Consider the following 72,089-nt stretch of genomic DNA (forward strand, 5'->3'; position numbering starts at 1 on the left):
TTAGAGTACTCCTTTTGGGAACATTTGGGATTATACCTGTAAATGCCTTCGTCAGTTTCTAGAGCTTATACATTAATCACTTTACATGTTGCCATATAAAAGAGATTTCATTGATATCATTGAAAATGAATAATAACATTGAGAGTAAAAACAACTTATTTAAATTACATGGCCGAAGCATTTATGTAAGACCAAGTTTTTATTAAAATATAATATTATGGTAAATAATTAGGATAATAATTTTTATTTTAAGTTTAACCCTTCGATAGTAGAATTTTAATTGAAGTACTTTTTAAAATGATTTGAAAATTTTGTAATAGAAATTGTAGTAAAAGTTTAAATTAATTTAAAATAATTAATGAAATATACTTGTAGGGGCGGTTTTTGGGGCCTAGGCCCAGCAAGTAAGTGGTTCTGGTCCAAAAGTCTCCAGACAATGAATTTGTAGAGAGCGGGTTACAGAACTAGGGTTAGACGAAGTGAATGTCAGTTAGATGTATGCCATGCAACATATTGAATGTGAGAATATTCCATTTACGTTCAATATGATATCGGTCCGAGGAGACGTATAAGTGCACCTCTTGCTCTGTTTACAGACTACAGAATTCTTTCACCTCTCTTTTCCTCAATTTTTCGATCCCCTCTTCATGGGGATTTCCTTCTCTTATATAGCACCCTTAAATTGATAAGGGCCTTACACTTGTTAACCATCTGGACTTTTACTTGAGTACCTGTCCCATCGGACATCCACCTTATCTTTCTGTGAGTTGCACTGGCCAAGATAACACTATTCACTTGTCTTCTCTACATTAATACGGCTGAAAAAGTAGCTTCCTTGCTTTTAATGCGGCAGCTGTGGTTGCCTCCTAGACGTCTAACATTTTCCTCTTGCTTGGGATGGTTCCTTACTGTGTGCAGGGTGTACGTTGGACTCCCATTTGGTGTGTCCGAGGAGGCACTCCTTCTCGGATGCCCCTTAAATAAGTCCGGCCCAACAGGATTAGGCTGGAAATCTTCTGGCCCCGTTTTCCCTTTTTGTCATGGCTAGACTTCGCACGAGGCCCAAAGCCCACTGTTGGCTTGTAAATTTTACCCCTACAATAGTCCCTCAAAATTCTGGCTCCTTCTTTCTTGTCCGAGGAGGAAAGGCAGGATTTTGACATTCATAGGACTATTTACTGTGGATTCCTGCTTCACCTGTGCGGCGGTATGCTTCTCACGTGACTCATTAATGACGGAGGTTTTTAATGACCCATGAGGCGCTAATTATTGCTTTTAGCGGTTTTATATATTTTTAATCCAACGGCTTGGACGTTAGATCAACGGTCGGGATCATTTCCGTTTCCCTAGGCGGGAGTATGTCTGTCCAGCTTCTCCCAGATACATAAGATTTTCAAAGGCATTTCCTTCTCATTTTTGGACAAGCATCCAAGCACTCAGAGCACTCCCGCACTTTCCCTTTCAAAGCGTTCAAGCCTTCGCAGTCGTCCCCTTGAAGATTTCCTGCAAGTTCCTCACCCGTAAGTGCGCATTCCTTTTCCATTGCCTTTTTCCAGCGTTATTCCTTAAGTAAATCGTCTTCGCGTCACCTAGGATTAGGGGGATGGGTAAGCTTGACAAATTGGTAGATTCCCTGACCGGTATGGAAGGTTTCAGGGCCAAATACCGTATTCCGCCGGAGGTAGGTCTAGAGTATTGTTCTCTGGAGGAGGTCTTAATCAAGAGAAGAACGGGGTAGGTTGCCATTCCAGGGATAGCCTTTATGGAAGGAGGAACGACCATCCCTATAGGGAGGATAACTAGGGATTATTTGCGTGGTCATAGGTTGGCCCCTCACCAATGCGTTGCGAATATGTTCCGGATCCTGGGGTGCGTAGAGGTCCTAAACAATCAGATGAACCTCGGCCTTACATGGCATGACATGGTTCATCTATATGAACTGCACAGCCTTGGCGACTCATATTACTTGAAGTCCAGGTCCGATGAGGTGAGGTTGATATCCTGCCTTCCCAAGTCCAACAAAGGCTTGAAGGACGACCTTTTGATCGTCTCCGGACAGTGGCACGACGGTATTCACTGCCCAGTCAAGGCAGGAAAACCAGGTGGGGCACCATAGAGTTAGATCCCTTGGAAAGGATCTTAGTTTTGATCTTTCCCCCTTTTTTTTTATTGTTTCGATTCTGACTTTGCTTGTTTGCCTCCTCGGATTAACATAACCCTCTCTTTGGACTTTGCAGACAAGGCGCATACGACTCCTCGGCTAAGTTTGGTCAACGTCCAGGCACTCAATTTCCGTCTAAGGTCTGAGATTTACGTGAGTGCAGACGGGCAATTGCAGGCCGCACCTCTGATTTTGGACTACGTGCCCTTTACTCGTGCTCTAGTGGAGCCCGGCCAAGCAATCAGGGCTGGTAGTCCGCGATTGGCACGGATCGACATCTCCGTATCAAATTTTCTTGTTTCAAGAGATTTACCTCCTGTCCAGTTGCCTGCTCAACGTGCCTTTCCCGCAGTAGTTGCCCCAGTGGAAGAAGCCGGCTCCTCGCACTCGTCTTTGGAAGAGCAGATAGACCAATTCCATTTCGCCGAGGAGGGAGAGGTGTCGGCCAGGCCAGTAGAGCTCTCGGACTCTGACTCTGATTTAGACCGCGCCTCGGCAGCTCCTGATCTTGGCGTAGTAATCGCGCAAATTGATATCAGCCAAGAGCTTGAAGAAGAAGGAATGGACCTGAAACAAAAGTCTTGTCTCAGGAGCCTCCTCTCCAATAGGAACAAAGGGCAGTCCTCCAAGGATGTCCCAAAGGAGCAGCCGACCTCCAAGGCTCCTCCTCCTTCTCCTCCCACATCGAATGCGGCATTGCAGCCTATGCCCAATTTAAGGTGAAAGAGGCCTGTGGGGGAGTTGGAGAAGGGTGATGTTGGCCAAGAAAAAGCCAAGCCTCAGAAGAAAGGCAAAGAGACCAAGGAGCCCAAAGAGAAGAGGACCAGGTCCACTGATAGCCGAAACGAGGCGGCTATTCGGAGGGAACAACGAATATGGTCGCCGCGGCTCGAACTGGATGGCGCTCCAATTTCCTGGGATGCAACCCTGTGGGAATCCCAACGACGGGAGGCGTCATTCTTAGCTGAGGCCCTGCAGCAGCCTCTTCTTTTGCCTTGCGACATGAAGGGGTTCCGGGATACTCGGCAACCAGAACTCTTCATGTCACTGAAGAGGGACATGGCAATGGTAAGTGAAAACTTTTACTATCTCGTTCTCTTGTTACGCATCCACTTATTCATTATTCTCTTTAATTAAGCCTTTACTTTTCTGGTGCAGGTCACTCAGCAAATCTTCGTTGCTGAGGAATGGGCCAAAAAGGCACGTGAGGACCTTCATAATGAGGCTCAGTCCTGTTGCGCTGCCGAGAGGACTGCTGGCGACCTTAAGAAGGAAAACGATAGCCTGAGCCATGAAGTAAAGGAGGCAAAGAAGGGCCGTGCGAACGCGGAAGCCGGCCTTAAAAATGCTACTAAGCAGGCTGAGGATCTGCGCCTACAGCTCCGCCAGTCCGAGGAAAATCTCGTGACAGAGAAGCAGGCGGTCTCAGATCTCAAGGCCGAGCTTACGAAGGTCAAGGGGGAGGCCCGTCTGGCCAGGGAGGTGGCCGAGAAAGCAGTGGCAACCTCTTATGATCGCGGGGTCAAGGACACTGAGGTCAGGCTGGTCGAGGAGGTGGCTGCTGTATGCAGGGAATACATTACCCTGTCTTGGGGTGTAGCCTTGGACCAGGCGGCAGTCCCAGCGAATTCCAATCTTAGGAAAGCTGAGAGTATCTTTTTTCCTGAGGACGTTCGTGAGATCCCTGACGTGGTCGCGCCTGATGAGCCTTTCCCAACGAAGGCTTTAGCCTCGGACTCCGCTATGCCTGAAGCTGAGGATGCGCAGCCGACCGTGAAGGACAAGTTGCCCGAGGACAGTCTTTCAATCAAGGAGGTTGTTGCACAGGTTAAAGAGACTGTTCCGGGGCCCCAGCCAGCAGACAACCAACCCGGGCCTGCTCAGGGATCAGATTTAGGAAAGTAGTGTAGGATTTTACTTGTTAGACCCTTTATATTTTGTTCTGTTTAATGGTTGTAAAAGGATCACTTTTGGGGATTTTAATGAAAAGTGTCGTTTCCTTTTATTCTTATTGTTTTACTTTCTCTTCTGTTTTCATCATAAATGGATGTCTATTCTGCCATTAACTGTTGAAAACCAAGCATGAGTGAATGAAAGTGTAAAAAATGATAGTCGATAATTAGACAAAATGGCAGCGAGGCTAATTTCCCCCAAATTTATGGTCCGAAGAGCCAGGCAGGACTTGGATTCTGTTTAACACCTTGTGAAAATGACTTCAAGGTTAATTTCCCCCAAGTCTGTGGTCCTAGGAGCCAGGCAGGACTTGGGTTTCGTTTAACACCTTGTGAAAATGGCTTCAAGGTTAATTTCCCCCAAGTCTGTGGTCCGAGGAGCCAGGCTGGACTTGGGTTCCGTTTAACACTTTGTGAAAATCGTTGCGAGGTTAATTTCCCCCAAGTCTGTGGTCCGAGGAGCCAGGCAGGACTTGGGTTCTGTTTAACATTTTGTGAAAATGGCTTCAAGGTTAATTTCCCCCAAGTCTGTGGTCCGAGGAGCCAGGCAGGACTTGGGTTCTGTTTAACACTTTGTGAAAATCGTTGCGAGGTTAATTTCCCCCAAGTCTGTGGTCTGAAGAGCCAGGTAGGACTTAAGTTCTGTTTAACGCTTTGTGAAAATCGTTGCGAGGTTAATTTCCCCCAAGTCTGTGGTCCGTGGAGCCAGGCAGGACTTGGGTTCTGTTTAACGTTTTGTGAAAATCGTTGCGAGGTTAATTTCCCCCAAGTCTGTGGTCCGAGGAGCCAGGTAGGACTTGGGTTCTGTTTAACACTTTATGAAAATCGTTGCGAGGTTAATTTCCCCCAAGTTTGTGGTCCGAGGAGCCAGGCAGGACTTGGGTTCTGTTTAACACTTTGTGAAAATGGCTTCAAGGTTAATTTCCCCCAAGTCTGTGGTCCGAGGAGCCAGGCAGGACTTGAGTTCTGTTTAACACTTTGTGAAAATCGTTGCGAGGTTAATTTCTCCCAAGTCTGTGGTCCGGTGAGCCAGGCAGGACTTGGGTTCTGTTTAACACTTTGTGAAAATGGCTTCAAGGTTAATTTCCCCCAAGTCTGTGGTCCGAGGAGTCAGGCAGGACTTGAGTTCTGTTTAACACTTAGTCCAAGTAGTTGTACAGTAATACGGCGTCAAGAATGATGTCTTTCATTAATAACAGTACCTTTTCAGGTTATTTACATTCTATGGGCGTGGCACTACATGTTCATCAAAATCTTCCAAAAAGTATGCCCCTATGCCGGCTACGGAAGTGATACTGTATGGGCCTTCCCAGTTTGGTCCAAGCTTTCCCCATGCAGGGTTCCTCGCGGTGCCCAGGACCTTCCTCAGCACTAGATCCCCGGGCGCCAATGGCCTTGACTTCACCTTGGCGTCGTAGCCCTGTTTGAGCTTTTGCTGATAGTATGCTAGGTGGACCATTGCACTTTCCCTTTTTTCTTCGAGGAGATCCAAGCTTTTTTCCAGAAGGCTGTTATTTGCAATGGGGTTGAAGGCAGTAGTCCTCTGTGTTGGGAAGTTTATCTCCAGTGGGATGACAGCCTCGGCTTCGTAGGTCAATGAAAAGGGGGTTTCTCCTGTGGACCTGCGAGGCATGGTGCGGTATGTCCACAAGACGTGGGCTAACTCTTCAACCCACCTCCCTTTCGCATCATCCAACCTCTTTTTCAGTCCATTCACTATGGTTTTATTGATGGCTTCCGCCTGTCCATTCCCCTGTGGGTAGGTTGGTGTGGAGTATCGATTGATGATTCCCAGCTCATTACAGTATTCTCTGAAGGCTTTACTGTTAAACTGGAGGCCGTTGTCCGAGATCAGGGTGTGCGGGGTCCCGAATCTAGTGATAATATTTTTCCAAACAAACTTCTTGACATCGACGTCCCTAATGTTTGCCAACGCCTCAGTTTCGACCCACTTTGTGAAGTAATCGGTGCCGATGAGAAGAAATTTCTTGTTCCCAGCCGCTTTGGGGAATGGTCCTAGTATGTCTAGGCCCCATTATGCGAATTGCCAAGGGTTGGATAGCGGGTTAAGTTCCTCGCCGGGCTGGTGTATGTTCGGGGCGAACCTTTGACACTGGTCGCACTTCTTCACATATTCCAAAGCCTCTTTATGCATGCTCGGCCACCAGTAACCCAGCGTCATGGCCCTGTAGGACAGGGACCTACCCCCCGTATGGCTTCCACAAATCCCTTCATGTAACTCCTCCAAGATGAGTTCAGTAGCCTCTGGGTGCACACACAGCAGGTACGGCCCCGAGAATGAGCGTCAGTAAAGTTTGGAGTCCTCAGACAGCCAGAATCAAGAAGCTTTCCTCCTAATTTTGTCGGCCTCAACCTTATCGTCTGGCAAGGTGTCGTGCTTTAAGAACAGCACCAAAGGATCCATCCAACTAGGTCCTGCCCCGACGTTGTGTACCCGAATTCCGTTGGCCTTCTCTGTTGTTGGGCGGCAGAGATCTTCAACTAAAATAACCCGCGGAAGGGGCTGAGCCAAGGAGGTGGCCAGCGTTACGAGAGAATCCGCATGGGTGTTCCCAGTCCTAGGTACATGCGTTAAGTGGAAGTGGTAGAAATGAGTCTGCAGGTGCTTAGCCCGAGCCAGGTACTCTTGCATTCTTTCATCATTTGCCTCCAATTCCCCGTTTACTTGTCCCACGATGAGTCTCGAATCCGAGAACATATTTACGTATCTTCCGCCCAATTTTCGAATCATTGACATCCTCTCCAATAGCGCCTCATACTCGGCTTCGTTATTCGTGACTGAGAATCCGAGCCTCAACGACTTTTCTATGGTTATCCCTTCGGGAGAGACTAGAACAAGCCCCACGCCTGAGCCCCTTTGGTTCGCTGCACCGTTGATGTGTGCTTTCCACCAATTGTGTTCATGCTGAGAGACTGTGCTAATCAGTTTCTCACTAGCACTTGGTGACCCCGACACTTCCATTCCTTCCAGGGTGGGCTCCGCAAATTCAGCTACTAGATCGGCGAGGACCTGACCTTTTATGGCGGTGCGAGGCATGTATCTAATGTCGAAGACGCCCAGGATCATTCCCCACTTAGCAATTCTACCTGTGTAGTTGGCATTGCGGAGGACGGATTTCAACAGAAGTTGAGTTAGCACAACTACTGTATGTGCCTGAAAATAGTGGGGGAGTTTCCGCGTGGCTTGTACGACAGCCAAGATAGCTTTTTCGAAGGGGAGATACCGGGTTTCCGCCTCCTACAGCGATTTGCTCACGTAATACACAGGACGCTGCTTGCCGTTGTCTTCTCGGATTAGCACTAAGCTCACCGCATGAGAGGCTACTGCGATGTATGCGAACAACACCTCGTCGGCATCGGGACTGGACATAATCGGTGGTCGGGCGAGGTATTCCTTGATCTGTTGGAAAGCTAAAGCACACTCCTTAGTCCACTCGAAGCCCCTCCACTTGTGCAATAGGAGGAAGAAAGGCCTGCATCTGTCCGCTGAGCGGGAGATAAAACGGTTTAAGGCAGCTATCATGCCGGTAAGCTTCTAGACCTCTTTGGGATTCCGAGGAGGCTGCAGGTTATGGATGGCTCTTATTTGGTCAGGGTTAACTTCTATTCCTCTGTGGGTTACCATATAACCTAAGAATTTTCTTGATCCCACCCCAAATGAACACTTGGATGCGTTCAGTCGTAGCTTGTAATTTCTCAGAATTTGAAATACTTCGCCGAGGTCTCTGATGTGGTCGGCCACCAATTTGCTCTTTACCACCATGTCATCTATATACACTTCAATGTTCTTACCCATCTGCTGTTCGAACATCCTAGTCAACATCCTTTAATAGGTCGACCCAGCATTCTTCAAGCCAAAGGGCATCACCTTATAATAATAATTTCTAACTGGGGTGACAAAAACAGTTTTTTCTTGGTCTTCGACAGCCAGGGATATCTGATGGTAGCCCTGGAAGTCATCCAAAAAACTCATTTGGGGGTGCCCGACAGTCGCATCTACCAATCGGTCTATCCGTGGCATCGGGAAAGGATCCTTCGGGCAGGCCTTGTTTAAGTCCGTGAAGTCTACGCAAACCCACCATTTCCCGCTCTTCTTTTTTACTCAACTGTGTTGGCTAACCATTCGGGGTAGAATACTTCCTTGATAGCCCCAGTTTTCTTCAATTTTGCGACCTCTTCTCTCACAGCGTCCGTATGTTCTTTTGACGGCCGCCGAGGAGGCTGCTTCTTAGGAGTTATAGCCGGGTTAACATTAAGGTGATGGCATATGAGATCTGAGTCAACCCCGGAGGCCTCGTAGGGATCCCAGGCGAATACGTCCGCATTCCGTCGAAGAAAATCAATTAGTGTTGACTTCTCCTGTGGTGGTAATTCCGAGCCGATCTGAAAAAACCTCTCAAGGTCCGATCCGACGAGTACTTTCTCTAGCTCCTCACAGCTCACCTCTGTGGCTGGTCCTCCACCACCCGCCGTTGGGGCCAGGGTCATTGATTGCTATAAGCCGTTCTCGGCTGAAGTGGAAGGTTCACTATTTGGTTGTTGTGAGATTGCCGACACCATGCATTGCCTAGCCATTCCTTGGTTCCCTATTATTTCTTTGATTTGACCTCCTGACGGATACTTCACTTTCTGGTGCAAGATTGATGGCACAGCCCCTAGTGCATGAAGCCACGGCCGGGCCACGATAGCGGTGTAGGGAGAGTATGCATCCACAACAATGAAGTTCACTTCTACCACGTCTGAGTCTGTTTGCACAGGCAGCCTTATCATGCCTTTCAAGGTGACGATTTTTCCTTCAAAGCTAACCAGGGGGGAATCGTATGGCGACAGGTCTTTTGGCTTCAAGTTCAGCCCCTTGTACAAATTAGGGTACATTACCTCCATGGCGCTGCCTTGATCAACTAACACCCTTTTCACGTCATAACCTCCAATTCTGAGCGTGACGACTAGGGCATCGTCGTGGGGTTAAAGGGTTCCTTGCTTGTCCTCCTCCGAGAACCCAATTAATGGCGTGGCACTCACTCTGGCTCTCTTGGATTCTCTTTCGTTTGATTCAGTCGGGAACCTGCCCACTGACATTACTCTGAAAGGGCTGGAACCGGTCCTTCCAGGTGCGGCAAGAATGACATTTATTGTGCCAATGGGTGGCCTCAATGTGCCTTGTCTGGTTTTGGTATTGGACTGTTCCTACCATCCTTCAGGGCGGTGCAACAGATGCCTCAACTTCCCTTCTCGGACAAGCCGATCCAAATGGTTTTTCAGATTCCTGTAATCATCGGTGGTGTGACTTGGCTCCTGGTGGTACGCGCAGTACAGATTCTGATTGCGTTTTGAGGGGTCACCTGCCATCCTGTTCGGCCACTAAAAGAAGGGTTCGCACTTCACCTTCTCTAGGATCTTGTGCAATGGTTCTCAGAACACAGCATGGACTGCCTGAGCCCCAGTAGGTCCGGACTGTTCCGCGTAGTCTCTTCTCGGCCTGTTGCTGCTGTTAAAGCGGTCCGACCTGAAGTCCCTCCTCCCCTGAGGGACAACCTTCGCTTTACCCTTCCCCATCTACTGGTTCTCCTTGACCCTTTTGTACTTGTCAATTCTATCCATGAGTTGGCGCACGCTGGTGACTGGCTTCCCAATGAGGGACTTTCTTAAGCCATGCTCTGTCAGCAGGCCCCTTTTGAACGTACTAATGGCGACGTCATCGTAATTTCCTTCTATCTCGTTATACATTTCCCAGTATCTGTCCGAGTAGGCCTTCAACGTCTCTCCTTCCCGCATGGACAAGGATAGGAGGGAATCGAGGGGCCGAGGGACTCTAGTGCTGGTGATGAAGCGGGAACCAGAAGCCTGCGTCAGCTGTTTAAAGGAATCTATGGAATTCGGTTGGAGGGCATCAAACCATCTCATTGCCATGGGTCCCAAGCTGGACGGAAACACCTTACACATTAATGCCTCATCCCTGGAGTGGACGGCCATCCTCTGATTGAATTGGCTTACATGCTCTACTGGGTCAGTCCGACCATTGTATATGGCAATCGCTGGTTGATGGAGCCGCCGAGGAAGCACTGCCCTCTCTATTCTACGCGTGAATGGCGACTGGGAGATGCGATCCAGGGCCTTGCTCATGGCATCGTTGGCCAGGCCTTGGTAAGACGGGCTTTTGTGGCTGCGTTTACGAGGCTGCTCTTCCTCATAGGAAAAAGACTCGCTCGGAGGGGTTCTTGACCTTCGCCTGTATTCGTCATCCTCATCACTGCTAGTGTCCGTGCTGGGTGAAGGACGTTTTCGCTGCGCTCGACGCAGCTTCTTCTTCAAATCATCTATCTCTTGCTGTAGAGCCTTTCGCTCGTTCTGCTTATGAGATGCATGATCTTTCCCCTTTGAGCGGCTTCTACTCGTGTGAGAGGTGTTCACACTGCCCTCTCGTTGATTGTCTTGGTCTTTCCCTCGTTCGAGATTCAAAAAATTGTCTTGCCGTTGGGAATTTGCACGTCCGGTTTGGCGCGGACCTGATCCTTCCATTTCTTACAGATTCACTTGTCGAGACACAAGTTCTTCCCACAGACGGCGCCAATTGTAGGGGCGATTTTTGGGGCCCAGGCCCAGCAAGTAAGTGATTTTGGTCTAAAAGTCCCCAGACAATGAATTTGTAGAGAGCGAATTACAGAACTAGGGTTAGACGAAGTGAATGTCAGTTAGATGTATGCCATGCAACATATTGAACGTGAGAATATTCCATTTACGTTCAATATGATATCGGTCCGAGGAGACGTATAAGTGCACCTCTTGCTCTGTTTACAGACTACAGAATTCTTTCACCTCTCTTTTCCTCAATTTTTCGATCCCCTCTTCATGGGGATTTCCTTCTCTTATATAGCACCCTTAAATTGATAAGGGCCTTACACTTGTTAACCATCTAGACTTTCATTTGAGTGTCTATCCCATCGGACATCCACCTTATCTTTCTGTGAGTTGCACTGGTCAAGATAACACTATTCACCTGTCTTCTCTACATTAATGCGGCTGGAAAAGTAGCTTCCTTGCATTTAATGCGGCAGCTGTGGTTGCCTCCTAGACGTCTAACATTTTCCTCTTGCTTGGGATGGTTCCTTACTGTGTGCAGGGTGTACGTTGGACTCCCATTTGGTGTGTCTGAGGATGCACTCCTCCTCGAACGCCCCTTAAATAAGTCCGGCCCAACAGGATTGGGCTGGAAATCTCCTGGCCCCGTTTTCCCTTCTTGTCATGGCTAGACTCCGCACGTGGCCCAAAGCCCATTGTTGGCTTGTAAATTTTACCCCTACAGTACTTATTCTTTAAAATTTTAATTGAAATATCTTAAAAAAATTGGAACATCTTAAAGAGAATTTCAAAATTTTGAAAATTTTGTAATAGATATAATAGTAAATGAATAAATTAATTTAAATTAAATGATGAAACTTTTTTTTTTGGAAATTCGTAAATAATAAAATTTTAATTGAATTGTTTTAATTTTTAATTTTTTTTATTAATGTCACTTAGAGTAATCTATCTTAGTAATTCGTGAGAACATGTTCTTTTATAGGTATGTGGAACAAAGAGAAAATGATTGTATATATGACAAAAAGCATCTGCTTAGAGTAATAATCACATGCTGTTCATTGGAGACAAAATATATTATTTAGACTAGTATATGGCATCATGTAATGATACCCCAAAAAGTATTCTTTCTTCAATACGAAGGGAGATCTAGCTACTTAGTACCTAGCTAGCATTGAGACAAATTAAGGACTGCGCTTGAGAAAACTTTTTCACTAAAGCCAAAGTTTTGGGAATTTTTCTAGTTCAATAGCCAATCATGAAATCATGATTTAGATCATATTATGATATTACCACTCCCATGCAATCACAACCGATCAAACACAGAGCTCAAAATCTCATTATTGCCCATACTCAATAAGTCCAATCTAGATGGTAAAGCGTCCACAATCACATATTTTCATCCCAAAAAATGTGTTTGCTTGATCAAGAATCCTAGATGTGTCCAAAGTGGGACATATAAAAGGACCCACCACCATGCAGGTGTGACACGAGCACAAGCTAGTCCAAACACTGAGCAAACAAAGAAGGATCCGATCCTTTATAAGCAATACAGCTCTTAATGGATGATAGTGCAGGTTTTAGCCCTTTGCTACAAACCCTAACTGGGCCACCATAGTACAGCTCTTACATTAAATTCATAGCCTCAGTGTTCTCAGTACTCACACTTCCAAATCGCTCATTTCGTTGTTCTCTTCTATTTTCACGCGGTTACTACTCTTTCACTTCTTTTCTTTTTTTCTTTTTTTTGGTTTTTGGGGGTTTTTTTTGGGTGTAAAACAAGTGTAACCTCTCCTACCTAGGGCTAGACCTAGTGCGTCCTTTCTTTACATTTCTTTTCTCTCTCTCTCTCTCTTTTTCTCTGATTTTTTGCGTCTTTTTAAACTTATTCCTCAGTACTTATTTATGATCTATCATTGGCTGCACTAACACTGCTTTTAGAGAGAAAGATGGGACATCACTCGTGCTGTAACAAGCAGAAGGTGAAGAGAGGACTATGGTCACCAGAGGAAGATGAGAAACTCATCAACTACATTTCAAACTATGGCCATGGTTGCTGGAGCTCTGTCCCAAAACTTGCTGGTAACATTATCACTTCTCTCTCTCACTCTCTCATTTCATTTGCACTAGCTTTCATGCGTTCCTATATACTATTGTTTCTCAATTGTTCTTTTTTATATCTTTTTGTTGTATGGTTTCTATGAAGCAGGCCTGCAGAGATGTGGAAAGAGCTGCAGACTAAGATGGATAAATTATCTCAGACCTGACCTAAAACGTGGGAGCTTCTCTCCCCAAGAAGCAGCCCTCATCATTGAACTTCATGGCATTCTAGGAAACAAGTAAGATCTTTTTTTTTTTTTTTTTTTTTTTTTTTTCTTCAAGATAGAATTTCTACCCTAGCATGATCTAAATGTATATGTGTAAAACTCTCTTTTGAAAACTTGAACCCGATTCTTACTCCCCACAAGCACTTATACTTGTGGAATGACCACTACATTAAAAGTGCATGGTGATTAAATGCTAAAGTTATTACTAATTATACTATGAAAACTTTACAAATCGACCTGACAATTGATTAGTACCATCTATAACGTAATAAATAATTTTTCTTTTACTTTTTTTTTATTACTATATTTAACAGTTGACAACTTAATTTATAAATTTCTTGTACTAAAGTTTATAATATCCTTAACATTACCTCTCTTTTTTTTTTTTTTTTCTTCTTCTTCTTCTTCTTCTTCTTATCATTATTAGTCTTATCATCACCCCCCATTATGTATGTCATTTTTTCATGCAAAAGGGAACTTTTTATTTTTGGACAGGTGGGCTCAAATAGCCAAGCACCTACCAGGGAGAACCGATAATGAGGTTAAGAACTTTTGGAATTCAAGTATAAAGAAGAAGCTGATTTCTCATGATGTTCCTACCATTGCCACCTATCCTGATATGCACTACAATGGTAACAGCGAGGAAGGTTTTTTCTCTCTAAATGCAAACCCTAATTGGATCCTAAGCTCTCAACAAGACCAGCTATACCTTCCCACTCCAACCCCAATGTTGCAAGGCTTTGATCATGGTGATCTTAAATTAGAGCAAACCAATTATGGTGCCAATTTGGTTCAATTTCCACCCCCAATGGCACCATCATCAAATTCTTCTTCTTATGACCCACTATGGTCATTAGGCTATCAACCTCATGGAAAATTTGATCCTAATCAAGAACATCAAAATTTCAGCACTAGTGGAGCAACACAACATTATATTGGTGATAAACTTATTGGTCCAAGTATCTCGGCACCACATTATGATGAGGATCCATTAACATCCATGATTCCAAAACCTTGTGATGAGATTATCAGTGGTAATTGTTGTGGCATGTTTTGCTCATGTGCTTCACAAGACCATGACCCACTTGCTAGACTCCCATATTTTCCAGCTGGTTGTAATTATCCACATGATACACAAGTGCCCAACAATCATATGGAGTACATGGATGCCATCATGTCATCATCATCATCATATTCATCAGCTTCATCATTGTCACCATTATCAAGCGGCCAATTTGTCACAAACTCTAATCTTCGTTCAAGCTGGGAGACATAGACATGCTACTCTGTTGGAGTTTGGTTCTGTCTGTTAATTGTTGGATCTATAATCTGATACGATGCATTTATTTCTAGTTATGTGCACAAGACATAAGTGAAACTTCTTTGAAAAACATAATGTTTCTATAGCTAAAGTGAGTAACGTTGGCTGAAGTTCAAAAAATATGTGTAGGTTATTCAAGTTTGTCAACTTAATTAATATATTGTATGAGTTCCGACTTCCTACTGCCTAGGAAATTACTACTCGATATTTGTAGTTGTTCCCTTTGTTCATCCCAAAATAAATGAGAGTTCGTAATTCAGCGAGATAAATAAATTAATTAATTAAATAAATAAATAAATAAAAAGCAAGAGTTGTAAATGATACATACTTTAATAAAATAAGATAATGTGAAAATTTTCTTCAAGATGGATTCATGTTTCAACAAATGGCCGGGTTTTTTAAATGAATAGATTTTTTTTTTTTAATATAAAGAAAATCCCATATATTTTGTAATTGTGTCCAAAAAAAATATTCCACTATTTTTGGGACCGGAATCGGTCCCTTAACGTACCTTAGTAAGTACCTGGTTTCATCATAATTTTCCAATTCCAAGACTGAGGGCTCTCTCTCTCTCTCTTTTTCCCGAGATTGGTGGGTGAATACAACATGCAAAGACAATTCCACACACTCCATAGTCAACGTCCAGGCAAGAAAGCTCTTGATAAACTGATAGTCAATTAAGGGGTACTGCCGGATAAGATCGTACCATTCATTATTGAAAGCATACAGAAAAATAATTCATCTGATTATGGAGGAAAGTTAGAGACATAATAATTTCTTTAATCCTCAATCCTCAGAGGTTTGTCAATCGTATGGTTTCCTATATATGGAACTTCTGCTAATCAATTTTGAGGGATTAACACGTGTTCAAGTGTTCATGGTGCAGTTTTGGTTAATTTTTGTCACCTCATCATATCTTAGTTTTGCGGTCATATGTATGATTTAGCTAGATTTAGACTGGAACACTTTTCAAGATTTTGGACTATATTACTCAATCTAAAGGTAGTTTTTCCTTTGTTTTGGGCTAATTCTTAAAATATTGGACTAGTTTTTTTTTTTTTTTTTTTTGGGCTGATTAAGAGTTACTCAACAAGTTTTTAAGTGTGAAAGACCTAATCTTTTATATTTTAAAAATCAAGTGATCAACACCTAGTTCATATAATAAATATTTAACATAAAATGCAAACTGCACCACACCGCAAGGTGCTTTATAATTATTTGATTTTGCTAGTAGTTTTGGATGTCGGTTTACATGTGGTCCTAGTGGTTTTGTGAACGCCTTCATGTTTATTTATTTGTATTAATGAGAACCATAATAATAAAATAATAAACATGATAAGAAGAAAAAGGAGAAGACGAAAATTATAATAATAATTAAATGATAATTGTAAATGTTATTATTCTTATATATATTTTTAAGTTTGAATTTAGACTCTATTCTATGTTTAACATTCTATTAGAATCTTGTTATATTATAGTTCATTAAATTGTAAATGTTATTATTCTAATATATATTTTTAGTTGAATTTAGACTCTATTCTATGTTTAACATTCTATTAGAATCTTGTTATATTATAGTTCATTAAATTGTAAATGTTATTATTCTAATATATATTTTTAGTTGAATTTAGACTCTATTCTATATTTAACATTCTATTAGAATCTTGTTATATCATAGTTCATTAAATGGTAGAATAGATAGACAAAACATTAAAAAAAAAAAATCATAATATGTTATATTTTTTGGTGCTCCGCACAAGTTATTGACTAGTAATAATAATAATAACAACAAAAAGAGTGAAGGTTAGCTTAGATAAGGGTGTACATGAGTTGGGTTTGAGGTATTTTCAACTTAATCCACTCAAGCTAATTAATCTCCTCGAGTTGAGAAACTAACAACCCAATGGGGGTTTGATTTGATGGTATAATGATACCAACACCCATTCTAATAACCCAACTTTGTAAAAATGAAATCTTAAAATAAAAATAAAAAATATTAACAAATCTAAAGTAAGTCTCAAAATTCAAAATAAATCGAACTAACAAATTTAAATAACATATATTTTAAAAACTATTAATAGCATTGGTTGGATCGCGTTACTTTGATTGAAAATCTCACCAACACAAACTAGCCCAACTCAATCTCCAAAACAAAAAGTTAATAGAATACAACCCAATCCATCAACCCATAAAAAGCCAATCTAAGCCATCGGGTTGGGTGGGTTGGATTGAATTGCGTTGAGTTCGAGGGTTGAATGCACATCCATAATTTTTAAAAATTGTTTTATATGGACTACATATGAGACTATTGCGAGCCTTGTTTGGTTAACGCTCCATTTGTTAATTTGTTTGTAAGATATTTTCTAGAAAACATTTTTTGCATTTTCAAGTGTTTGTTTCATTGTAAAATTTAGTCAAACAAAAAAACCATTTTCGTTAATTGGAAAACTCTTTGTAAAAATTTGAAAAATGTTTTACATCAAATTTTTATGTAAAATGTTTTCCAAAACTCACTACAACCCACCCACACCCTCCACCCTCCCTTCTCTCCTGTAGAGACCGATGGGGCTCTAACTAATGAGCGAGCAACATTAACAAAGGTGATCGATGAAGTCTCTAGCATCGATCTCAGGCTTAAACATGGAGGCATTTCACAGTTTTGGAGTTTATTGGTGATTGGCCTAGGGCATTTCACAACGTTGAAGTTCACTGGCAATGGGTGGATCTCATGGTGGTTGTCAACATTGGGATTTTTAGGGGTGATTTTAATATCTATTTCAATGTGTGTGATGTTATTTTGATCTTGGTTGTTATTTGATTTTTTTGGAGCATTTTCAAGAACACAACCTAACACTAAAAAAGAAAATATTTTCACTAAAAGTATTTTACATCAAAAAATATTTTACAACGAAACAATTGGAGTGCAAATTTCTTGTCCTTTCCCTATATCTATATTGAATATATTAATTTTAATAACGGTAGCTTTTGTAATTGTAACTATTGGAAAAATGGATGGATGAGAAAATGAATGAAAAATTAAAAAAAAAAACTAATTAAATTAAGATATGTGTTATTAATGAAATGAATAGAGCCTAATTAAATTAAGATGCATTTTATAAAGGGGTCTGTTTAGGATCTGCTTATATTACTGAAACTAAATTTTTTTTGCTAAAAGTACTATAAATAACGCTCTGTTTGTTTCAGCATTAACGTTTTCTGAAAAATGGATCATTTTTCAAAGAGCATTTTCTAGAAAATTGTTTTATTTTCCAATGTTTGGTAACGACCTTGAAAATGCGCTTGAGAATGTTTTCTGGTGTTTGGTATGCAATTTTTTTTAAATATTTCTTGTATAATTTAAAACATGTATATTATGTAAACTAACTAATATAATTATTATAAATAAAAAACCAAGAATGAATTTGGTTTTCATACTAATTAATCTAAAATTTTGACAATAGATACAATCAAAATTAATTAGTTGTCAAATTTTCATGATCTTTACCACTCATCTTGCTCATATATATAGACAGTAATGTACGTACACACACACACACATATCGACCATTTGTCTACTATGGTCAACTACAAGTCTTCAATATTACTCTAAATTATGTATTTACATAATGTACTGCATAATATATCATCACTACATAATATCTGCTAACAAAAAATGTATTTGCCAACAAATGCAATTCTCCTAAACAATTATCATTCATTATATAACAATATTATTAGTCCACGGTAAAAATTGTCCCATGTAAAAGCAATTTAGAGAAATATGGTTACTATGTTTAAAATTTTCATCTTTTACTTCTTTCATTCTTTCTTCTTCTTTTATTAATTTTTTGCACTTTATGTACGAAAAAGAAGTAACTTCTGCTTGGAATCCATCAAACCGAAAATTTCTTAGAGAAAAAAGAAAATCGAGCTTGAAATTCAAAACAAAGAATTGGGATTTTGGTAAAGATGAATGAAATAATTACCGTTGTAAATTTGTTCTCTTTTGCAAGTTGGAGCTATTGATCAATCAGTGAAGTAAAGAAAAATCTAATCGGAGAATTGTGTTACAGAAGGGAAGAGAAACATGGAAAAAAGAGAGAAGAGAGACAGTTAAAGAGAGAGATCTATGGGAAAAGGAGAGACCAGAGTTAGTGACAGTGAGGGTGTGAGGAGAGAAAAAATAAAGAGAAGAGAGAAAAAGTGAGAAAACTTACCATGAGAGAGAGAAAGCGCCAAAAAATTATGTTTCCCACGGCTATAGACGAAAATAATATTTATAGGAGATGCAACGCATGAGAGAGAGATTGTTTTCCAAAAATTTTTTTTGGAAAACAGCTTATAAAAAATAAGCCTTATTTTTATTAGAGTTTTCCATTGACCAAAGATAGTTTTCCATTGACCAGTTTTTTTTTGTGCTACCAAACATTGAAAAATGTAGAAAACTATCTTTACAGAAGATTTTCAAGTGAAACAAACAGAGTGTAAAGGTAAAAATTAGTTGAAATAGTACAATGAGACCTATGAATAATACCAAAAGTGCAATGATCCCATAAATAATAGTAAAAATAAGCTGGCAAAATTAATCATGCCAAACAAACACTAAATGGGAAAATATCAACATTTTCAAAATTCATAAAATTTAAAATTATATATCAAAGAAAAAATATTAGTTTAGAATATTACACAAATTATAAATCAATAAATAAATAAATAAAATCTCTTGTTGTATAAAAGAGTTCCTCCTTGCTAAGCAACAACAACATAAAAAGAAAATGTATTAAATAATAGTGTTCTTTCACCCTTAAACATATATTAGGACAAAGTTTTTTTGACTGGTTGCCTGATGGGAATCCATCAGGCAACCAATTCCCATCAGGCAACCAGTCAAAAAAACTATTAAGCTATTAAAAAATATTTTCATCCTTAAAACAAAGTGTGTATATATATATATGTATATATTAAATAATAGCCAATCAAATCTAGCAACAGTGCACAAACTTTACGAAACCATAAACAAAAGGCAAACACAATTGAGAGCAAAATGGATGGACACAGGGTTCAATGCTCCTATGCATTGGACCCAAGCCTTGCCTGAGATAAACACAGTTGAGAGCTAGGAATTGTCCAGAAACTTCAAGAATCAAAAGTTGTAATTGCTTTCAAATATATGGTGAAAAGTTAAAGTAAGCTACTAAGAAAGAGATTGCCGACACTGCCATCTTCATTAATCCCCCCCTCTTCTTAAATTATTTTGGGTTTGTGATTTTTTTTTTTTTTTTTTCCTGAAATTGAAGCTTGATAAATATAAATGGCTTTGTTAATATTTGAATTGAGAGCATCATGTGGAGAACGTGAGCTTCTATTTTGGTTGAATGAGATTTGATTTGCGCTTGTAGTAGAATTGTCTAGGATCGTGATCCTACGTGTTCCGAAAATCTAGCATCCAATACTACTCCAACTATATTATAGGAATTATAATGATTTACACTCCAATCAGGATCAATTTTGCAATCTAGAATAGTAGGATCTTATGATACTATGATATGGATCTCAGTTTTGATAAGCATGAATTACATTAAGCTATTTATTCATCTTATTTAGTTTATGCACAACATTTATAATTTTTTTTTTTTTTAGGTATAAATGTAAAATCATGCTTATCAAAATCATAAGATTGTAAGATCCTATAATGCTAGATTGTCAAATCAATCAAGATTAGATTATAATCATTATAACCATATAGTTAGAGAAAGATCGCATGTCAAATCATGGGATCGCATAAGATCATGATCCTAGGTCAATCCAAGACGATTCTACTACAAGCTCAAATAAAATCTCATTAAGGAAAAATAGAAACTTGTTCTCCACATGATGCTCTCAAATCAAATGTTACCAAATCCATTTACAGTTATCAAGCATCAATTTCAGAAAAATAAGTAAATAACATTATAAAAAAAAATCACTAACTCAAAAATAATAATAATAATAATAATAATAATAATAATAAAGAAGAAAGTCGGATTAACAACGATGACAGTGTCAACAATCTCTTTCTGCATGTCTACTCTTTGCTCTTTTCCCCAGTGCATTGCTTGCTTCACTTTTCACCAGATCTTTGAGAGTAATTACGACTTTCGATTCCTGAAACTTCTGGCCCAGCTATTGGCTATTCCTAGCTCTCAATTGTGTTTATCTTGGGCAAGGCTTGGGTCTAATGCATAGAAACACTGGACCCAAGCCATGTCCATTTATCTCAACCTTTTTGCCTTTTGTTTGTAGTTTAATAAAGTTTGTACGCTGTTACTAGAGCTTATAGGCTATTAGTTGTTTAATATTTTGCCTTTAATGATGAAAACTATTTTTCAATATATACTTTGCCTTTAATGATGACAACTATTGTTTAATTGATCGAAGAGGCTATTGTTTAAAGCTTCTTTTTAAGGGTGAAAACTACTGTATAATAGCTTTTTGACTACTTGCCTGATGGATCATCGAGGAACCTAACGTGGATGAAAGAAGAGAACACTATTATTTAATATATTTGTCTATTTGAGTTTTTGTTTTTTTTCGTTGGGTTTAGCAGGAGGAATTCTTTTATACACTAGAAGGAAAACATAAGAGTAACTCTCTCTTTTTTTTGGAATTAAAAAAATAAGAGGTTTTATATATATATATATATATATATATATATATATATATATTGTGTAATCTAAACTAAAATTTTCTTTTATTTTCTTATTTTATATATGATTTAAAATTTGTTTTTTGAAGTTTGATAAAGTTGATCCTTGCTCATTTACTAATTAATAATTTAGAATAATAATTATTGACTCCCTATTAATTATATATATATATATATATATATATTTCTTTAGTTAGTAGAGATATAGGGTATAAAAATCGTATTATGTTTAATTTATCTCTCTTTTTTAATAATTATTTACATCATTTTTATTTAAGTAAAAATTTAGGGAAAGTGAAATTTTACCATTCTCAATCTAATCCATGAGGCCCTTCCACTGATTTTATGTAAAATCTCAATTTTAACAACACCTAATATAAGAGCATTCACAACAAGGTTTCTAAAAATTTATTGTAACTTTTAGCAACTCAAAAAATTATTTTATTTATTTTAAAATTTTAACATCACACTTTTACAATACACCAACATCAAATACTCTTTTCTTTTTTTTACCATTTCATTTAAAATCATATAAACACCTCATTAAAATAATATTTAAAAAAAAAAAAGAAAAAAAAAGAAGAGCCACCACAAAAATTTATAGCATCTAGCCACAGCCACTTTCACCACCAGCCACAACCAGTACCATGGCAACCACAACCCACTACAAAAAGAAAAAATAAATAAAACAAAATCACAACCCATACCACTAGCCATTGCCACCATAACCACCACTACAGCAATCACAACCCACTGTAGAAGGAAAGAAAAAAAAAATCACCACTAGCCACAACAACCCATCGTCACAACCACAACCACAACTCATTGCCATAGCCAACGCCACCAGAAAAATCAACTGCCACCACCATCACCGCTACCAAACCGCCTTATGATGAACACACACAAAAACAAAAACCCAAAGAAATGGTGAGATAGAGTTATAGAGGAGAAAGGAGACAGAAGAAAAGGAAGAGATTGAGAAAGAGAGTCACGAGAGAGACAAAGAAAGAAAGAATTTAATAAAAAAAATTAGCAACTTGCTATAATAACCTCTACAATAACCTGGTACAACTTACTGTAGAGTGACAGGTTACTGTAACAAGTTGCTAAAATTTTTTGACTTGATTGCCACTTAATAAAGGGTGCTTGAGGTGTTAAAATAGCTTTTTAGCTATTTTAACACCTCTATTATGAATGCTCTAATTATACTTTTACTTAGCTAATTTTTTAAGTTCAATAGGCTAGTGAAAATAAGCTCTTCCAAACGACCACTCAATCTAATAAGAGATGTGAGATGAAAATGAATCATTATTTTGTGTTAGAAATATAACAGTGAATAAACAAGTTTGATTTAGTAAATAATATCTCAAATAATTAGCAAGAATGTAAATTGCATAAATAGAAAATAAAAAAAAGAGTTTAGGAACAATCTATCACAATATTATAGAATCATGCAAAGAGTAGTGTAAAAAGTTTATTCGTGTCACCCTCGGTGCAATTGGTTATATTAATTAGCTGAATAGCTCCCCAAGCTTAGACTATAGAATTGAGTTTCATGATGAATGCACTTTCACTCACAGAGGTTTAAGAACAACCCTATAATGCATTGCTATTCTTTAATTTAACAAATATAAATTGTAGAAAAATACATGGGAGAGAAATAGAACATAAATTTTGTATCTGGAAATATATAGCAAAAGAAATCTGATAGGAAAGTGTGTTATGATGAGCATTATATTGGTTATTGACGAAAATAATAGTCTATAGTTATTGGTTACTAATAACACAAATGCCCAATGGCTAGTTTATTTATAAATGCCCAATGGCTAGTTTATCCATAATTGCCCAATGGCTAATCACCCACGAATGCCCAACGGCTAATTACCCAAAAATGCCAAACAAACAGAGAAAAATAAAGGTGTTTCGAACGTATACCCACACCAGCATTTTGAAATATTTTTATATTTTCTGCATTTCCTTTTTTTTTTTTTTTTTAATTAATACAAAACAAAGCTTCTACTTTTAATGTGGGTTAATGTGTTCATAGTGGTTCACAATAATCTCCATGTTCCCGAAATGATTAAGTGTCATGTTTTCGTGGTCGGCTAGCTGTGCCATCATCCATCAATTTCATCCTCGTACATATATTCGTTATTCGTTATAAAGCATTAAAGCATTAAGCATGAACCTCAATCGTTATCCTTCCCAGCAGGAGAATGTATTTTATACATTGGAAACTGCATCATCCCTCACACAATAAAACAATGTGTGGATGAGAACCACAATGGGGGGACGCATATACATTTTAAATAATATTTCTTGGGTCACAGACTCACAATAAGAACAAAATATATTATTCTATATCTTTTAAGTATATTTGTTAGTCATTTCATTGGGATGAAATTATTTGAACTTTGAAGAGAAGATTTGAACTTCAGTTTTTAGTTTAAAATTTTGAATAATTTAAATTGCATTTTTGATCCTCAAAACTTGGAGAAATTTTAATTTTGCTTAATGTTTCAATTCAAATTTTGAATTTATACCTATAAAGTTTGGTATCATTTGAATTTAAACCTTTGTTAGTAACCTGTTTATTCTCAATGTTCTATAATTGGGATATTATATAATCTCGAGGATAGCCTAACCTCCTAGAGATTAGAGAGAGAGATTAAGAAGAATTTGAGAGAGAAAGAGGATATTTCTTATTTCTTGAAGGAATACAAAATGAGAGTGCAACTCGGGTACAAGTTCCCAATTAACAATCAGTTAGGCCAATAATTTACTATCTACCTTCCTAATATAGTCACATAGCTAATTAGTAAAGATTACATGGCTAATTAGCCAACATAATTAGGCTTAACAGTAACATGGTGGTAGTATCACTAACGCTTATCCTACAACTACTCAGCAATATAATGACAGTGCAGCAACTCAATTGTAGTAGCAGTAAGGGTTGCGGCAACAGGCTTGACTTGATCTCACACACATAGCAACATAGCAAACAGACTACACATAGCAGCATACAACAGCACACATCAGTAAGTGCTGCAGAGAGCTACAACACCAAACCAGCAGCAGTAGACTGGACTTGAGGGTCTAAACAGGCCTTCCATCGATGTGCTGTGATGAGGTGTTCGTTAGTAAGTAAAATCAAAATTACTCCAAATTTTAAGGGTTCAAATTACAATTTAGTTTTTTGAATAAAATATGGGAAAAAAAATTTTTGAACTATATTGAAAATTATAAATATATTTAAATTTGTATTATGTAGATTATAGATGAATTTAAATGTTTATTAGTATTTAGATTTAAAATTATAAAAACAAAGGAAAGACAGTATCTCAACCAAAAAACTTGTTTAATTTTATTTCAAATTCTTTTAAATTGTGTTTAAATGTTTATTAGTATGTAGATTTAAAATGATAGGATGTAAAATGTTATTTCGAATTTATTATTTTAGAACTGATTTTATTAGAGAAAAAGCTTTAAATCTCAAATCCATGTACATATATCAAGCACTTTATATTTAATATTATTCTTCAAAACCCCTCATTTTATGGCCTCAAATTCAAACACAATTTAAAAGAATTTGAAATGAAATTAAACAAGTTTTTTGGTTCAGATACTGTCTTTCCTTTGTTTTTATAATTTAATTGTTACAATAAAGGAATGATTGGGATTTAAATCTTGATTATCCTCATAAAGAAAACCAAAGAATGTCTCTAAATTGACGAGATAATGCAATCTTAAACCTTCAATACCTTACCTGATACCGCTTTCATTGCAAAAGATAATTATGCTGAACAGAAAGCAAGGATTTTTCTTAAGGCACATGTAATCATTGTAGACCTCGTTAATTATTATTTTACTTAGCTAAAATAATTACGTGGCTGCTCAAAGCAGGGACGTTCTTCTCTTCTTGCTCCTTCTAACCAATAATAATTCAATACTATTTCGGAACCTTTTAAAATTTTAATTTGAAATATTGTTTTTCTTCTCTTTAGTCAAAGCTAAGAATTATTGTTTATCCTAACCCAACCTTACCTTGCTCCCCAAAAACGCAGACCAAAACCAAACAATAAAAGACTTTCGAGCTCAATACATACACTGCTATACAACGACATTTTTGTCTTGATTCTAAATACCCTTAATCTTGAAAAGATTTCTGAAGACAAGCTTGGACAAAACCCTGTTAAGCTTCCATGGAATACAGCAGAAGCCGCCATATACAGACAAAACCTTACTTTCCAAATAATACGAGGTAGACAGAAAACAATTAAACAACTCAAACAATTCTCTCTCTCTCTCTCTCTCTCTCTCTTATCCATCTATTACTGTAGCTTAACAGCACTGCTCCTTCCAAGCACCCTCATCTCTTTCCTTTGTTTCTTGTTCTTACAATGGATATAGGTTAAACAAAATCACATATAACAAAACTGAACTTTACAGGCATTGAAACTACAAACTTTAGCATAATCAAGACTTGAGTAACAAACAAGAAGATTCTTGGAGTTATATATGGAGAATAACAGAATCTGAAGTTTTACATTTCAAGTTCCACAGAAGAAATGAGATCATACGATTTGTATTCAAAGGCCTTCTAGACCTTAAGGACACACTAACCCACCACAAAAGGCAAAGATTCGTTCCAATTCAGAGTCTAATCATGAAGTCCGGCAAGCCTCAGACTTGGCTTGATTCAAACCAAACCAAACCAAAGGCAAGGATTCTAAGCTGTAATTCTAAACCGGCCCTTCGCTATTCTTCGAGCAATGACCCTCCTCCCACCCTTGGTTGCCTTGCTGTTCACGTGAAAAAGTGCATTAGCCAACATGCAAATCCTACATAATTTTGCTCACAATTTTCCCAGCTAAGAAAGATTCATAAAGCCATTTAATACAGGCCAGAAGGCAGACACTTGACCATGAAGTGGGAGGAAAACTCCAAAAAATCTCTGCCCTAAGTTTTTTTTTTTTTTTGATTAGTAATAAGAATTATATTAAACTTGAACAAAAGATGAAGACAGCAAATACAAGGTGTTCATGATGGTGAACACAAAAATCAGCAAACAAAAACAACAGAAGCAACAGAATAAAGACGAGCAACTTAAGGGGCACTTCTAAGGGAGGTAAAAAACTCCAGAGTAGAAGAACAGTTTGAGGAACCCCAGCACCTAGCTCATTCAAAAAGAGTACTTTGGCTAAGAGCTTGTAACTGATCAAGCGAATTTTCTATAGCCTCAAAAGAGCGCTTGTTTCTTTCCATCCAAACATCCCACATCAAACAACCAGGAACCATATTCTATATGTCCGAGGAAAATTTCCCCAACCAATTACTCCAACAAAACACCAAACTCTCCACTAAACCTGGCATGACCCATTGAATCCCAAAAACTTGTAACATTTGCACCCACAAAGAATAAGCTACAGGACGGTGAATGAGAACATCCACAGATTCCGTAGAACTGCAGCACATATAGCACCTATTCGCCAAAGGGAGGCCTCAGAGCATCAAATTGTCCAAGGTAAGAATCCGACCATGGGCAATGGTCCACAAGAAGAAAGCCACCCTTTTAGGAACCTTGATTTTCCAAATCCCCTTCCAAGGGAAACTAGAGAGAGGTGTGCCCCTGAGCTTCTTATAAAAAGAACGAATATCGAACTTACCATTCCCTTTAAGACACCAATGGGAACTATCACACCCAATGCCTCTTGGAATCCGAGACTAGATGAAATTTAGGAAAGAGAAAGCAGCTTCTAATTCCCCCTCATGAAAATTCCTATAAAATCCCAAGTTCCAGAATCTATTACTCCCATCCTCCTGATGACCCAACAATTCAAAAATGCAAGCTTTCTTGTCATCTGAACACGCATATAACCGAGGATAGAGCATTTTAAGTGAGGTATCCCCAACTCACCTATCATGCCAAAAAAGAATGCGGGAACCATCACCCATCACAAGAGCCAAATGTTTGGAGAACCTTTCCCAACCGTCATTAATACCACGCCAAAGACCACACCCGTGGGCCCTTCTGCATTCTTTAGTATTCCACCCCACTTGGCCCTCTCCATATTTGGTGGCAATAACCCCCCCGCCAAAGATGAGTTCCTTCTTGGCCAAACCTCCATAAACACTTCCCTAAGAGGGCTTGGTTGAAGTGAACTAACTTCCTAACCCCCAAACCACCCATCTCAAGAGGTGAACACACCTTCTCCCAAGCCACCAAAGAATGTTTAAAACACTCCTCCAAAGACCCCCATAAAAAATTCCTTTGAATATACTCTAATCTGTCAGCCACAGCTACAGGGATGATAAATAGGGATAGGTAGTATGTAGGAAGGCTGGAGAGGGTGCTCTTCAAGAGTGTAAGTCTACCACCCTTACACAAATAAAGACGCTTCCAACTAGACAGCTTCTTCTCCATCTTCTCCAAAATAGCATTCCAAATAGATGCAATGTTGTACGGGGTGCTCAAAGGCATTCCCAAATATTTCATAGGTAGGCTACCCAACCTACAGCGAAGAATGCCCGCCAAAGCACCTATATTACCAACCTCCCCCACCGGGACAATCGCACTCTTCCCCACATTTACCTTCAAACCAGTAAAAGCTTGGAAGCAAGACAAAGCCAATCTAATGGACAACAATTGATCTCTAGATGCATCACAGAACATAATAGTATCGTCTGCAAACAGCAAGTGTGAAATGCGAACCCCACTAGAGTTAACTGGTCCCACATGAAAACCACGAAGCAGACCACTATCCTCAGTTTTCTTCAGAATCCGAGATAAAACTTCCATAATCAAAAGGAAAAGAAGAGGGGACAAAGGATCACCTTGTCTCAACCCATAGGAACTTCCAAAGAAGCCTGCCGAGGATCCATTCACCAGAACTGAGTAGCAAACAGTGGAAATGCAAGCCACAATCCACTCCCTCCACTTCAACCCAAAGCCCATCCTATTCAACAAATAAAGTAACGCATCCCAATTTACATAATCGTAGGCTTTTTCTATATCCAACTTACAAACTACACCCGAGGAATGACACTTCAATCTACTGTAAAGGCACTCATTTGTAATTAACACTGAGTCCAAAATTTGTCTTCCATCAACAAAGGAATTTTGAGTCTCTGAGATCAGACTGTCTAACACCACTCTCAGCCTATTCGCCAACACCTTAGACAACAACTTATAAACACTGCCCACCAAGCTAATAGGCCGGAAATCCTTAATATTGATAGCATTAGCTTTCTTAGGAATTAAAGAGAGAAAAGAAGCATTAAGAGACCTTTCAAAAACAGAATACCTGTGAAAATACTTGAATACAGCCATAACATCAGCCTCCACAACCCTCCAACATTTATGAAAAAATTCCATGGTGAACCCGTCCGGACCAGGGGCTTTATCCCCTCCATCTCTACCAAAACTTGGGTGACTTCTTCTATCAAGAAATCCCTCTCGATGGATAACCTATCATCCTCCCCAATACAAGCAAAATCCAACCCATCCACAGTTGGACGCCACGTGTCTGTCTTTGTATATAGTTCCTAATAAAATTGGACCACCTGAGAGCGTACAGCAGATTCATCCTCATATAATACACCATCAACCTCAACGTTGCTAATATGATTAGCCCTTCTATGAGAATTTGCTAATCTATGAAAGAAGTGTGTATTGTTATCTCCCTCCTTTACAAACAGAGCATGGGACTTTTGTCTCCAAAAAGTCTCTTCCAAGGAAGCTAAAACTTCAATCTCACCTTTAACCTGAGTTCAGCGAGCTTGTTCCTCATGCGAAAGGCCCAGAATATCTTCCTTGGCATCCAAACCCAATAATTCCGACAACAAACTCTTCTTCTTAAAAGCCAAATCACCAAATTCCTCCTTATTCCACTTCTTTAGGTCTTCTTTAAGAGCCTTTAATTTCTGAGCCAAAACAAAGCTTGGAGAACCCATAAAGCAATAACTGTTCCACCACTGTTGAACTTTCTCAACAAAACCCTCAACCTTTAACCACATGTTCTCAAACTTAAAAGCATAGCACCCCCTACCCACACCACCAATTTCCACCAAAAGCAGACAATGATCAAAAATAATACGAGGAAGCACCCTCTAGGACACCTTTCCAAAATGGTCCTCCCAATCTGCAAAGACCAAAGTTCTGTCAATATGGGACATAGAATTCAGTTCGGAGTCCCTAAACCAAGTGAAAGAAGCTCCATCTAATGATAAATCCACTAGAAAATTATTCTCTATGAAATCTGAAAAAGCAAACATGGCTGGGCTGAAAGAGTCATAACCAAGCCTCTTGCATGGAAATCTAATAACGTTGAAATCACCAAATAACAACCAAGCCTTGTTACATCGAGTACGCACCCTTGATAACTTGTCCCACAAAGCAGCCCTATGTAGGTCTGCGTTTGGACCATAAATTCCAGTGCAAACCCATTCAAAACCATCCAAAACTCCCCTAAGAAGTACACTAACCGAGAACTGACCAACCAACACATCAATTTTCTCAACTACCCACTTATCCCAAAGCAACAAAACCCCCCCAGATGTTTGAACCGCATCCAGGACAGCCCAATCCGTGAAAGGACTACCCAATAAGCTACGCAAGACAGCAGAATTTACCGAAGAAAGCTTAGTTTCCTAGAGACAAACTATATCACACCTCCATTCCTTAAGAAGATTCTTACAAACCTCCCTCTTTCGGGGATTATTCAAACCCCTAACATTCCAAGAAAGGAGTCTTAAAGTCATTTAAAACTACCAATAGCCCCAAAACAGTTCGACAAACCTCTATAACGAGAAGAGGACCCAACCTAATTTATTGTGGATACTAGAACCCGAAGTTCTCTAAGACCTTTCTGACCAGATTTAATAGGTCTTCGAACACACCCCTCGTTTACGACCTCAAGACATTCTTGTTCCAGTAAACGAAATAAAACCACACACTGAGCTTCATGTCGTACAATAGGAAAACCCACCATTTTGCAAAAACTCCTCATCATTGTGGACACCCATATAGACTGTTCACCCTCTTCATCAACCCTGGTCAACTCCTTATCCTTCACTTCCTTAGGATCCCACCGAGACAGCAGTGCACACTCCAGAGGACCACTCACTTGCTCCCCACTACCAGAAACACTAGCTACCGCTCCACTTTGCTCCCATGGAAGAAGCAGAAGCTCCAACCCCCCTTCTGCAACCCATCTACAAGCTCAACACTCGAAGACAACATACCTGATTGGGAAGCACCGCCATCATTCACCTCGGGACATGACTCCGTAACAACGTTCTCCACTTCCTCCTCAAACCAAGGGTCCCCCTCCCTATCCAAAATAGACAAGAGAGAAAAACGATTCGACCCAGGGTGTCATGACTCCACCAGTGTTCTCGGAGCAACGATATCGCCTTCCATATCGAGGTGCGAAGCCACCGGGTTGGATGCGAGCAGCTCCGAAGCTTGATCGGGACTAGGTAACGCTAATTTAACTCCCGTCGGAGCCTTAGGCATCACCGATACCACCGTTGACTCCATCGGTAGCCTTGAACTCTCGCCCACCAAACCCTCCCTCTGATCGCTATGCACACTCACGCCCACACCAACAGAATATGAAACCTCCACATGGGCCTTACCTCTCAGGTCAGCCAAATGGGCTTTGTCATGCACAGAAAAGTTTTTAAAAATAACAGGCCCACTTTTAATGGACTTGTGAGAGGTATGTGGGTTTATCCAAGAAACCACTCTTTTTCCCCCTTCTGATTTAGACACCCTCAGCGCCAAGTTGTCAGTAGTCAACTTAAACATGAAATCACGCATGGGTCTGCCATTTTTATTAGAAACTGTAACGACAGTTTCACCCCTCAACACATTATGTCCCAAAATAGCTCTAGAATTTTCAAATTTCCTTAACTCCCGCTGGTTGCTAGTTTTGAAAATTTTCTTCCCATTATGTCCACCACCATCTGTTGGACCACCACCAATAGCTACCTTGGAAGTCCTCCCTCCCACCCAAACAGTGGTAGAACCTGATAGGAAACTATCTAATTCTTTTGTAAACAAGCACCACCCAGACCGGTTTGAACTCGCAGGTACCACAACACAACCACGACGAGCTCCACCATAAAACATAGCTATATCCGCAAATATACCAGCCTTATTCGACCTTCCCCAGAATTCAAAAAGCTTATTGTTTTCTCTATATCGTTTATACAACAAATCCTTTCCTGGAACCCAATCACGAATATCAGCAAAACATGAGAGAATCCATTTCAATCCCTTACGACTCAGCCAAACGGAACTTTTCATATTCCAACGACTCTCGTGAATAGCATAAGAATCAGCTCACCCGCCATCAAAAGAGAAGGAAAAGATTTTGGAATCTATGCGAAAAGAACCTTTACTGCCCCCTCTAACCTAAGGAGAAGGTTTAAGAGCTGACTTAGGGGGAGGCAAAATGTTAGGAAGAGGTGTGGGTGATATGGGAGTGGTTGGTGTAGGCAATAAAGGTGGTTGTAACGGCAGGACAGAAGGAGGTGGGGTGGTCAGTGAAGAAGTAAGAGGTGGATATATAGAGTGGTATGGAAAAAAACCAAAAGGTGATGGGAACGGTAATGGAAAGAATCCAGGGAACTGAGGAGGTGACTTGTTGTGAGGCAGTGGTAGGGAGAGGAGCAGAGGAGGGAAAGATGTTGGCTGTGTGGTAGGGAGGGAGGGGGAGGGAGGGGTGTTTGTGGGAGAGAAGTGTAGGGGGGGCATTGTTATGTACCAAAATACACATGAAGGATTTTCTCACATTACTCTGCCCTAAGTTCTTATATGTAATATAGACACTCAATGATGTCCCAAGCAATTCAACTACGACCAACATGAAGCAAATGCAGTCCACAACCTATGCAGTTAAAAAGCTCATGCCTAATAAATTGTGTTGTCCAGTTCACAAATTGTCAGATTTGTCATATCAGCCTAATTATGATCAATATCTTTCTTTTTTTTTTGATAAGTAATTATGATCAATATCTGTTCTCCCACACTAGGTTTTTTTATTTTCTTTCTTTTGGGGAGAGAGAGAGAGAGAGAGAGAGAGAGAGAGAGAGAGAGAGAAGATGTACCGAGCAAAGAATCCATGGTTCCTCTTACGCCGGATAGTGCTAGGTTGGAAAGTCCGTTTAGGAAATAAAATCATTGGCTCGTTTGAAGAAGAAACATCTCCTGCAGAACAGAACAGTTAAAGTTATGCAGAAACCAAAAAGACTGAACAAAATGATATTGATGACTCAATTGTTGACCCAATCCCTGAACACTCTAGCCTAAGTGTTCTTGGTTTAAGTAACAAAAATTTATTGAACCAAAATGTAATCACCCATGTACATCCTTCTGCTCTAAGAGCATTCACAGCAGTGGAGCTAAATTTTTAGCAATTTAGCTCTACCAAAAGTCACTTTATCTATTTTACCTACACACATGCTGCAGCAGTGGATCTATTTTAGCTTTCAACACAATAAAATAATATATTCAACACAATAAAATAATATTTCTACTACAATAAAATAATAATATTTTTACTACAACAAAATAATATATCATCATCATCATCATCATCATCACCACCACCACCACCACCACACAGCACAAACATCCTCCACCACCACCACCACCGCCACACAGCACCACCACCAGCAGTACACAACAGAGAAAAAAAAAAAAAAAAACCCAAATCCTCAATTCAGACCAAACAAAATCACCAACCGGAGACAAACCCAGCACAAATCGAAGACACACAAGCCCACGCGTCGATGCTGCCCACACTACACTCCTCGCGACTTCGTCCTCTCAATCCAGCGCCCCAGATCCATCATCATCCTCATCAAGGCCGGCTCCCCGGTCGATCAAACCATCGCCGCCCTCTCCTCTTTCATGGAGCCAGGCGACTCCATCATCGACGGCGGCAATGAATGGTACCTAAACACCGAGCGTCGCATCGAACAGGCCTCGTCGCGGCTGGGACAGGACGGCGACGGCGTGGGACGGCGACGGGATGGCGATGGCGTGGAGAGCTTGATGAGTGAGAGAGATGAGAGAGCTCTGAGAGAACTGAGATGAGAGAGAGCTCTGAGAGAGGCACGAAGATTGAATAAAAGAATGAAGAAAAATAGAGTAAGTTTTATTATTTTAATAGGAGTTGGATTAAAAAAAAAATTTTATTTTTTAGATGTGTGCTACAGTGCACATCTATCTATAGATGTGCACTGTAGCAAATCAGCTAAAAATTTTAGTTTTGCCTCCACTGCTGCAAGCATTTTTTGGTAAATTGGTGGAGCTAAAATAGCATTATAGCTTTTTAGCTCCACTGCTGCAAATGCTCTAAGGGTGGAAGAAACTCCACCAACAAGAGCAGGAGATCTCATTCTAAGATAGATTATTACTAGACCAGTACATCAGTCACTATGAGTATCAGCTGAACAAGTGCATAACTTGGGTGACACTACCACCAAATTTCGAAGACTCCATCTAAGTCATCTCATCAAAAAGTAAACTTATTGGCTATCTGGATAACAACATCAGCATCCACATATCATTCACCACACAACAGATCTTATGGGGTTTATCATTTTAAATAGTTAAATTCAATAGAGGAGATAAGAGAAGCACATGTCTCAGTTACCTAAAACAAGGTAATAACTAATAAGTATTTCTATATCATAATCTATGAAGTTTGAAGCAAGAAATCCCCTCCGTATGGAATTTTTTTTTCATTTGGTCCACCCTACTTGAGTTTTGAAGTTCATAAAATATCAAATTTTTGCAGCTTATAATTAATTCCTGCCTACTAGCAGTTAATTAAGACCATAACAAAAGTTATCCTCATTTATGATTTACCTTGCATATAGAGATTCTCCACATATCCACCCCCACCCAACCAACTTTTTACTCCAAATCACAACCTAAATGGTATACTTGCTAGTTATGGTCTTAACAGAACATTTAGCAGAAATTGGGCAAGTACGCAGTCCTTATAGAAACTATAGTTATGAGGCCTTAACTGGACTACACATCTAGTTGCTAGACATATGAGCATGCTGAAGCGTCTATAACTTCAACATTCTTGAAGAAGGAAAAAAAAAGTTTAGAAAAAAGATATTCTTTTGCTTTGAGGCACCGAAGAAAAGATTGCTTTGTAGAAATTTAATTTTGTCTAACATAGTCATATGTCCATTACTTATTATCAATAATAATAATAACAATAAATTATTAAAAAAAATTATATGTCCATCAATCACATATATGCTCACAAGGGAACATAATAGCCCCATTTTTGAAGAGACACAGAGACCAACAGATCAGTTAGAATCCTTGCTGATTTGAACTGGTTTTACACAACAATTCCATTAAGATCATCTTCTTAATATCATCTTAATATATTATATCTTATGACATAAGATACTGAGATCACATTCAAGTTATCAATAAGGAACTAGATATTCAGTTTATCAAAGTTAACAAGAAACACCCTTTTGATGTTCACCACAACCTAAAGATACATAATTTAAATAATAAAAAATCTATAATTCATCATCATCATCATCATCATTATCTCTCTCTATCTCTCCCTCTCCACATTTTCCCAGCAAACAGACAAACCATTAACAAAAACATCTAGTCTATCCTTCCATTTCCTTAGAAACCAAACAGAGCATAGATTAAAAAGTGCATAATTTATAAACCCCAAATTCCTAATTTATTAGCATCTCTTACCATTTTTACCATAAACCAAACAGAACATTAACAAACAGATAGCCCATCCATCCATACATTTCCTCATATACCAAACAGAACTTTCATTCATACATACATAGAAAATCCATAATTCAAAAGTCCAAATATTTCTAATTTCTTATCTCCTTCACCTCCCTTTCCCAGCAACCCGAGTACAGTTACAATTTTACACACACAGACACACACTCTTACCAATTTCATAGAAAATGCATAATGTAAAAGTCAACCGCACACACACATGCAGTTATCAATTTCATAAAAATTGCAGAATTTAAATGTCCAAAGATTTCTAATCTTTCATCTCCTCACCTCATTTTCCCAGCAACCAAAGGCCCTTGACATATATACACACTCACACACACCATTTTCATAGAAAATATATAATTTAAAAGCCTAAAGACTTCTAATTTCTTATCTCACTTTCCCAGAAACCAAAAGGAGTACACACACACACACAATCACTCTTACCAATTTCATAGAAAATGCATAATTTAAAAGTCCACCTCAAACACACACTTAGTTACCAATTTCATAAGAAAATGCACAATTAAAAGAACAAAGATCTCTAATTTCTCATCTCATTTTCCCAGCAACCAGAGGACTTTTACAGACACCATTTTCATAGTAAATGTATAATTTAAAAGCCTAAAGATTTCTAATTTCTTACCTCCTCACCTAAATTTCCCAGCAACCAAACAGATGACCTCTACACACACTTACCTCCTTACCTCATTTTCCCAGCAACCAAACAGATGATTTTCACACACACACATATATATACAGAGAGAGAGAGAGAGAGAGAGAGAGAGAGAGAACCTTCTGGCAAGTAGAAGCTGAGAGAAGGGAGGCCAGAGGGGTATACGAAGCCTTCGGAGGCGACCTTTCGGATCGATTCGGCGTCGTTTTGGTACTGAGGCAAGTGGAGTGAGTTTTCGAACTTGGAGAGCGATGGGAATAGCTTCGGAGTGACATCGAGGCCCTGAGACACGATCCGCTGATTCGTATTCGGGCTCGGACTCTGCCGAAGAAACGGGTTCGACAAAAACCGGTTCACCAGAGACGCTCCGGTTCGGACTAGGGTTTTTGACGCCATTGTTGTGTTTCTATGTGACAGTGATTTTGTAGAAATGGTCAATTGGGTTGGTTCTGCTAAAACCCTACACACAGTGAGTGGGAGTGAGAGAGAGAGGGATGGGGGTATATTTGGAATTTCGTGATTTGGGTCGATGTTGGGCCGTATGGGGTGGGCTTTTTAATTATCAAACTTCGAATAGGTATCAATTAATCAATATAAACTATATAATAGTACTTGCCATTAAGCACGTTCTCACGCGTATTTAGTTATTTGGTGATTTGTTTGTGCTATCACGTATATTGCCTGTTAATTGACTTAATTAGTTCACTTGACTATTTAATTGATTAATTTACCTAAGAGGTTAATACATTCTTGACCTATAATAATAAATTAAAAATTCCTTTCAAAATTTTGACCCATGTGGAAGCAACACACACTAGTTATAAGCAATTGCTTGAACCAGAAGGAAAAGGAAAAAAAAAAAATAGTGTTACCATTGGCCAAATTGTAGCACATTTGCCATAGAATTCAACATGTGATACTTCGACTCCAATGAATTAAAGTTATCCCTCAAAATTTTACTTATGGGAGCAACATAGGTCTCTATACTAAAGCACAATAATTATAGAACTCTAGTCTAGTAGTGACAAAAAAATGTGATTGCAATTATCACACTTTAAGTTTGTTGATCTTTTTAAGTTTTAACTAGGGATGTAACTATGCTGGACCAATGGGGGCAATGGTCCCCCTGGCCCAAAGAGAAAAAGCAAAATATAAAATATATAAAGTGTGGTTTTGAATTTTCATGCTTCATTTTTATTCAATACTTCCTTGCTTTCACAAAAAATACAGTTTTTTTTAAATTCAAATTTTCATTAAATTTTGATTCTTTTTGTGAGTTTCTATTTGGGTTCTAAATGATTTATGGAATTTATCTTAAAGCATTAGCATAGGATAATTGCAACTTAAGTGTTTGATAAAGTTCCCCAAAGAAGCTTTGTTAAAAATACATGGTTGTCTTTGGGTTAATCTAGAACTACGATATGAAGGTTTAGGCTATAACAAATTTTTTAAGCATTTGGATTTGAATGTATCTCGCCCCCCTCACTCGAAATCCTAGCTCCGTCCCTGTTTTTAACAAAATTGGTATACATTCTGACAAGCAGAGACACCAAGTTATATTTTAGGGCTATGCTTGTTTTACACACATTGTGTATAATATGATTATCCCTATCTTTTATGGTAAGCAACAAAGAATAGCGACAGAAAATAGTAGTAGATAAGCATGCTTCACATGCACCAAGAGTAGTGATGGTTCTACAAAAAAATGTAGATAGCACTAAGATAAACTATCACAGAGGATGCCAATTTCCAGAGTATAAGTTTTGATAGCACTAAGATTTTCACTTAACTAGTATAGCCTCATCTTTCCCAAGAACCAATATTGGCCATCTTATCATATAAGGCTCTCAACATTGTTCAACATGATACTTCTTATCATCTTAATTAGTCATCTAATATGACCGAAGAACACTTTAATACATTAACGTACCAGAAGCATTTTGAAAATATTTTAATTTGGTGGGTTTTCAATTCTCTTTGTTTTTCTTTTTGATAAGTAGGTGTTTTCAATTCTCAATGAATGCGAGTCTAGATTATATCACCATAGAATTACTTATCAACATTATTAGTTTTTCTTTTAATATTAATTTTTTTTTTTTTCACAAAAAAATCTTCAAGTCACCGATTCAATTATATTGACAGTGATGGATCATGCCTCAGCAACAACACCCGAATAAAACTTGATCAACATTTCATATTTTAACCTCAAAAGAAAAAAAAAAAATTGATCAACTTTATAGTACATAAGAGGGCTGTTGAAGCTATATCCCAAATATTTTTCGAGGCATATGAATTTATTTTGTAATTTGTATAACTAGTTTGCTAATTCTACACTGTAGTACTTGGGTGGATTTTTGCAATATCCTTTAATTGTTTCCAAGTAGGCTATGTTCGATATAGTCATATTTTACGTCAGAAACCACCTTGATGATGTTGGCAAATATTTTGTTTCAGCATCTTGGAAGTTTGACAAAACCCTAGCACAAATCCATATAATAATTGTCTTATAAAGTGATCTTGATGATGTCAATTTAAATCAACTTCAACTATAGTTAGACAAGGCAAAGACAAAAGGCTTTCCCTTTAGCACCTCACATCGTTGAAAATGAGTAACTTTTAATAAGAAGTATATATTCACATATCAAGAGCAACCAAGCAAGAGGAGACAAGAACAGTTATTTGGGTTGTGTTGATTTCACACAGATGGTTACATGAAGTTTTACATAGCTTATTTTTTACACAACTTAGTTTTACACAAGTGTATTACCCATTTTGTTTTATTACCATAGCTAGCTTTTATTTATTTATTGAGAAACTATTACCATAGCTAGCTGAACATTCAAGAGAACGTGAAGGCACTTTTTTCAATGTTGCTTTTCAAATAATATGCACCTTCCCGCTACACATAAAGTTTGCTCTTTATAATATTTTCTCTCCCTCGTGACAATGACACCACTTTATCACCTTTAGTGAAGTGCTTTATCGTTAACGCTCTGTGAAACATGTTTACAATGTCCCTTGAGCATTTACATTAATTCTTGAAAAAAAATTGTGTCCATTTTAGTTTTTTTTTTTTTTTAATCACTTTTCAAAACACTCATATCAAATTATCTAATATCTATTCTAAATTTTATTTTAATAAAATATTAAATTTTCTTAATTTTTAAAAATTATTTACGTAGGGATATGGCACTTAAAACTCAAGTAAGCATTAGGCCTTAGACCAGAACAAGCCTAGAATGTGCCTTTCCGAGAAATGGAGCCCAACAATAGAAAAACATACCTTAGAACAAGGGTAAAAGATAAAATAAGTGATTATGAAAAGTACCCCTAAGATCCTAAACCCTGAGAATTGACCAAACAGGGTCCACAACGCTCAATCCAAACATGGATGGACCACTTGAACCATCCGAGGTAAATACCTATAGACGTAATACCAAAGACATCCCACTGAGGTATGCACATTATCCGAGGATGCCTGAACTATCAAATGCATCCCACCAAGGTATATATATTGTTTGAGGAAGCTCTCCAAATTACCCTAATAAATCCACTGTGGTACACATAGCATCTGAGGAAGCCCTTCAGATCTTCCTGATAAATCCACAATGATCCACCTAACATTGTATCATTTAATGCAACAGATAACTTCTCATAATAAAACAAGAAGCCCCAAAAGTCTTTGTTCATCATGACCTCAAGAAAAGAAGAGCTTGATGGGACAGGAGGCTGCCCAACCAAACCAAGATAGCACCTACTATGACACATGCTGTAGAAGAAAATAAGAAGAATCAAGCACAGGATGAGGATGAAGGAGGAGGAGAGAGTAAAAAAAAAAAAAAAAAAAAGAAGACAAATGAATGGAGGGAGTGAAACATGGAGTGAAACATAGATTGAGAATTGTAACAGAGAAAAATCATATGAACAATAACTTTTTTACATGCTTTTGTGAGAGTGGGATAGTTTCTGGATTCTTATACCCACACACACACACACACACACACACACACACACACACACACACACACACATATAGTTTTTTGATAGGAAAAATTTACCATTTTTGAATAATCTATTAGGACCTTCTATTCCGAAGAAGAATAAAATTGGGACTTTTTTTTTATAGGAACCATTTCCATGATCGTTCTTAGAAGTTCATTGGCTAATAACAAAAAATTTCACCCTTTTCCTCTAGCCACTGAGAAAAAAAAGAGTCCACAATTTTGGATGATAATTTTGTTGTTCTTTATTTAAAAAATTGGGTTGAATGAGCACTTTGGTTTTTTTTTTTTTCCTTGCACACTTTTTTGTTTGACTTAATTCTAGGGAAAAAAAAAATGCAAATTAAGCTTCTATCATCTCATATCAAAGTCTACCATATATTGCCATTATCATCAATATCACTTTCATCTTCAATATTTATCATTCTCCATATAATGATTACATGCCTAATGTACTTGTAATACTTCTAAGTCAACCCGTTCTAGAGTAGCAAAATAATAGACCTTAAATGTTTGGTAGAAGTGCTACGTTATTCCATTAATTCTATCATCGCACATTTATATGATCATTGATATGTAGTATATGTATATATGGAATCTTTCATTACAATCATCATTATCATCGATTCTTGGTTTTTGTTGTAATACAATTCTATCACCCTCAACAAGAGTGTAGCATTGGGGAAACTTAGAAAGCATATACATACATATATTATCATTTACATCAAGCAAGTTATCATGATTAAGAAAAGAGTTCATCATTAATTTCACCTTTGTTGTTCTTCATCGATGTAAATCTAAGTATGCGTATTAATTTAGCAAGAACACCAACCCTAATTTTCCTTCTATGGTACATTGTACTTTTAAATCTTTAGTTATGGAACTCAAATATATAACTATGGTGATTGATCATCATCTAATCATGGACATTCATCATCATCATCATATACAAGATAATGATCCTTTAAAATTTAGAAAGTAATGATCATCATATTTTAAAGAGTAATATCATTATATACAATATAATAATCCTTTAAAATTTTAAGAGTAATGATCATCATTTTCAAGATAATAACCCTCTAAAGTTTTAAAAGTAATATTTATATTATATAATTATTAAAACCATAATCATCTATTGTGAAATTGAAGGATTCAATTTTGTCACGTCAACAATATTTAAATAAACATTGACCAGCAATAATTTAAATACTTATTTAAATTATTAACCACGTCATAAAATAGTGAAAATGCTATATATGGTTATAACATTTTTCTAGTAATAAGTTGTTATTAGTATTTACTTATTATTAGTGACACTACAACAAAAGTGGACTATGGTGATGAAACCTTTTGTCACAATAAGTCCTTATTTCGTCACTAAATACATATGGTGATGAAATAGCATTCGTCACCTAAGCTCTGTCATAGAATGTATTGGTGATGAAAATGTTTCATCACCAATAAAATAATGATAGGTGACGAAAGTTTTTCGTCACCTAATATTTTCGTCACTGAACCTTATTTTCAGTGATGGAATATTTTGTCACCAAATATATTTTTTTTTCCAATTTCAATAGATTAGGTGAAGAAGTTTTGCATCACTGATTTATTTTATTTATTTTTAATTTCAATAGATCAGGTGACAAATTATTTCGTCACCAATTTCTGCATATAGTCAGATATGGCGACGAAAATTATCGTCACCAATTTTTTTTTTTATCAATATTCTTTACGTTTACTTGTCATTACATTAACCTGTTCATTTCTAACCAAATACGTAAAAAAATAAATAAATAAATAAAAATCCATTCATTTCTAACCAAATCCATAAAAAATACATCCATACAATCTAAAAATGTAATAAAGATGTTCACAAAGTTACAACCATTTATATACAAATGATGTCTTAACTTCCAAACTTTACAGAAAATTATTTGAGTTCAAGTAGTCCCACAAAAGCTATCTTTCTGCCACCAATCCAATATTTGCACAAGTATAAATGAAAAGATATTAATAACAAACTAGACTATAAACCTATATTCCTGATAAGATGTACTACCAAAAAAAAAAAAAAGATTATTATTAGTAAGACAATGCAGAAAATGTCCACAGAATACCCAATAACAAACTAGACAAAATAATCATAATGCAACATCATATGAAGCCAAATTGTCAAAGAAAGAAGACCCACAACATTCTCATCAAATAAAAACCAAACCTACATTACAAACCATGGAGAAATCATAAAGAATGTAGAAAAATTCAAATTTAAAACTAAACAAATAAAGTGAAATCCAAAATAAAAACCCAGACACTATCATAAACACAAACCCACCCACCATAACGAATAAAAAATCTAGCCAACACTATTAAAATTAAACCAAAAAAAAAACCTAGCCGCCACCATAAACAAAAACCCACCACCACCATTAAACAAAAAACACAGCCACCACCATTAACACAAAAACCTAGCCATTACCATAAACAGAAAACTGCCATCACAATAAACAAAAAACTCAGCCGCCACCATAAACAAAAAACCCATCACCACTATTAAACAAAAAACACAGCCACCACAATTAACACAAAAACCCAACCACTACCTTAAACAAAAAACACAACCACCACCATTAAACAAAAAGCACAACCACCACCATTAACACAAAAACCCAGCCACTGCCATAAACAAAAACTTACCACCACCATTAAACAAAAAACACAGCCACCACCATTAATACAAAAACTCAGCTACTGCATAAACAAAAAACCCAAGCATCACAATAAACAAAAAACTCAACCACCATCATAAACAAAAAACCTGCAACCACCATTAAACAAAAAACACAATCACCACCATTAACACAAAAGCACAGTCACTACCATAAACAAAAAACCCAGCCATCACAATAAACAAATAACCCCCCACCAACATTAAATAAAAAACTCAACCACACAATAAACAAAAAATCCAGCCACCATCATTAACACAAAACCCACCACCACCATTAAACAAAAAATCTAACTACCACCACAAACAAAAAACCCACCACCACCATTAAACAAAAAACACAATTGTAGCACAATTGTGCTACGGTACCCTCATACATATAAGAGGTTACTATAGCACAATTGTAAAAATGTTTACAATTGAAAGACCAGGTAATGCTTGTTTTTGTGTTTTTATACAAAAATATAGCAACATATACCATATACAAGTCCCAATACTAATGCTCTTAAGCAGGAAAATAAAACACTAACCAAGGTGTGTTCTAGTAAGTAGATGAGCTCCCCCCACTATGACAAATGTCACTGTCACCCTTGCTCCTCAAATATTGTATGATGCAATCCATCTTCTCCTCTGGCCTGAGGTTTGCATCTTGGAGCTCTTCTACTCGGCCCTCTAGCTTGTAGTTTGTATCCTGGAGCTCTTCTACTCGACCCTCGAGTTGTTGAGTATACTGAGTTGAGGAAGATGAGGCAGGAGTCCTAAGAGATGAGGAAGGCCTTATGCCAAGTCCCTTTACATAGCCGGATCTCGGCTTAAGAACCATCATAAATATCTCCTCTTCGGTCAAAGGCTGTGCTTCAGGAGTGTTACAATGCTCATCTTGTACTCTCAACATCTCTTGCTGTCATTTCAAATAATAGAAACCATAAGAAATATATATGTTCTAGTTTTTCAAACATATATAGAATAAAAATACATATATTCTAGTTTTGCAAACTCAAGGCATGTACTAATATACATACATATGTATGTTCACAATCATGGTGTACCCACTGTTTTGTCTTTGAATTGAAGTGGGTATCATAGTAGACTTGTGCCAGCTTAAGAATATGACTTCCATTTTTCCGTCTCTGATTATACGCTTTTCAATATTAGAAGACAAGTTAATTAATTACAACAAGTAATATACTAAGCTTTTGAAAAATTGAAATAACACACCGCCTCATCCACCCTAATTGCAAGTGACTTGTTTCCACATCTATGAATGTGTTTGTCAAGCATTCCCTCTTTATTTCTGTTTCTAGCATTTCTTGTTGAGACTTTCTATAAAGAATAAAGACCAAGAAAATATTAGAGTTTTGACTTAAGTTATATATATATATACATTACAATATAAATCTACTCCACCTTCCAAATAAGTATTAATCAAACAAATTTGATAGACTGAATAATCTAGTAGACATGACACCATAATAAGATTTACATAAAACATTAATCCAATGCATATATAGGTAGGTATTATCTAGGTGAAAGGTGAGAACATACTTCACTTGTAATTAAAATTTTCGAAGTATTAATTACCAGCCAATCTTCATCACTCCACTTTCCATCAATTAGTTCAATCCATTTTTCTCATGTGACATTTTTTGGTGGGTGGTTTCTTGCATATGTGCTTCCTTCATCCTTTACAAGTTTTTTATATTTTGTAAACAACTTGTTGTAGTGGCTGCTCAATAATCTACCACACTTTGTATTTAGAGATTTGTTGACAAGTACAGATTCTCCTTGTATATCAAATTGATCCTGCGAAGTGAGGTATGTATAAAGAAAATATTATTCCTTGAATTCAATATGCTTAGTGACAACATCAACAATACACGATAAAATACAACATAAAGTATAAAGCAATGTAATGAAAATAACAAAATCAAGCTCACGGACAACTATAAACATTTAAAGTACCGCCACATTTTGAATGATCGCCTCTTTTTCACTGCTATCAATATTCTTCTAACTATAAGCATTCATAGTGGACAAGTTCATATGCACTTGTACACCAATTTGGCTAGCAAATTTCCCTGCATGTTCACCAACAGGAGCACAAAACTCTGGGGCAATGAGGACCGGTAGCTTCCCATGTTTCTCAACAAGTCCTCATACCCTTAATCCACGAGTCATGCCACGGGCACTTCTACTAGTCGATGCTATCAAGACATAATATAAATTAAGTCAACAAGTGAACCAAATATAGTGTAATTACCAAATCAAGTAATGAAACTTAAATATCTCACTATTCGTGGTAGACGGTGTGCCCACAAGCTGTGCCTCTACATTAGTAGAAATTTGGGCAAGAGAATCTCTACCAAGATGTGTGCTCGATGATGGGCCGATATGCTAGACTGCTGGGGTAGATTCCTCACGCCTATAACGAGCCATCTGTATCATGCAAAAGTATATAAAGATATCTAAATTCATTACAAGTTAAGATATAAACAAGTTATTTCATCATTTAAAACATCTTTAATCAATGATTTAAATTGATCATTCCAAGCACAATATTACAAAGTATCTCAGGCATCAAATCATGTATATAGTACCTCAGAATCTCCACTGCAAAGTAGGCTCAATAATGGGCCCTTATGCTGGACTGTTGGGGTAAATTCATCACGGCATGAACGAGTGCTACATCTTGGTGCCATCTGTATCATATCAAAATATGTATAGATTTTTAAATTCATAAAAAAAAAAAAAGAACAAGTTATTTCATCACAATATTACAAAGTACGAATTATCACATGCACCAACTCATATATATAGTACCTCATTATTTAAAGAACTAGATAACTCATCATCACCAATAGCTGGTACACGGTCGTCGTCATCTACCTGAGCACTTACTCTCTTTCTTCCCACATTTGCATATTTAGGCAGAAAAGTTGACAGATGCTTCAATCCCAAAGCATTTATTTTCTCTTGATTTTGCTTGATTCTTTGTGCTCTTTCCATCTCATATTTCGTTATTTTATTATGAGTGTCTTTGCCCTTTTTGGCCATTTCTGCAACTATAGATTTACATAGAAAATAAAATATAATGTCTATTCATTACAAATTCTTCCCAAGTACGAAACATAAATTAGAACATCAAATAAAAATATACATGAACAAATATATTAATTTGGTACAAATAAAAAAAATTAACTAAAATAGTCCAATTAAAACTATAAATCTATATTTTAGTTAATATATAATAATTTATCAATGTCAAGCCCAATTACATAATATTAATAACCATTTTTAAAATATATATCAAAAGAATCAATATGCACAAAAAAAAAAAAAAAAACTACAATAGTCCAATTAAAAATATAAAACTATATTTTAGTTAATATCTAATAATTTATCAATGTCAAGCCCATATACATAATAATAATAATAATAACCATTTTAAAAAAAATGTCAAAAGCATCAATATGCATAAATGAAAAAAAAAATGATATGCTAATACAAATTAAGAATAATTTGAATTAGATAACTCACGTGTTCTTAATGGTTACGGCTTCTTCCAATTGCTTCCCCTTGACCCACTCAGAAGTTGGAAATTATGACATAGAGCAATTAGAACAATCCCTTGCAATAACAAAGGCCATAATGCGATGAAAAATGGATAATAAGCTAAAGCAGAATACCAACTGCAACTTCCAAAAACTTGACAAATTAGTTAAAAAGACAAATATTTAATAGCAATTTCAAACTCTAGACCAAGTTTTAGATAAAGGTTAGGAATTTTTGTGGGTTTATGAATAGGCCATTTGAGTTCTCTGAAATGTAAAATTAACCCCATACATTAAGAAAACCTGTTGAAAAAAAACCCCAGCTGCTTAAAAATTATCTATTTTATCTCAATCCCATTTTCAGCTTCTATCAATATTAAATATTTGTTTATCCCAGTTTTGATTCAGTGATAGCTTTGAAGCTTTACTCAAATTTCTCTCCTCCTAAAAATGTGCTCTTGTACCAATTTTACTCACACGTCCTTGTTTGTCCCTGGTTGAGTACATAATACCACTTTCCTTATGGACTCCATTCCATTCTGTTATGAACATCACTTACTAAAAACACACCCACACCATCACAAGATTCTCTTGGTTTCATTTGAAATAGAAAGAGTCTATTTCACAGTTTTAAAAAAAAAATTAAAATCTGAAAATGTACATCAAGGCCTGATAAGCTTGGTTGAAGTTGGTGGTAAAGTTCTTCGGCTTCTGTGGTTGCCATCCTAATCAAGAAAATTTGATTCTACTGAAGACTGGAATGCAGTTAGATTGAAGAAGCAAGAAACTCCATATTGGGAAATAGTCTAGTTTCCTTTAGTTGTGTGCAAGCATGCGGTTATTGGTTGGCTTGTGTTCAACAATAGTTTGTCTACCTGGGACAGATTGTTGCAATGGGACTACAATAGGGGCTCCTAGTGTGTTTTTGTTGCATAGTCTAATTGGAAAGCAGAGATCATCTAAGTGATGATCTGCTGCCCCTTCAATAATCCTAAGTCTTGTTGGGATGTAGTCAACTAGGCAACGGCTGAGCCATAAATTTTTCCTTGGGGGGCCAAGCTAAGTATGAAAAAAGTTTCATAACTAAAAAAAAGTTTTATTTCAGAAATTAAAATTAACTCTAAAGTTTTGGCTTATGTTTTTGGGTGCTATACCAAAATAATTAATAATTAATTCTTTATAATTTGGCAATTCAATAGTTGGGGACGAAAGATTTGAGCTTTAGACTGTATTGAAAACACCAACAAATATTTACTGAATTATAAGACTTTCTGACAATTTATAATTGATTCTAAAGTGTTTTTTTAGTAATTTCATTACGTGCAGTCAGACAAAACCAAGCAACTAAGGTGTAAATTCGTATCTATAAAATAATTAGACTGCTACTTGTTCAAATATAATTATATATATACAAATACTCAAACAATTTTATCAAATAAACCATAACAAGCCGGCGCCCACCATTATGAAATTTAAAAAATAAAATACAAATTGTAAATTATAAATGATGATAGCTACTAACCACTCTGTAAATATAATAAACATAATAAAATATATCAATATATTACAAATATCAATAAAGTAGTCAAAATCAATAAAGTAGTTAATAAACAACTAAACATAAAATCCTAAACTAACCACAGAAACGGGAAACCCAAAAGGGCCAAAACAGACCAACAGAGAGAGATACTACCATTGGACATGCTTGTCAAGTCCAGCTATGGCTCAGCCACAATTGAGGTCACAAAACAGCAACTTGTGGAGGCAAAGTGTTGAAACTTTGCAGTGTGGAGACAATGGCAACGGCGTAAGGGATTTTTTTTTTTTTTTTTTTTTTTTTTTTCTAGTAACTGCAGATATGTATTAGAAATATATATATATATATATATATTTTTTTCTTTTTCCTTGTTGATTTGGGTTTCTTTTTTCTTTTTTTTTTAATATTTATTATGGAGCTTTTTAAGGAGTTAGATTTGGGAATTTACAGAGAGAGAGAGAGAGAGAGAGAGAGAGAACCTTCTGGCAAGTAGAAGCTGAGAGAAGGGAGGCCAGAGGGGTATACGAAGCCTTCGGAGGCGACCTTTCGGATCGATTCGGCGTCGTTTTGGTACTGAGGCAAGTGGAGTGAGTTTTCGAACTTGGAGAGCGATGGGAATAGCTTCGGAGTGACATCGAGGCCCTGAGACACGATCCGCTGATTCGTATTCGGGTTCGGACTCTGCCGAAGAAACGGGTTCGACAAAAACCGGTTCACAAGAGACGCTCCGGTTCGGACTAGGGTTTTTGACGCCATTGTTGTGTTTCTATGTGACAGTGATTTTGTAGAAATGGTCAATTGGGTTGGTTCTGCTAAAACCCTACACACAGTGAGTGGGAGTGAGAGAGAGAGGGATGGGGGTATATTTGGAATTTCGTGATTTGGGTCGATGTTGGGCCGCATGGGGTGGGCTTTTTAATTATCAAACTTCAAATAGGTATCAATTAATCAATATAGACTACAGGCCGCATGGGGTGGCCTTTTTAATTATCAAACTTCTAATAGGTATCAATTAATCAATATAGACTACAAGCTCTTTTATTCTTGTAGGCTCTTTAATGGTAGGTAAAAGTTAATAATTTACATATATTATAATTTAGAATTTTTTTTTAAACAAAAAAAAATATAAACTTTAGAGGTAAGTCATAACTGTAATTTCTTTATTAAACGTGAATGAAAAAATTCATAAATTTTAGGAATTTTCTTTTTGAATTCAAAATGGAATTTGTTATTTGACATTTATGACATTATTTCTAAATAAAGTTACCCTTCATTAATGAGGGTATTTTTAAATCACATAAAAGTTTAATTGAAATAGGGGAATCATCTTATATGTAGTATAGATATAATACTAGTTTTGTTGGTACTATTTTGCCAAGGTCCAGGACCAATCCACATTTATTGGGTTTTTAGGATTGGATACAGTTTGTATCCAGTACTTGTATCCAAAATTAAACCATGTGTTTGCATCATTGTGGGTCTAGTGTAAAAAGGCACTGGATACATAAGAAGTCGAGTTAGGAGACTTTTTATCTTCTACATTCCTAATGTCATTGGGCTAATGTGACCAACCAAGTTGGTTGGTGGGGCTAAAGTTTACAACCAAGTTATAAACTTTTAGGCTAATTGCCTAGCATGTGAAGCCTGAAGCCTTGAGCTATTACCCTACTGCACCGCCAACATTAGGAAACTATTACCATTAAATTAACATGTTGTTGACAAAAATTGTTAACCCGTGTTTAACAATAATTGTTAGATTATGTTTAACAAACATTGTCAAATTATGTTCAACAAACATTGTCAAATAATGTTTAACAAGAATTATTATTTAGTCAAATTCATCAAACATAATTTCACCCATAGGCTTTTTGGCATATGGGTTTTATTGATGTGAGTAGTGCTCATTCAAGATAATGTATCTCTTAATTACAATCCCTTATTTCAAGGGAAGACCCTTTGATTCCAACTACATCATTTTTGTATATAAGTTTATTTATTTTCATGTTTAAGGGGATATATGTTTTTTATTATTTGTGGTTGCACCTAATAATTTATTTAGATTGCCTATGTACCCCTGACGGGGATTAAGCCAATTCGTAGTTCTTAATTTGAGGTTTTAGATTTAAAATCCTTAAATATGATTTTGCCCAATTTAAATGATAGACATTTAAGTCAAATACTTTGTATTTAATTAAGTATCAACTTAATTTTTTTTTTTGGGTAAAATATTTATTTTAATTTCAAGAGTAAGTCAAGGACCATGTTTTTATGGAAATTAAACCAAGGATTCTCTCTTTGAGAAGTTGAATGTCTAAGCAATTTTCCTCTTCTTTCATTTGCTTCTTTGTAGGAATTTTAATGATATTTTTATTGAGGTTCTCAAATTTAATTAAGGGAAAGAAAACTCTTTTAAAACAATTTTATTTTTATGAACATGGGTTTAGGAATTGGGAATTGGAAAATTTCCTCAAATCAATTTTTATGTTCATTTTATTTTGTGAATTATTAACTCCAGACTTGATTAAGAAATTAGGAATCCTAAAGAATTAGTCATGTTGGAATTTGAAGGAATTAGAATCCCCACTTTATTTAAAATAATTTTGGGAGTCAAGGACTCCATTGAAATGTGGTGGAGTCGAGGACTCCATTAATTGGGTAGAGTCAAGGACTCCATTAATTGGGGAGAGTCAAGGACTCCCATTAAAATGGGTGGAGTCAAAGACTCCATTAATTGGGTAGAGTCAAGGACTCTATTGATGAATTTGATTTGGTAGAGTCAAGGATTGTAGTTGAGAAAACACTAAATCAAAGCTTAAGAGAATTTTTATTTGGTAATATTCAAATAGGATTTACGAGTCAAGAACTCGTATTTAAAACTTCATGTATAGAGTTAGGAACTCCTCAGGAAACCCAATCCTATTTGTTTTATCAAACAAAAGTTTAGATTTGAAGAAGAGGGAGAGGGAGAGATTTAGAGAAGAAAGGAACTGATAAAATTTCAACCTAATGCCGATGTTGTGTGTTCCTCCTCTGCTCGTTGCTCCCTATCTTTGTCTATGTCTCTCTTATTTTTTCTCTCTCTCTGTATTTTGCTGTGCTTTTCTTCTTTTGTGTGTGCTTCTTTTTTTCTTTTTTCTTTTTTTAATCTGCTGAAACCTCTTTAATATATAGAGGAATTGAGAAACCGTTTCCCCCTTTTTTTCTCTTAACTGATCAATTAATGGGCCAAGCAGTACTGCACTAGCATCTTTCACGATAGTTGGCGTAAATTGTACTGATTATCAGCTACTTTTTGCTTTTGAAAGCATTTGAGTGGTGCGTGTGGCAGGAAGTTACTTAGCCACACGTCCCACTTTCATCTTATCCTTTTTTCTTTTTTCTTTTTTAATTTTAAATAAAGATGTGACATTGTGCCAGTAAGAGCATTCCCATCAGGTGTTTTACAAATATGTCATTTTGACACATCAAAAAACATACTTTATTATTTTAACAAACCATTATACAATTCACCATATCTTCTATTTTTCAATTCTATACATTAAAATAATATATAAAAATATTAAAAAAACCATCTATATAAAAAAAAATACAAAATAAAAACCTACCACCATATACAAACACAAGCACAAAATTGTAACAAACCCACCACCATACACAAGCACAGCTCGCCACCACCACTATAGGTACAACTTGCCATCACCACCCACAAGTACAACCCACCACCACCACCCAATACTACTTCAAAAAAAAATCCCCAAAATCAACACAAAACTCTAAAAAAGAAATGAAGAGATGAATCAACTCTATTTATACAACCCAAATTACATGGAATCAACCCAAAGTGCGCTCCACCATGACCCACAATCACATGGAATTCACAACCCAAAAAAAAATTGCCCAAACTCACCACCAACAACAATCCCCCGGCCGCTACCACCACCCAATACTACTTAAAAAAATCCCCAAAATCAACACAAAAATCTAAAAAAAAAAAAAATGAAGAGATGAATCAATTCCATTTATACAACCCAAATCACATGAAATCAACCCAACTCCACCCCCACCCACAATCACATGGAATACACAACCGAGGAAAAAAAAAAATTCTTACATGCGATCTCCACCAGTCGACCTCATTGGTGAGGCCGTACTTCTAGCTAATCTCAATGGCAACGGTCTAGGTGGAGAAAAAAAGAAGAAAGAGAGAGTGAGAGTGACAAGGAAAAAAGAGAGAGAGAGAGATAGAGAGGTGTAAAGAAAGTGACAGAAAAAAGAAAAATGGAAAAAAAGAGAATAAAATGGAGAGGTGAAGATTCTGGAGAAGAAAGAAGAAGAAAAAAGGAAGAGAGAGTGATAGAAGATGAAGGGAGAGGTGGAGAAAGAAAGAATAAAAAAGGAAGAGAGAGAAGAAAGAAAGTCATAAAGGAAGAGAGAGAAAATGAATAATTTTCTTTTTTAGCATTTTCATCCTTATCGTTCCAAAGATGGAATGGTACTGTTCATGTGTGCCAAATATTATAGCATTTAAAACATCTCATGAGGAGGGATTTTGGTGTTTGGTGTGCCAAATGCCAAATATTTGGAATTTGACACATCTGATGGGAATGTTGTAAGTTTATGCTGCCATAAACAACTCCACCTCATTTGTCACGTGATAGAAATCCTAAATTAGAATAAAAATCCTATGATATTGCAATGGGATTTTGGCTTTAATTAGAAACTTATATTTTGGAATTGGCTTTGTTCAGTCCATTGATTTTTGATAGCTTTTGCACATTTAGCATGACAAGTGAATTAGGTTGTTGAATTTTGACAGTAGTCCTCAATTGAACAATGAAATTGAGTACTTACCGCCAAACCAATGTTTGTGTGAATATTTGAACACATTTATATAAGATCATGAATCTCTTTCACTCACTACAAAAAAGATTGCTATTAGCAATGGCTAGAGTTCGTCACAACAACACTAAAAGCCGTCGCAGATTAGTAGTGTCGATGACAAAAGGCCGTCGACTTCCGTCGGTAAAAGCCTTGTCAGTAATACTATATTACCGACAAGGCCGTCATTAACACTTATTTTTTACCGTAAAAAGGCGTTGTAAGCACTTGATATTTTCGGTCGAAAATAATTCTTCATATAAGGAAGTTGGACGGCCAAATACAATTTGTGATGAACTAAGGTCATCGTTAATGTATTTTTTAGATGACTAAAAGTCGTCATAAATACTTGATTTGTCGTCAAAAATACATCTTCATACGAGGAAGTTGGATGACCAAATATATTTTGCGATGAACTAAGGCCATCGTTAATGTATTTTTTCGATGACTTAAATTCATCATAAATACTTGATTTGCCGTCAAAAATACAATTTCAAACAATGAAGTTGATCGACCAAATACATTTTGCATGGAACTATAGCCGTCGTTAATCTATTTTTTTCGACGACTAAAAGCCATCGTAAATACTTAGCTTTCCATCAAAAATACAACATCTTAGTGACCATTTACTTTTTTTCGACAAACTTTGACCGTTATTAAAAATTAGTTACCATGTCACTAATACATTATTTGCAACAAAATAGCTCTGTCGAATAAAAAAAGGCTGTTTATAGTACTTTAATTGTGACAAAACAATTTTGTCGAAAAAGAAACACATGAATTACATGAATTACATGAAAGTAAATAAAAAAATATAAATTACAAACATACATCTAATAAAAAATTCTTCATTCAAATAACAAGTACAAATCCATAATTGTTCAAAACTAGTAAGTGAATAATGCAACAAAATTGAAAATATCAAAAGGTTTACAAAATAGCGTGATGTTCAACAATACATGAAAGCTATATTAATTATATCCTTCATGAAACTTGAAAGCAAAAGTATTGGAAGATCAGTCATCATCTGAGCCAGTTTCCTCTATTTGAGAGTCACCTTCCTCCTCAAAGTCATCTTTTGTCATTATTCACACTATGATCTCCTCCCTAACATTGTTCTGCAATATTTTAAATTAAACTGAATAAATATACAAAAATTATAACTACACAAATTTTTATATTTAAAGTAAATAATAAAGAATTAACTAAAATATATTCATCTAAAAACATTAACACAATCACCATGATAAATGAAAAAACATCAAAAATAAATCCTTACTACCGACACAAACATTGCCTCTATCATAAATCCTTACTACTAACAAGAACCTTGTAGTTCTCTTGTGAATAAGAACTTCCAGGAATACATCTTCCACCAATAACCACATTAATAGTACATCCCCATCACTCTTAAAAATATATCCATCAGCACAACAAGTCATATAAAATTATATATGCACCAAGAACAGCAATTAATTGAAAACTATAATGAGCAAATTTATCACTTATTTCAACAACCTCAAAAATAGAAAAAAAAAAAAAAATAATGTTGATTATCCTGGAAAAAAATATATATGTGTAGTAGGTGCTTGCATATAATTAAGATTTATCAATAGATTGGCCGGAGCCACCAATGCACACAAACATTACACTATTTACTAGTACCAAACTGTCAAGAATTTTGCCTACAATACGAGATTGTATATTATGAAAGAGATATATCTAAACCAAACCCAAAATTTAGATAAAGGAAATAAACCAACAAATCTATTTACTAATCCACTACATTAACAAAATAAATCAAAATATAAGGATTTAAGAAAACTAACCTTTTGGGTCTGATGGTGATTGGGAGAAAGAGAAAGACCTAGAGAGTGAACAGTGGAGGAATATTGAAAAATATGTGGGCTATAGATTATAGAGTATAGTGAAATAGAGAGTTAGTAGTTAGTCTTTTAGTGGGAGGGAAAGGGAGGCGTGGGATCCATAAAAAAGAAAAAGGGAGGCGTTGTTTTCAGTGAAAGGTAGGGAGGGAACTAGCTAGGAGGTAGGGTTTTGCCTTTTCATTTTCATTTTTTTTTAGTGCTAAAATGATACTGTGTGCGTTTACACTTTATAGCAATGTGACTTTTTTTTTTGTTTTATTGTTGACACCCTATTTTGCAACCCGTATTTAACCTCACATGGAGGGTAAAAAGGTAATTTCACATTGGAAATATGCATCTTGATTCTGGTCATTAGATCCTTAATCTCATTTCACCAAAATTATCTTGATGTTGTAACGATCAAATCGACTGATCATGAGCCCTAATCGGACCATTAGATTGAAAGTTATCATTAAATCAAGTTTTAATGGTTGAGATGCACTATCACAAATTGAGTCCGACTATATGTGATTATGAACAATTGATTTCAATTGGTTATAAGTATAATCAATTAAAAATCGATGATGTGTCATAATTTGATTGGTTAGGACTATATTTTATGGTAGGGTTACACACACCTAATTAACTAGATAGTTAAACATTAATTATTTAATGAGTAATTTGTGCAATTATCTTTTAATTAGGATAAATTTGGAACCAATTAAGTCTGAAATGGGAGTGATTGGAGCCATTTAATGTTAATTGGGAGCTAATTTGGAACCTATTAATGTTAATTGTGCTGAAACCATTTTCTAACAAATGACCTCTACTCACCATTTCATTAATATCTCTCATAATATTTTGAATCTGTGAATAAGGTTAATTTTCCCAGAAACTAGACATCCAGGGCTTCAATTTGAGCATAAGAATAAGACAATTCCGATAAGAATTGAGGCAGATATGATTTTTCAAAATTAGCTCTACAAGCTGTTACAGCAGCTACGGAAAAACCGAACTTTGCTTGCTCTTCACTCTCATCAATCTCCACATTTAATGCATCAAATTTTCCCAAAGGATAAAATGAGGTCTAGGTTCATGATTCCTTGTCAACCCTCATTAAATGGCATTCCATTTATATTTCCTCCACCACTACTATATAAACCCCCCTCTCTCCTTCATTCCAAGACACAAAAAATCCCCATCTCTTCTCTTCTCTTGAGTTCTAGTAAAGTTGAGTAGTCTTGTCATATCTTGGTCTTCCTGAGACTCAAGGTATTGAGTGAGACTCACTCTCCCTCTCCTAGCTCTTTTTTTCCTCCACCCTTAGGACCTCCATCAAGAATCCCCTCCTCCATTATATGGATCTTGCATGAAGGTATAATCCTCTTCCCTAACTGTTTATTTATATTGCCATGATGAGAATTTAAGATTAAAGCATGATAATTCCCTTGAATATGTTTGAATTTTCTTATGTGTTCTTCACATGTTTTTAGTTGTTCATCACATGTTCATGCATATCACTAGATTTAATCTTAAATCCACATAAAAAATATGAAAAACATGTTTGTTTTATAATTCTTTCAAGTCTTTGAATCTAGGATATTACCATACACACACATTTACTAGAATTTATTTTTCAATCCAAATGCAATACTTAATAAATTGAATTAGGGTTTTATCACACGCACACACTTTAAATTAAACATGTAAATTGATTGACATATTGGATGATATGATATGAATGTTGGCCACCATAGTCTAGAAGACCGGTTTCACCGGGTAAGGTGGGTGCCTAACACCTTCTCACCTTGTAACATAGCCTCCAAGTTTAGATCAAAGGTTAGTAGATCAAATGCTTATCCATGTAATTTTCAATTTCTAGATTGTAACTAGGAAACAAAGTCATGTACTTTATCTTAGATTGTATCTAGAACCAAAGCCATGTAATTTTCCTATGATCAATATAAATTCAATTTCAAATTAATAAAATGAGGAATTTTTCAATTATAGTTTTCTTATTTTTCCAATAATTAAATAAGTGGCGACTCCATTGTAAAACCCTTAATCTAAAAGGAAAAGTATAACTAGTCGAACCTCCATTTTGAGAGGCAATAACATGACTCCACCCATTCACATGGGTTTGGCCCAACATCCTATAAAAACGGGCCGGGGGCGCGGTCTCTCACATTTATTTATAAAATTATGTTTTTTATTTTTTTTTTATTTTTTATGACAACCACGTCACTTTTTTTTTTTTTTTTTGGGGTCACTTTGAAATATCACTTTTTTTAATTATTATTATTATTATTAATAAAAGATAGAAACACTATGAAATCTCACTTCTTGCAATTTTTTTATTTATTTTTATTTTTTATATAGTAAGTGTTCTTTTAAAAAAGTAAGGGAAATATATCCTCAATATTGTGTAGGTGGATTTCTTTTACGGAAAAATAACCTCAATATTTTTCTTAAAAACTTTTTTTTTTATTTGGAAAAACCATCCCATTTGAAGGGAAAAAACATTTTCCACTTGACATCCCGTTAACCAAATTTTGTTAAATTAATATTAAAAATGTTGTGTACTTACCTACCCGCAAATTTCCAAAATTATTTTATTTTATAATTAAAATTCATTGATTTCAATTTTTAATTAAAGAGTGTTTTCAAATATTTAGTATGCCATTTTTTTAAAAGTTTTTCAATGAGTTGTGGAAAGAATTGTTGTTGCTAGTAATTTGGTACTTGATAAACTTTGCATTATTATTCTAAAATTTTCAGTATTGTATGTACTATTCATTGTTAAACTTTAGTAAAAGAAAATTTATAGAAAAGCATAAAAGTCGAGAAAACCCTAAAATACAAAGTAATACCCAAAACCCACTCAAAACCTCCCTATTCAACCTAATTTGATCCTATCGAGTGGTCATAGATCCAAATTCGATGGTTGACCATGTTTGACCAAATATTGACCAAGTTTTGCAAACTTTGACTACTCATTTCTCACAATCTGACCGTCTAATTGTTATCATACTTCGCCAACACCAATATCTCATCACATTCTTCAAATCCAACAGTTGAATTTTGGATTTGAGACTAAAGCATTATCGACATGTGTTGTTGTACCAATACACCAAGAAATTTTGATTGGTCACGTTCTCCTAATCCAACCGCTCGATTGAGCTCAAAATTCATCAAAACCAATATTTTATCCCACACTTTCAATCTAACGATCAAATATTAAATCTAACTCTGGCACAAGATGGATGTGTGTTGTTGTATCTACCTATCATGAAACTTCAATCACTAAAAATATCCAATACTCTTCTAAGAGAGTTATACACTATATACATATTACTAAAAACCAAGAAAATTACTTATAAAATACAACCAAAAACCTAGAAAATGACCCCAATGGATTTACATATGACCTTTGACTTTGCCATTTTAAAATTAGAAATTAATAAAAGCATGAAAACCAAAAATACCTTAAAATACTGACCAATACCCAAAACCCACTTAAAAACTCCCTGATCAATCTAATTTGTTCAAATCCAGTGGTCCTGGAACCAACTTTGAAGTTTGACCAAAGATTGACCAATTTAATAGACTTTGATGAAGTTTCGAAGGATTTGACTATTCTGTTCTCACAATTTGACCGTTTGATTTTCATTATAATTTACAAACACAAATATTTCATCATATTTTACCAATCCAACGGTTAGATTTTGGTTCTCCATCTAGTTGCATGATGGACATATGTTGTTTTACCCACCCACTAGGAAACTTTGTTTAACCCCATTGATACAATCCGACCATCCAAAATGGCTAAAATACACCATCAAAGCTAGGAAATGACCAAAATACCTATAAACTTCTAAAGTGATGAAAGTGCCCCTAAAAGCTTCAAAATGATCAAAATACCTTTTACTACTAAAATGACCAAAATAGCCCTGAAGTACTTGGAGGGTCTTGAAAAATAACTATTTACGACGGTCAGCATGTTTGTCGCAAATACAAACTCAATTAGAAAAATTAATTACAATGGATAAATGTCGTCACAAATGTGAAAAGTAAGGAGGGAGTTTTCCCTCCAAAATATTTTACCATTTTTGATGACTTCATGGCTGTCACTAATACCCTTTTTTTTTTATATTTACGACGGAAGAATTTTTGTCACAAATAATAACACCATAAAAAATGTATATTTTGTATTTTCAACGCACAAAAACCGTCACAAGTGTTAATAGTTCTGATGGTTTTTCTTTGGTCATCGTAAATAATACCCACTTTTATACTTACGATGGAAGAATGTTTGTCACAAATAATAACACCATAAAAAATAATTTTTTTTTTTGGTATTTTCGAAACACAAAAGCCGTCACAAGTGTTAATAGTTTCAACGGTTTTTCTTCAGTCATCATAAATAATACCATTTTTTATATTTACGATGGAAGAATGTTTGTCACAAATAATAACACCATAAAAAAATATATTTTGTATTTCCGATGCACAAAAGCCGTCACTAGTGTTAGTAATTCCGATGGTTTTTATTCGGTTGTCGTAAATAATACTTTATTAGCGATGAACATTTTTATGCTGTCGTAAAAAGTAAGGCGGGAACACTTCCCTCCAAAATAAATCATATTTTCGACAAAAATAATAGGCATTTTCGACGAACTCAGTTTGTCGTCACAAATGTTTTAATATTTGATAAGTAATTGTCGACGAAAGAGACTTGCCATCGAAAAAGCTAGTTTTTCCGATGGCTTTTTGTAGTCATCGAAAAAGTTTCGTCACAAATAGCAATCATTTTTGTAGTGAAATGAATTAAAAATTTTCCTCAAAATTTTGACCCATGTGGAAGCAACACACACCAATTGTAAGCAATTGCTTGAACTGAAAAAAAAAAAAAAAAAAAAAAAAAAAAAAAAAAAAAAAAAAAAAAAAAAAAAAAAAAAACAGTGTTACCAATGGGCCAAATTGTAGCACATTTGCCATAGAATTCAGCATGTGATACTTCAACTCCAATGAATTAAAGTTTTCCCTCAAAATTTTACCTATGGGAGCAACATAAGTCCCCACACTAAAGCACAATAATTATAGAACTCTAGTACAGTAGTGACAAAAATGAGATCGCAGTTATCACACTTTAAGTTTGTTGATCTTTTTAACAAAGTTGGCATACATTCTGACAAGCAGAGACACCAAGTTATATTTTAGGTCTGTGTTTGTTTTACACACACTGTGTATAACAAAATTATCCCTATATGTTATGGTAAGCAGCAAAGCAACAAAGAATAGCGACAGAAAATAGTAGTAGATAAGCATGCCTCACATGCACCGAGAGTAGTGATGGTTCTACAAAAAAATGTAGATAGCACTAAGATAAACTATCTTAGAGGATGCCAATTTCCAGAGTATAAGTGTGGATCGCACTAAGATTTTCACTAAACTAGTATAGCCTTTAACTAGTATAGCCTCATCTTTCCCGAGAACCAATATTGGCCATCTTATCATATAAGGCTTTGAACATTGTTCAACATGATACTTCTTATATCATCTTAATTAGTCACCAAGTCATCTAATATTACCAAAGAACACTTTGATACACTAACGTACTAGAAGCATCTTGAAAATATTTTAATTTGGTGGGTTTTCAATACTCTTTCTTTTTCTTTTTGATAAGTATAGGTGTTTTCAATTCTCAATAAATGTGAGTCTAGATTATATCACCATAGAATTATTTATCAATATTATTAGTTTTTTTTTATATTAATTTCTTTTCACAAAAAAATCTTCAAGTCACCAGTTCAATTATATTGACAATGATGGATCAAGCCCCGGCAACAACACCCGGGTAAAACTTGATCATCATTTCATATTTTAACCTAAAAAAAAAATGATCAACTTTATACTACATAAGAGGGCTTTTGAAGCCATATCCCAAATATTTTTCGAGGCATATGAATGTATTTGGTAATTTGTATCACTAGTTTGCTAATTCTACTCTGTAGTACTTGGGTGGATTTTTGCAGTATCACTAAACTGTTTCCAAGTAGGCTATGTTCGATATGGTCATATCTTACGTCAGAAACCACCTTGATGGTGTTGGCAAATATTTTGTTTTAGCATCTTGGAAGTTTGACAAAACCCTAGCACAAATCCATATAATAATTGTCTTATAAAGTGATCTTGATAATGCCAATTTAAATCAACTTCAACTATAGTTAGACAAATCAAAGACAAAGAGCTTTCCCCTTTAGTACCTCACATCGTTGAAAATGAGTACTTTCAATTAGAAGTATATATTTACTTCATCAAAAGCAGCCAAGCAAGAGGAGACAAGAACAATTATTTTGTTTGAGTTGCGTTGATTTCACACAGATGGTCACGTGAAGTCTTACACAGCTTAGTTTTATACAAATGTAAAACTACTTAAAAATTGTCAAAAAAGATAAAAAGTTGTAAAAAGTGAAAGAGACTCTGCAAAAAGCTACAAAAAATTCTTGTTAATGGACACCTTTTGGTGCCCGTTAACAAAACCCTTTGTTTTATTACCATAGCTAACTTTTATTTATTTTTTGAACATTTTGATAATAATTTTAAATTGAAGTAGTTTTTTAGACATTTTGAATTAAACTTTCACAATATAAATTATAGTAAATGATTGAATTAATTTAAAAATAAATAATGACATTTCATTTAAATTTAAATTTAAATATTTCAATTTCAATTTTTTATTGAAGTTTCTTAAATTTATGAAACTTTTAAAAGAGTATTTCAAACTTTTTGAAACTCTTGTAATAGAAAATACATTAAATGAATAAAATAACTTAAATAAATGATGAAACTTTTTTTTTTTCAAATTCTTAAAAATTTTAATAAAAAATTTGATTGAAGTACTTAATTCTTTTATAATTTTTTTTGAAGAGTTCACTTAGAGTAAACTAACTTATAAAAATTAAATATTGAGACACGTGATAAAAAAATAAACATATTCTTTTATAGACGTGTAAAATAAGGCTACAAAATGATTGTATATATGACACGAGAAGAAAGCTTCCCCATAGCCACAATTTTGATTATATAGAATAATATATGACATGATATAACAATACCCAACAACATAAAATTATTGTACTTCTCTCTATATATATGAAGGGAGATCTACTTAATCCCTAGTGCCTAATTGCTAGCATTGATTGAGCCAAAAGTTTTGAAAATTTTTCTGATTCAATATCCAATCATGTTTTCATGATTTAGACTATATTACCACTCCCATGGTCCCATGCAATACAGAACTAAATAAAAAGGATACATTCTAAGCAATACAGCTCGTAAAGGATGATACCGCAAGTTTAAGCCCTTTGCTACAAACCCAGCTAACTGGGCCACCATGGTACAGCTCTTACATTAAATTCATGGCCTCAGTTTACTCAGTGGTATACTCACACTTCCAAATTACCCATATCTTTCTTTCACTGTTTTTTTTTCTTCTTGGGTGTAGAGTAAGTGTAACCTCTCCTAGACAGGGCTTAATCTAGCTAGTGCTGCCTTTCTTTATTATTTCTTATCTCTCTCTCTCTCTCTGATTTTTTCATCTATTTAAACTTATTCCCGGCTGCACTAACACTGCTTTTAGAGCATAATACTGCTTTTAGAGAGAGATGGGACATCACTCGTGCTGTGACAAGAAGACGGTGAATAGAGGACTATGGTCACCGGAGGAAGATGAGAAACTCATCAACTACATTTCAAACTATGGCCATGGTTGCTGGAGCTGTGTCCCAAAATTTGCTGGTAACATTATCACTGCTCCCTTGTCTCTCATAATTGCCCTAGCTTTATAGCTTTCATGGATTCCTAGTATTGTTTCTAAAATTTTCTTTCTTATTATTTGTTTTGTTTTGCTTTTTTTTGGGGTTTCGTTGTTTGGCTTCTACGAAGCAGGCCTGCAGAGATGTGGAAAGAGCTGTAGACTAAGATGGATAAATTATCTCAGACCTGACTTAAAACGTGGGCGCTTCTCTCCAGAAGAAGCGGCCCTCATCATTGAACTTCAGGCCATTCTAGGAAACAAGTACCATCTTATTTTTATTTTTCAAAAATATTTAAATTCTTAAAGCATTGATTAATAATCCATTTAAAGAAAGCTTTTATGAAAAAAAAAAAATTATTAATGTTTTGACAATTTTTTTTTATTTTTCATAAAAGTAATATCAAAACTTTTCTAAAATGAATTGTTAACCAATATCCTAAAGAAACTGGTTAACATGTCCCTTTTATTTTATATATATTATAAACTTCACAAACTGGATAATAAATATCATTAATGACACAACACGTTAACAACCTAACAAATAAATTATTGTAAATTTTTTATATTTTATTATATATATAATACTTTAGCTCGTAAATCTATTTAGTAAATTTAATAAGATCCTCTTTTTTTTAATCATTATTATTCTTATCATCACCCTCATCATGAATATCATTTATTTTTATCATGCAAGAGGGAACTTTTTTCTTATTTGGACAGGTGGGCTCAGATAGCCAAGCAACTACCAGGAAGAACAGATAATGAGGTCAAGAATTTTTGGAATACAAGCATAAGGAAGAAGCTAATTTCTTATGATGGTCCTGCAATAGCCACCTTTCCTGATGTGCACTTTAATGGTAACTCTGAGGAAGGTCTTTTCTCTCTAAATGCAAACCCTAATTGGATCCTAAACTCTCAGCAAGACCAACTATACCTTCCCACTCCAACCCCAAATTTGCAAGGCTTTGATCATGGTGATCTTAAATTAGAGCAAACCAATTATGGTGCCAATTTGGTTCAATTTCCACCCCCAATGGCACCACCATCAAATTCTTCCTCCTATGATCCACTCTGGTCATTAGGATATTTGCCCCATGAAAATTTTGATCCTAATCAAGAACATCAAAATTTCAGCAGTAGTGGAGCAACACAACGTTATATTGGTGATAAGCTTATTGGCCCAAGTATCGCAACACCAAATTATGATGAGGATCCATTAATAGTGCCCATGATTCCAAATCCTTGTGAGATTATTAATGGTAATTTTGATCCTAATCAAGAACATCAAAATTTCGGCGGTAGTGGAGCAACACAACGTTATATTAGTGATAAGCTTATTGGCCCAAGTATCGCAACACCAAATTATGATGAGGATCCATTAACAGTGCCCATGATTCCAAATCCTTGTGAGATTATTAATGGTAATTTTTGTGGCATGTCTTACTCATGTGCTTCACTAGAACTTGACCCACTTGCTAGACTCCCACATTTTCCAGTTGGTTGTAATTATCCTTATGATCCACACGTGCCTAACAATCATATGGAGTACATGGATGCCATCATGTCATCATCATTACCATCAGCATCAACATTGTCAGCATTATCAAGCGGCCAATTTGCCATAAACCCTAATCTTCCTTCAAGCTGGGAGACTTAGACAGGGTACTCTTTTGGAGTTAGGTTCTATTTTTTAATTGACGGGCCTATTATTGATACAATGCATTTATTTCTTGTTATGTGCATGCACAAGACATAAGTGAAACTTCTTTGGGAAATCTTAATGTTTCTAGTTCAAGTGAAGTTCAAAAAATATGTGTAAAGTTGTGATTTACAATTATGTTTTATGTTGGCTTTATTCCATGACAAAAAGTGTTGTAATTGCTCTAATTTTGTTCCTTGTAATTTGTGGGATTTTATTGTATTGGGTTTAGTATTAAGTTGGTGAAGACTCAAGCTTAAATGAAGAATCAGTGGATTTCGCGAGAAGCTCGCGAGAAGCTAAGTCGCGAATGAGCATGTAAGGAGCACATGACTGGAAGCTGAAGAGTCGTGCCAGGCTGTCGTTTTCGTGAGTGTCTCGCCGGTAAGGCCTTCCCGCGAGATAGTCGTGAAACATTCTGTTTGAAGGATTTTTATGTGTGACTTCCTTACCCTTCACCCATATTATATATACCCTCATTACCCACAAATGTACAAGAGGCTATTCAGAGAGAAAAACCCTAGATAGGTTTTCTACAACACACACCCTTCTTTTAGAGAGAGAGCTACTCATCCTTAATGAGAATTCATTGTAGCCTTTTCTCCTTTCCTCTCCCACTATCATACCTTGAGAGGAGATTTGTACCCAAATACAATCCACACCTTTTCAGAGTATAGTGAGTGTTTTTGGAGTTGCTGGGAAGTATTGGAAGAAGCTAAGGATGGTAGATGCAACATGGAGCTTGTTGCGGGATCTGGAGAGCTAGATAAGACACGGTTTCCAGAAGCCTTGATTGAGTAGGAGCTTGGAGGGCTTAGGTACAACGGGTAGATTAGGTTTGGAGGGTCTCTTGCTAACCCATGTATCCCAACTGATTGTCTAGTGGGTTGATTAAAGCTTGGAGGGCGACGGAGAGGTTTTTCACCGAGATTCTTCGGTTTCCTCTTCGATAACACATCGGCATGTTATCTATGTTTGCTTTCTTCTTCCCTACTCTTTTACATTTCATTTTACTGCTATGTTTATATGAATATGTGTTAGAGTAGCTTGTTTGTTTATCCGCTCACATTTGCACTATTCCACACTTAGAATTAAGTTAGTGTAAAATCTATCGAGCCGTAACTTTGATTGGGGGGGTCTAAACAGCTCTTGTGTTTTTAACACATTTTCGAGTTTTCAATTGGTATCAAAGTGGGTACACTTGTTTTGTTTTCATTATCTAAGTGTAATCCTTGACCTCTTGTGTGTTTTGCCATGGATAATGCTTTGTATGCTTCTATGGATATTGTTGATTGTAACATGCTATGTGTTTGTGAAAATGCCTCTATGAGTGTTAATCCTCATAATTGTGATGACATATTACTTGAATCTATGGATGTTGTTGACAAACTCTTGAAGAAAGAAGCTAAGAAGTTTCATAAGAATTTGAGCAAGTTTCGTTGTGAAAAGGATGATTTGATTGCTAAGCTTAGTGAATCCAATAAATTGGTTGAAAAGTATAAAAAGCTTGCTGAAAATTCTCTTGAAAAGCTGAAAGAGTTTGAATGTTTAAATATGGACTTGGATGCTAAACTTGTTTTGTCTAATAAACTTGATGATCTTAAATCTAAAAATGAATCTCTTAAAATGCATGCCAAGGGTTTGATTGCTGAACCTGTTGCTAAAACAAAAGAAAATATATGTTGCAATCATGTTGTGGTACTCGATTGTGTGCCTATTGTGTGTTCTACCTCAAAGGACAAATCGGTGTACATTCCTCCACACAAAAGAAATCAAAAAATGGAGAGAAAGGCTCTTAAGCCTAAGCCTCTGTTTAGGTCCCATCCTAGGGAATTGAGTGAATCAAAGTTTGTTCCTACTTGCCACCATTGTGGTGTGATCGGTCACATAAGACCCCAATACCCTAAGTTAAAGAGAGAACTAACTCATGTTGCTAGATCCCTTCTCAAAAGGCCTAGTGGACCTAAACACATTGTTTGTCACCATTGTGGTGCCTTTGGTCATCTAAGACCTCATTGCTCTAAGTTTCAAGCTCTTAAAAGAATTAAAAGAAAAGAGAAACTTGAGCTTCTTAGAAGTTGTGCTAAAAAGGATAAACTGAATTTGAGTGATAATAGTATGTTGTTAAAGAAAGTGTTTAATGCTCTTCACTCATTGTCTATGTGCATCTCCGGTTCTCATTTTCCCAACCCTCGTCTCACTTTTCATGAGACACTCATTCCGAACAATCGTTGTGTTTGGATGAGGAAGGGTTCCTATGGTTGAGCTTTTGCTCTTTTGGTCCTTGATCTAATTCTTTTGATCTTTGTAGGACCCTTCATGCATTAGATGCTTCATTGTCATGCATTTGTGCATCATGCATCTCTTTATATGCATTGTTTTGTTTTTGTTTTGATCATACTTTATTGTTTTTGTTTTGTGTGAGTAAAAATCTAAAACCGCATAAAACTGAAAAATTGAAAAAGTTTGATTGTATATATTTGAGCACATATCACATGTGAGTTTGGCCTAGTACTTTCGTACTAATGGCGTAGTGCATTTACGAATTTAGCTTGTTATGTATGCACATATATCTTTATGGGAGAAATCTTGAAATCTATATGTGATTGTTGTAAATAGATCTTCAAGCTTGTCATGAATGATTGGTCAATAGTCTTGTTTGTCTTGATACTTGCATAGACTTGTGCCTATATATCTTCCCACTTTTATTTTTATGTTTTTACAAATAGAGTTCACCAAATGTCAATCTCAAAATAAAAAAGAGATTATGAGTTGCAAAAGCCTATTGCATATACTAGTTTTAACTAGGAAAAAGGGAAAGTGACATTTTAAATTGAAATGTATGGTGCTCAAAAAGCCAAAGGCTTAATCACAATGTTGAAATATCAAAAATTTCAAGTACCGATCTCAAAAAGAGATGTATTATCCAAAAAGGATCAAATGTCAGGAATTATGCAGAAGCCAAATGAAAAGCTTCTAAATTTTGTAATCATTCTCTTGTGGGAGGTCATATATGCTCATTTCTATAATTGAGATGGACTACTTGATTTCGTATCAGTTGTGTATAACTTGATTGAATTGATCATTGAAGTTTCACTCTAGTCTAAGGACTATTCCACACTTGATCCACACACACAACACACAAGTTTAATGTTCAATGAATGCCTATTTCATTTGTGTGGTTGTACATGTTCAAATGTGATGCGTGTGTGCTCAACCATATGTGGATCAAATCAAAAAGATTTTTGTTCTTTTTGTTTGCTTTTGGAAGTGATTTGTATCACCCATGTTTTTCAAAGTTTTTCAAATTGTTTTTATGTGAAAAACATGTTTTCTGGGTGTTTTCGTGACTCATTTCATGTGTAAGCTCAACTGGGAGTTAAATGGTCAAATTCTCTAGTTTTTCAGCTTTACACAGATGGGTGTTTTCGTGACTCATTTCATTTGTAAGCTCAACTGGGAGTTAAATGGTCAAATTCTCTAGTTTTTCAGCTTTACACAGAGAGTTTCGTGGCTATTTCGCGACTGTTTCGCAAGTAAGGCTTATCAGCGAAATACCAGCGAAATTTCGTGGGATTCTAACCAGCGAAAATTTTCAGATCAGCTTTTAAAGGGCATTTCGTGGGACATTTGTTTTAAACTTCTCCCATCTTCTCCCAAACTCCTGTTTTAACTACATCAAAACTCAACTAAATTCAAGTGTTTTTTGTTCCATTAACATCTCTAAGGTAATCTTTAACTCTTTTCATTGATTTTGATCCTTAGATTATGTTTTTGGAGGATTTTATGTTCATAGTTGGGATTTTCTCAAATGGGAGTTGGAAAACTTAATTTTTGTCAATCTTTTTGATTGGGCTTTGTTTTAAATGATAATTTGCTTTGGATGTTGGCCCCTTGTGGCAAAAATAACATGTATTTAGGCAAGAGTTTCATATGTTCATGCATTATTTAACATGCATGTGTAGTGTATGCACTCTATGTGTTTGATAAAATACCCAAATGACATTTTGTTGTTGTTTTGGACTCCGATGAGTACCAAACTTTGGGGATAACTATAATTTTTCATGTTTATCATGTTTTAATCATTGGTTGTGTGTTTTATACACTTTTCCCCGTGAGTGCTTATTTATGCATTGGTCATGCGTCTTACATGCACACTAGATGCACCTTTGCTGCACACACTCCAACAGTTGACATGTTTTGCACTTCACTCATGCTAGTTAAGTCTTTTTAGACCTTTTAGCTCTTATAACATGTTCTTGTGTCTATGTCATGCCTAGGTTTATATTATGACCGTCATCCTTAGCATGTCATGTTCTTTATGCTTTGTAGCATGTTTTAAGATGTTTTTGTTTTTCGTTTGGGCTTTATTTTCTCATTCATTTTTGCACCCCTCATACATCATACCCTTGCTCTTATCTTCTTTTCTTTCCCTCCTTCCTCTTGATTGTTTTGTCTATTCGTGACAAAAAGGGGGAGAGTTTACCGGAGAATATACAAGTTTGTATCGTTATTTCTATATGACTCATGTTCACACTCTTAGGGGGAGTAATTCTACCTCGTGCACATTTGTAGGGGGAGAAAGTCATAGGAGAGATGCATATACAAAGGGGGAGAAGACATTCTTTTATGAGAAAACCTTGTTTTACTTTATGCTTGTTTTCTTGTTGCTTTATGGTGCTTGAGTTATATTTAGTATCATCTCTGCTTTGGTGCTCTCATCGCATCATGCTCTTGTGCCCTAGTAGGATCTTGTTCCTAGATGCATATACCTCATGTATTTTGCATTGGTCGAGTGTTGGACATGCTTTTATCCTTATGCTATTTGTGCTTTATTGATTGCATGTTTGGATGATCATTTGCTTTGCTATATGATCATTGTGGTCATTTCCATATGACTATCATGTGTTTGATCAAGTTGCTCATATGTTTCACAACATGTTTACTTGATCGCATTTTACTTGTTACATTATACTTATCCTTTTATCACTTGATTTACCTTGAGGGTCTAATGTGTTTTGTGCAAGTGTTTTAGGCTACAAGTATATATGTTCCAAGTGCTACACAGCTTCTAGATTTAGGTGTGAGTGACTTTTGTCATTGTTCCCAAAATCACGTTTAAGTTTGGAGTCTGTTATAGGGTGTTTTGTCACGGAATAGCCAAAGGGGGAGATTGTAAAGTTGTGATTTACAACTATGTTTTATGTTAGCTTTATTCCATAACAAAAAGTGTTGTAATTGCTCTAATTTTGTTCCTTATATTTTGTGGGATTTTATTGTATTGGGTTTAGTATTAAGTTGGTGAAGACTCAAGCTTAAATGAAGAATTAGTGGATTTCGCGAGAAGCTCGCGAGAAGCTAAGCCGCGAAAGAGCACGTGAGGAGCACATGACTGGAAGCTGAAGAGTCATGCCAGGCTATTGTTTTCGTGAGTGTCTCGCGGGTAAGGCCTTCCCGTGAGATAGTCGCGAAACATTTTGCTTGGAGGATTTTTATGTGTGACTTCCTTACTTTTCACCCATACTATATATACACTCATTACCCACAAATGTACAAGAGGCTATTCAGAGAGAAAAACCCTAGATAGGTTTTCTACAACACACACCCATCTTTTAGAGAGAGAGCTACTCATCCTTAGTGAGAATTCATTGTAGCCTCTTCTCCTTCCCTTTCCCATTATCATACCTTGAGAGGAGATTTGTACCCAAACACAATCCACACCTTTTCAAAGTGTAGTGAGTGTTTTTGGAGTTACTGGAAAGCATTGGAAGAAGCCAAGGATGGCAGATGCAACATGGAGCTTGTTGCGGGATTCGGAAAGCTAGACAAGACACGGTTCCGAGAAGCCTTGTTGGAGTAGGAGTTTGGAGGGCTTAGGTACAGCGGGTAGATTAGGCTTGGAGGGTCTCTTGCTAACCCATGTATCCCAACTAATTGTCTAGTGGATCGATTACAGCTTGGAGGGTGATGGAGAGGTTTTTCGCCGAGATTCTTCGGTTTCCTTTTCGATAACACATCAATGTGTTATTTGTGTTTGCTTTCTTCTTCCCTACTCTTTTACATTTCATTTTACTGTTGTGTTTATATGAATATGTGTTAGAGTAGCTTGTTTGTTTATCCGCTCACATTTACACTATTCCGCACTTAGAATTAAGTTAGTGTAAAATCTATCAAGTCATAACTTTGATTGGGGGGTCTAAACAACTCTTGTGTTTTTAACACATTTTCGAGCTTTCAATATGTGTAGGTATGTTATTCAAGTTTGTCAACTTTCCTTCTCAAAAAAAAAAAAAAAATAAAAAGAAAAGAAAAGAAAAGAAAAGAAAAAGATTGTCAACTTAATTAATATATTGCATGAGTTCCTACTCCTTGGTGCCTAACAAAGTTCAAATTACTACTCTATATTTGTATTAGTTCTTCTATGGACACACAATTTGTACATTTGTTAATATGTGATTGAATTACATCATTTACACACAAGTACATCATTGACACTTAGTGAAAAGTAATCTAATCACCACTTGTCATGTGTTCAAGTTGTGAACACGTGTGGTCCTAGAATTTTTATATTTGTACACTCCTCGAGAATACTAACTTGAGGATAGCCCCATCCTAATCAACCAAACACTAAAGACCCTCTCCAAAGGTTGAGGAAGATGGGGAAGCATCTCATCTAAAAGCAGAAGTTCATCAAGATACCAAGAATGGAAACGTGTAAGCTAAGCAACAATCATCTCCTCATTTAATGCAGTACTCTACCAACTAGGTAGGCCATATTTATTACGGAATGACTCATCAGAACAATGCTCTACACCCGTTTTCCCACTCATCCATGCCTCAAAAGAAGAGAAGAAAGAGATGGGACAAGTATCTCCCCCTTTAATCCTACGCCCTACAGGTGGATGATGAAGGAGGGAGCTCCATCCCAACAAATAAGAACCTCATTCTAAGATTAAGGGATCCAAATTTTTTTAATAAAAAGTGTGAAGTGTAAGAGTGAACAAGATTGAAAAGTTATACTTAACAAACATATCCTTGGCGTTCCCAATGATGCAATTGTGAAAGAGGATTAGATTAGTTCAGTTGTCTATTTGTCCATTGTCTCTACCCTTTTTTAGATCTTTTACTTCTCTAAGCCCTTAACCCATATTTACTAAATTAATTGCGATTGTCATTCTCTCTCTCTCTCTCTCTCTCTCTCTCTCTCTCTCTCTCTCTCTCTCTCTCTCTCTCTCTCTCTCTCTCTCTCTCTCTCTCTATATATATATATATATATATATATATGATTTATTTATTTAGTCCAAAGTTATAATCAACCTCCTGTGATTACTTAAAAGTAATGATGTTAAAACGAATGAGAAACTACCCTAAAGAAAACATTTGTATATTCACAAAATTATTGTTTAGAAAGACTTCACTTAAATTTAACCAGGCCAAAATAGTCCCAAATGTTACGTTAATGTGGCTCAATAGAGGCGTAGTAATAATAAATACTACGCTTAAGATTTTAGATATTATGAGTTTGAGATCTTATATATATATATATATATATATATATATAATAAATTTGGATTTAAAATATTTGCTTTCAACCCAAACCTACATTTTCCCATTATGTAAGTGAACAAAAATGGACCGAATACAATGAAGTGGACCAAAATGGACCGAAGTGGATAGAATATGATCGAATGAAACAAATAGGACCGAATATGACTAAAGTGGACCGAATAGGACCGAAGTGAACCAAATAGGAACAAAGTTGACCGAATATGACCAAATGGACCAAAGTGGATAGAAAGGACCAATGTAGACTAAATGGACCAAAAAGGACCAAGGTAGACCAAATAGGAACAAATAGAACCTAAGTGGACAGAATAGACTAAATAGAACTAGAGTGGACTAAATAGAAACAAAGTGGACCTAATAGGAGCAATGTGGACTAAATAGGACCAAAGGAGACCAAACAGGACCGAATATGACTAAAGTGGACAGAATGGACCAAAGTGAATAGAATGGGATTGAATGAACCTAATACAACCAAAGTGGACAGAATGGATAGGAGTGGATCGAATAGGACCAATGTGGACCAAATAGGATTGAATAGACCTGATAGGATGAAAGTGGATCAAACAAGACCAAAGTGGACCAAATAAAACCAAAGTGGACCAAATAAGACTGAAGTGGATAGAGATCGGTGTTTTAAATCATATATTACAATTCATGATTAGATTTTGAAGGGAAAGTGAAGTGTTGTACAAATGGGGAGAGAATCTTGGTTAACACTATCGTAGGGGAAGAGAGTGAAGGAAGAGAGGCTTGAAAGTTGAATGGGAGTAGTGTTAGACGAGAAACCTTGCTATATTAGGGTTTGTGGATAGCTTTAAAAAGACAATCACTTGCTTAGGGTTGGGGTTTTTTTTTCCATTATTTTAAAAAAAGAAAAAGAAAAAACGCTGATGTAAAAATTTGTATTTAACATAAATTTGTATCT

The 72,089-nt window shown here is 36.2% G+C and overlaps 3 protein-coding genes and 1 pseudogene across 4 annotated transcripts; 2 read left to right on the forward strand and 2 right to left on the reverse strand.

Moving 5' to 3' along the window:
• Positions 1-12,216: 12,216 nt before the first annotated feature.
• Positions 12,217-14,600, forward strand: LOC115992182 (annotated as a pseudogene). The gene is made up of 3 exons (XR_004092435.1): positions 12,217-12,792; positions 12,920-13,049; positions 13,533-14,600. The product of XR_004092435.1 is annotated as a transcription factor MYB24-like (transcript).
• Positions 14,601-25,450: 10,850 nt separating this feature from the next.
• LOC115988998 lies at positions 25,451-36,025 on the reverse strand. Its single transcript, XM_031112641.1, has 3 exons — positions 35,640-36,025; positions 32,159-32,258; positions 25,451-25,845 (listed from the first exon to the last, which is right to left on the reverse strand). Exons 1-3 carry the CDS (start codon positions 35,914-35,916, stop codon positions 25,773-25,775), a joined length of 450 nt encoding a protein of 149 aa, XP_030968501.1. The 5' UTR covers positions 35,917-36,025; the 3' UTR covers positions 25,451-25,772.
• A 6,529-nt stretch (positions 36,026-42,554) lies between these two features.
• LOC115988999 lies at positions 42,555-43,881 on the reverse strand. The gene is made up of 4 exons (XM_031112642.1): positions 43,795-43,881; positions 43,468-43,572; positions 43,272-43,379; positions 42,555-43,150 (listed from the first exon to the last, which is right to left on the reverse strand). Exons 2-4 carry the CDS (start codon positions 43,528-43,530, stop codon positions 42,791-42,793), a joined length of 531 nt encoding a protein of 176 aa, XP_030968502.1. The 5' UTR covers positions 43,531-43,572; positions 43,795-43,881; the 3' UTR covers positions 42,555-42,790.
• A 17,866-nt stretch (positions 43,882-61,747) lies between these two features.
• LOC115988691 (transcription factor MYB24-like) lies at positions 61,748-63,556 on the forward strand. Its single transcript, XM_031112290.1, has 4 exons — positions 61,748-61,880; positions 62,031-62,160; positions 62,620-63,107; positions 63,261-63,556. Exons 1-4 carry the CDS (start codon positions 61,748-61,750, stop codon positions 63,554-63,556), a joined length of 1,047 nt encoding a protein of 348 aa, XP_030968150.1.
• Positions 63,557-72,089: the final 8,533 nt, after the last annotated feature.

This window comes from Quercus lobata, chromosome 5 (genome assembly GCF_001633185.2).
Source record: "Quercus lobata isolate SW786 chromosome 5, ValleyOak3.0 Primary Assembly, whole genome shotgun sequence".
In the NCBI taxonomy this organism is placed as follows: domain Eukaryota; kingdom Viridiplantae; phylum Streptophyta; class Magnoliopsida; order Fagales; family Fagaceae; genus Quercus; species Quercus lobata.

Excerpts from the sequence above, each read along its gene's own strand:
- LOC115988998 (XM_031112641.1), bottom strand. The coding sequence starts at position 35,916 with ATGGCGTCAAAAACCCTAGTCCGAACCGGAGCGTCTCTGGTGAACCGG. Across the intron at positions 32,259-35,639 it reads CAGCTTCTACTTGCCAGAAG|GAGATGTTTCTTCTTCAAAC; the intron begins GTTCTCTCTCTC and ends TCTGTTCTGCAG. Across the intron at positions 25,846-32,158 it reads AACCATGGATTCTTTGCTCG|CAAGGCAACCAAGGGTGGGA; the intron begins GTACATCTTCTC and ends TCACGTGAACAG.
- LOC115988999 (XM_031112642.1), bottom strand. The coding sequence starts at position 43,530 with ATGCTTGACAAACACATTCATAGATGTGGAAACAAGTCACTTGCAATT. Across the intron at positions 43,380-43,467 it reads CAATTAGGGTGGATGAGGCG|AGACGGAAAAATGGAAGTCA; the intron begins GTGTGTTATTTC and ends GCGTATAATCAG. Across the intron at positions 43,151-43,271 it reads ATGATTGTGAACATACATAT|CAAGAGATGTTGAGAGTACA; the intron begins GTATGTATATTA and ends TTGAAATGACAG.
- LOC115988691 (XM_031112290.1), top strand. The coding sequence starts at position 61,748 with ATGGGACATCACTCGTGCTGTGACAAGAAGACGGTGAATAGAGGACTA. Across the intron at positions 61,881-62,030 it reads CTGTGTCCCAAAATTTGCTG|GCCTGCAGAGATGTGGAAAG; the intron begins GTAACATTATCA and ends TCTACGAAGCAG. Across the intron at positions 63,108-63,260 it reads CGCAACACCAAATTATGATG|ATTATGATGAGGATCCATTA; the intron begins AGGATCCATTAA and ends TCGCAACACCAA.